This window comes from Microtus oregoni, unplaced genomic scaffold (assembly GCF_018167655.1).
Source record: "Microtus oregoni isolate MIOR12 unplaced genomic scaffold, Mior012 000052F_003, whole genome shotgun sequence".
In the NCBI taxonomy this organism is placed as follows: Eukaryota; Metazoa; Chordata; class Mammalia; order Rodentia; family Cricetidae; genus Microtus; species Microtus oregoni.
Window position 1 is genome coordinate 768,122 of NW_024543815.1, and position 72,089 is coordinate 840,210.

A 72,089-nucleotide genomic window follows, 5' to 3' on the forward strand; every position below is an offset into this window, starting at 1 on the left:
AATTAAAATTTCTCACAGTCCAAAGCAGGGAAAGATATTTTAGTAAATGGAAAGAAAATTACATTATTTAAAGTCAGTCGGTTATTCAGCACACAATATGGTTATCTTTGAAGTAAGATATTTTTGTTAGAATATGCTAAAGAGCTTTGCTAGCATGCCAGAGTCCCTGAGTTCAATCCCAAAGTACTATAAGAAAGAGTGTAGGGGGAGGGGTCCTACAGAACTAAGTATATAATGGCAATAAAGACATTTTTAGGTTTATCCTTTAATATATTTCCTGAAATATTTCTCCTACGGAATATTAGCTTTTCCATTTCCTCACACTTTACAAGAAAAATTTACCTTAAAAAAATCCTATACAGAGATACTAAATATTTAGGCTTATCCACTTTTTCCTATATAATAAATAATTGAGTTCATGAAAACTTACTTCCTTAAGGGATATTAGAAGAGGCACATTTCCTGAATTAAACATTTATACAGTCACGTATTAAATTTCTCCACATATACTACTCGACCATTTTCTAATATGGGCCTTACACTCACCAAATCTCAGTCTTCAGACTCTCTTTCATGACCACTGGGTTGGTCGTTTCCATACAGAAGTGAAAAACTGATTTAGTTTGAGAGGACAAGAAAGAAACACCAGAGCAGGATATTTGAGGCTCCCAGGCCTTCTTTCAGATTAGTGTAGGGTGACATCGAGACAAATGGTTGTGCTTGTTAAGTAGTGGCTAGCTGTGTACAAACAGCCTGCATGCGAGAATCTTGCTAAACTCACTCATTAGTTCTTGTGACTGTTTATATATATGTATGTGCGTATGTATGATTGTATATATATGTATGTATACATATGTGTATTAAAGGCAATTTTATTTCTTTCTGATCTGACACTGTTTCTTGATTGTTTTCTTTCTTCACTCTGTCTTGAATGTTCCCAGTCTTCCTGTCTATCCCAGGTATGTGTTGGGTGGGGGTCAGGTCTCTCCGAGAGCCCTGCCTAATGCTTCCTGAATGATGAGGTTTTGTATGCAGGTGGATAGGCACGGTCACAGGCTCCTGGCTCAATTGGGTTGGGCAGTTACCTGTGATCTTGTGAGGATTGTGTGTGGGATGACCCATTCCTGGTCTCTGGTAGTTTTCTCATGTGCTGGGCTTGCAGGTCTCTAGCTGGGCCCTCTGGGAGCTGCCGCGACTCAGTCTCAAAGGCTGCAGCTGCCACCTCACAACCATCTCTTCAACTCTGGGTGTCTACTGACAATTTCTCCCTCCAGGAGGATGGGCACCAGATGTAGTGCTATTTCCAATTGACCTTAATACTAAAATCCCAGAGTCAGGCATTAGGGGGTGAAATCTAAAAGATCAGAGAAACAGAGCCGCCAGCCACTAGTGCTTACCCCATACAAAATCCTCACACAGAATGGGGTATCCTGTCTCTTTAAGTCCTCAGGCTGAATGCCATGCACTCCTGTCTCCTCCCAACTTGAATTCCCCTCTCAGCCCAGCCATATACCTTCCTGTCTCCATCTTCCTAGTGCTGGGGTTAAAGGCCTGTGATCCCCAAGTACTAGAATTGAAGGTGTGAGCCACCACTACCTGGTCCTGGTTCTGTGTCTCTGAGACTGAATCAATTTCATGTAGCCAAGGGTGGCCTTCAACTCACAGAGATGGGGTCTCCCTCTGCCTCTCGAGTACTAGGATTAAAGATCTGTACCATCACTTCTGGGCCTCTATGTAGGGTTAAGCCAGCCCCTTTAGGGGGTGGGTTTGCCTCGGGCGAATGCATACGAATAAATCGGGCCCACGGGAGGTCGCTGGCCCTTTTCTTTCCTACCTCCTGTGCTACGCAGGAACCTCGGTTCTGTAAGTTTATTTAAACATTAAAACTGTATATATTCTTTAATTTTTGCCTTGCATTTATTTACGCCGATACATTTGGCGCCCGCTCCGTGGGGCTTTGCGGAGACCTGCCCCAAATCGGAGTCTCTTGGGGCCACCACTCCCAGCAGCGGTCTCCCTGGGCGCGCAGGCTGTACCCTTTCAGCCGGTCCAACTACGGCTGGGGACACAGCTGAGATTCTGAGTGACTCGATCTTTCCTGGTGCCTGCTAAAAAGTCAAACGGGACGGGAGTATTAGTACTTTCTGGCCCCGCCCTGCCTGACAGTGGCACAAATGCCTCTGTAACAGCGTGATCAGTCTCTGTTCCCCTCCCACCTCCGCTGGCGCTTGGGTCACATGACGGTGACCCTGAGAGCTGGCTCAAACACGCCTGCGTCCCTTTGATTTGTTCACTTTGACGGCTTTTCTCTCTGTTCCCTTTCCGGCCCAATTGCTATTTATCAGCCTGGTGTCTGCTCCAATTTTGTTTTTGAGTCATTTATTTCAGACTTAGGCCACATGGACTCAAGTGGACTCTTTCGCCACCACTGGCAGGAACCGGTCATTGCAGGTAAAAGAATTTTTTCTTTTATAAATAAAATGTCTGAGAACATGACTGTTTCAGATTTCAACAGCTTTTTTGAGTGTACCATGTGGGAGATTTTACAAGAGGTGTCTATCAGCCCACATCTATGGATATTTCTGGGATTCATAATTTTCCTTAGCACTATATGGTTTGACAATAGAAAAATGATGAAGTCTCTTAAGGCAGAGGTTGAACATTTAAAAACTATTGAGAATGACAACAATCTTCTCAAGAATCAGTTTGAAGTTCTCCAGGAAGAAAACAGATCTTTGTTTAACATGACTCGGTTAACTGAGCAAAATTTAGAAAAGGTACAGGCTGATGTTAAGGAGAAATTCATTACTATGGAAGAGGGAACAGCTGATTTGGATCGTAAGCTTCAGTCCCTTTCTGTAGGAACTGAAACATTAACTGAGAGAATCAAAACTGCTGAATGTGACAATCGAATTTTGTCTAAAGCTTATGACAGATTGGCGGAAAGATTGTCAATACAAGAAGGCACGGTTTATGCCATAAAAATTATGTCCAAAGATGACAAGTTATCTCTAATGGACAAATTTCATACTTTAGAATCCTCAATGAAGGCATTGGAACATAATTCTGGACAGGAGATTCAAACATTGCAAAAAGCAATGATGAATAGAATTGAAAAGATTGAGGAATTTCTAAATTCTGATGAAGAAGAGCAAAGGGTAGAAAGGCAAATTTTAACTACATCTGTGGATAAATCCCTCCAGGACAATTTCCACAAAGCTCTACCTACAGCTCTACATGCCTTTCCAGTAATAACAACAGAAAAGGTAATTGGTTCCAGAAACCCTAGGGTCATCAAGGAAGATACATGGGAGCCTGTCCGTATGAATGATCTCAAAGAAATTAAACAGGCTGTCAAGACTTTTGGGATGCATGCCTCTTTTGTTAAAGAGATGTTAAAATCTTGGGCCACAACAAGCAGAGCAACCCCCTCGGACTGGCTCGAGCTGAGCTCCGCGGTCCTTGAGAGTGGACCGCAATTGAAATGGAAATGCTTATTCAGGCAAAAGGCTAGACTTTTAGAACAGCAGAAAAAGGTGAAGGAAAGTGACATTTCCCTAGATAAAATTCTAGGTGAAGGACTCTTTTCTGACCCTCAGGAACAAGCTAATTTGGGTGAAAACACACTCTCCATGTGTACTACAGCAGTCTTAAGGGCTTGGGACAGGGTACAAAACCCAGGACAGAGAATGGAATCATTTGTCAGAGTTAAACAGGGTCAGAGAGAACCCTTTACTCACTTTTTACAAAGACTAACTAAGGCTGTACAAATACGGATATCTGACCCAGAAGCAAGACATATAATGATTGAGTCTTTGGCTTACGAAAATGCAAATGTGGAATGCAAAAAGATCTTGGGGCCTTTAAACTTCAGATCAGCGCCCTTGGAAGAATGGGTCTTGCATACACTGAATGTTGACACATTTGACTATGGCACTGAAGCATGGGTAGAAGAAGCAATTTCCAATGGTAAAAGGAGACACCAGAATACCAAATGTTTTAATTGTGGCAAAATGGGTCATATGAAAAGGAATTGTAAACATCGGATTTTCAGAAATAATAATAATGCATCTTCTAGAAATAACAGAAATAGAAGGACTCACCCTTCAGGATTATGTAGAAGATGTGGAAAAGGCAGACATTGGACGAATGAATGCAGGTCTACAAGAGATAGACAAGGCAATCTGATACAGACGGGAAACTTGAGAGGGGGGGGCCCTCACAGGCCCCCATGGCAAACATGGTTCAGTCATTTCCAGTTTCTGCAGAGAACATGCCTCGTCAGGACAGTTAGGAAGCCACATGCCTACTGTTACAAGCAATAGTGATCAGAAAGATGAGTTACTTGTGTTTTGGCAAATTTCAAAAATGAACAAAGACCTAAACTGAGAGTGTGTGTAAATGGCATTTTTATTACTGGCCTGCTGGACACAGGTGTTGATGTAAGTATTATTACCCCAAAATCTTGGCATCCATATTGGCCTCTTCAGAATGTAAATGTTCAGCTCCTGGGAATTGGAACCCTATCTCGAGTAAGGCAGAGCACGAGATGGGTTGAATGTATAGGGCCAGAGAGACAAATAGGAAAATTAAGGCCATATGTAGCCAATATTGCAATGAATTTATGAGGTCGTGACCTATTACAACAATGGAATACCCAAATTAACATTCCTGCTACTTCTATAGCCTATATTTCTGAGAATAATATTAAAAGATATTACAAACGGAGAAAACTGGCCATTCGGGCTGTGCAAGAACAAGCAATTGATGTCCCTTCAGAGATACCAACAGCCTTGCCTCTAAAATGGTTGACTGAGAAACCAATATGGACAAAGCAATGGCCTTTAGCTGAGGAAAAGTTGCAGGCTTTAGAACAGCTGGTACAAGAACAACTAGATGCTGGACATATAGAAGAATCTACCAGCCCTTGGAATTCTCCTGTATTTGTGGTTAAGAAAAAATCAGGTAAATGGAGAATGGTGACAGATCTCAGAGCCATCAACAAGGTTATTCAACCTATGGGCCCTCTGCAATCTGGAATCCCTTTGCCCTCTTTATTACCAAAAGGATGGCCTCTCATAGTTATTTTTTTTTTTTTGGTTTTTCGAGACAGGGTTTCTCTGTGGTTTTGGAGCCTGTCCTGGAACTAGCTCTTGTAGACCAGGCTGGTCTCGAACTCACAGAGATCCGCCTGCCTCTGCCTCCCGAGTGCTGGGATTAAAGGCGTGCGCCACCACCGCCCGGCCAAAGAAATTGACCAGCTGTTTCCTCTCATAGTTATTGATTTAAAGGACTGTTTTTTTCACTATACATTTGCAAAAAGAAGATATAGAAAAATTTGCCTTCACAGTGCCTACTTATAACAATTCTCAACCTTCGAGGAGGTACCATTGGGCCGTCCTCCCCCAGGGTATGTTAAATAGCCCCTCCCTGTGCCAATATTTTGTGAACCAACCATTGCAAATAATACACAAGAAATTTCCCAAATCTATAGTATACCATTACATAGACGACATTTTGTTATCCGATTCAAACATAGATACCTTGAACAGACTATTTGAAGAAATACAGATACTTTTATCCAAATGGGGATTGCAAATTGCTCCTGAAAAGATTCAGAAGGGAGATTCTGTTAATTATTTAGGTTATAGAATCACTCATAATTGGTTTCTAGCCATAAATAAGGACCACGGAGTCTACAAGAGGTGAACCTAAAGAAGCTAAGTAAGAAGGTGAACCCAAGGAAAAACATATAGTTGTCCTCTTGGCTAAGGGAAGTAGACCAAATTTCCGGGGAGAAAATGGGATCTTGGGGATGGGGTGGGATGGGGGTAAAGGGAGATGGGGAGAGAAAAGGTAGAAGGGAAGGAGGGGGGACCTGGGAAACAGGAGAATTGGGATAAAGGAAAGGTGGATAGGGGAGCACAGAACCACAATTCTTAGTTAAGGGAGCCAGTTTAGGGTGGGCAAGAGACTTGACCCTAGAGGGGCTCCCTAGTGCCCAAGATGAGGTTCCCAGTTAGTTCCTTGGGCAGCTGAGGATTGGGAACCTGAAATGACCCTATCCTAGAGCAATACTGACGAATATCTTGCATATCATCATAGAATCTTCATCTAGTGATGGATAGAGATAGAGACAGAGACCCACACAGGAGCACTGGACTGAGCTCCCAAGGTCCCAAGGAGGAGCAGAAGGGGGGAGAACATGAGCAAAGAATTCGGGACCACGAGGCGTGCATCCACCCACTGAGACAGTGGAGCTGATCTACGGGGAGCTCACCAAGGCCAGCTGGACTGTGACCGAAAAAGCATGGGATAAAACCGGACTCTCTGAACATGGAGAACAATGAGGGCTGATGAGACACCAAGGACAATGGCAGGGGGTTTTGATCCTACTTAATGTGCTGGCTTTGTGGGAGCCTAGCCAGTTTGGATGTTCACCTTCCTAGATATGGACGGAGGGGGGAGGACCTAGGACTTACCACAGGGCAGGGAACCCGGACTGCTCTGTGGACTGGAGAGGGAGGGGGGGAGAGGAGTGGGGGGAGGGGGAGAAGGGTGGGCGGAGGGGGAGAAGGGTGGGAGGAGGGGGAGAAGGGTGGGAGGAGGGGAAGGGAAATGGGAGGCTGGGAGGAGGTGAAAACTTGTTTTTTGTTTATGTTTTTTTTTCTTCTTTTCGCAATAAAAAAAATTTTAAAAAAAAATTAAGACAAAAAAAGCACAAATTCGGAGAGATCGCCTACGGACTCTTAATGACTTTCAAAGACTGTTAGGAGACATTTCCAGTCTACGACCAGCTATTGGGATAACACCTGATCTAATAATTCATTTGAACAAAACCTTGGATGGTGATAAAGATTTAAACAGTCCCAGAGAATTAACAGCTGAAGCAGAAAAGGAACTGACAATGATTGAGGGGAAATTACAACAGGCACATGTGGACAGAGTGAATCCAGAGCTCGATTGTATTCTCTTCATATTACCATCAAAAATTTCTCCTACAAGAATTTTAATGCAGAGAGATGATATTTTCTTGGAATGGATCTTTTTACCATATAAACCAAATAAGAAACTGAAAACTTATGTGGAAAAAGTCTCTGAGTTAATTATAAAAGGCAAGCTGAGACTTGGTCAACTAGCAGGCATAGACCCAGCAGAAATTATAGTGCCTTTCACTGCTGATGAACTAAAGAAATTATGGGAAGATAATGAACCATGGCAAAGAGCTTGTGCTAATTTTTTGGGAGACATTAATAACAACTATCCAAAAAGCAAGCGGCTTAACTTCATAAAGAGAACTTCTTGGATCCTTCCTCGAATCATCCATGATGCTCCAATAACTGGAGTCCGTACATTCTATACTGATGCCAATAAATCAGGGAAGGCGAGTTACAAATCAGAAGACTTGGGTAAGGTGGAACAAAGTCCTTATGAGTCTGTCCAGAAGGCAGAATTATATGACATTCTTATGGTACTAAGAGATTTTAAAGAACCTATTAATATAGTTACTGATTCACAATACACAGAAAGAGTTATTTTACATATTGAAACTGCTGAATTTATACCTGATGATACAGAACTAACCTCATTGTTTATCCAGGTTCAAGATTTGATCAGGAACAGGCTTTGCCCTATGTACATAACACACATCCGATCCCATACGGGTCTGCCAGGTCCTCTAGCACAAGGTAATGCAGAAATTGATCAATTATTGATTGGCAGTGTGCTACAAGCCTCTGAATTTCATAAAAAAAACATCATGTTAATAGCAAAGTTTTGAAGAAAGAGTTTTCTATTACATGGCAACAAGCTAAGGAGATTGTAAAGAAATGCCCTACTTGCTCTTTCTATAACCAAACGCCACTGCCAGCAGAGGCTAATCCAAAGGGCACCCATAGGAATGAAATCTGGCAGATGGATGTGTTCCACTTTGCAGAATTTGGTAAATTGAAGTATGTTCATCACACCATTGACACTTATTCAGGCTTTCAATGGGCAACTGCTTTAATTTCCGAAAAAGCTGATTCAGTAATCACTCATTTATTAGAAGTCATGGCTATCATGGGTATACCTACACAAATAAAGACAGATAATGGTCCTGCTTATGTCTCTAGGGGAATGAAACGGTTTTTTGATTATTACAATATCAAGCATGTTACAGGTATACCATACAATCCTATAGGTCAAGCAGTCATAGAAAGATCAAATCGAACTATAAAGGATATGTTGAGCAAACAGAAAGGGGTGGAAAACACCCCCAGAAATAGGTTACATAATGCTTTGTTAACCTTGAATTTTCTCAACGCTAATGAGAAGGGAACGACGGCTGCAGAAAGACATTGGATAATGGAAAAGTCTGCTGAACTAAATCAACCAGTTTATTTCAAGGATGTGCTGACCTCACAATGGAAGCCAGGAGATGTGCTGCATTGGGGAAGGGGTTTTGCTCTTATCTCCACAGGTGAGGAAAAATTATGGATACCATCAAAATTAATAAAGGTTGGGTTTGAAGAAGAGAAGTCACTTGGAAAAGATAAATAACAATTCTTTCACAAGGATGGCGAGCATACGGAGGGTAAGGTTTACAGATAGGTTGGGGGCAGGGTTCTTTTCTTATCTCCACAGGAAAATACTCATCTTCAAAGAATTTAAGGGACCCTGAATATTTAATTACTGATGGATGGAAAATAGTTACGACCCACTAAGTATCAACAATAAAATTTTATACATACTGTAAGTATTGATTATATATATATATGTTTTATTGAACACTTCTTTATAAGTGTGTAGAGCTGGTTTTGGAGTTGGACTATGGCTCAGTCCCTCTTCAATTCCAAGCCTGTTGATAAGAGTTATTTCAGAGTTTCTGTCTCAGGTCAGGAGCCATGAAATGGGACAGAATAAGAATAATTTTATACTTGATAAACTTTCTTTGCCTTTCCTCATATCTATGTCTTTCTTTATATGTCAGTATATGTCCTTGTTGTTAATGTTTAAATTTCCCATATCAAGCAACATATTTTCCTACAGTAATCTTTGAAGTTTCCAGGATGAAGATGGGGCCCCACAACATCAACTCAATCTGGTTTTTATGATGTCATGAATTTTTTTTAAGTGCTAATATTAAACCTGTTTTTTGGTAACAACTGTAGGATACAATTTCAAATGATGCACATTTTTGACAACACTCTGGCCAGACCTTCTCAAAACGCTCAGAGACTAGTTATAATTTTCTTAGGTCAAAGGTTAATTTGGGAATTTTACCATCATTTGCTTTCACAGGGGCCCCTAAGAAGAACGTCGCCCCCATGTCAGCTAGAAGCAATCTAAGAGGATGACGTCCCCTCTCCAACAGAGTTTGCCCACAGGGTTAGGGACATCTTTTAGTGGTTGGTTTAGGGTTGAGGGTATGGGGAGATATTGTATGGAATTAGGGGTATATTAAAAAAAGGTGGATTAACTGGTTTGATGGGATGATTGGTATTTGTGACTTACTGTTTTTAGAAAATTATATTGGTACTGTTTCTTGTATATTGATATATTGAATATTGAATGTGAGTGTTCCTACCTCTATTTTTGTATAAGAGTATGCTTATATTGTATGGATACATCTATCATATCACAATGTACATTTCTACCTCTGGTACTATTTATGTAATAACATTGTTTACATTTGATATGTAATGACATTGTTTACAGGTGAAGATCATTGTCTTCATATATTGCAGAGTTGTTTATTCTCTTAGTTTTCAAATTAGATAGGTATTGAGAATTATATGTTTGTCATATTAATTTTTAGGTTAATCAGGTCTTTTAGATACATAGAGATTATATTTAGTATAGATAGTATAATCTTCAGCCTCTTTGAAGAGCTGTAGAAAATGGCCTTTAATCTAACCTAGAATTCTGTGCCAATGAGACACAATTACTCCTGGCAACACCACTCTACTCCTGAGAGAACATTGAGCACCAAAGACACTCCACTGGGAGCTTGTCTTCTTGGCAGAACTGGCCTTTGGGTTAAGAAAAGCCCATACCTCAACTACTGACTAAGATATGAAACAGGATTGTCTTATCTTGCCAAGACAGGGTAGTATAATTCTAAGAAAGTTTCTTGTACTTGGTAATGGTATGTCAGTTATGTTAGGCCTTAGCCAAAGTTGGTTGACTCAACATTGCAAACGAGACTTTGGGTGATTGCCCAGGTAGTCAGTTGTCTCTGTCATTTGTTGCACATTCTGGATATCTCTCATTTGGTAAGTAATATTTATTCCCTTCTCAGATCTTTGATAGAATTGAAGATTATTTAATTGTAGTTACTCTCTACATTATTTAGACTCCTTGAGATAGAATGTCTAGAAAAACTTTTGTTCTCAATATTGTTTGTTATATTTATCATTTGTTATTATTGTTTATAGTTATATTTGGTTTAGTTCTGTCTAATTTAGACAAAAGGGGGAGATGTAGGGTTAAGCCAGCCCCTTTAGGGGGCGGGTTTTCCTTGGGCGAATGCGTATGAATAAATCGGGAGTGCGGGAGGCCACTGGCCCTTTTCTTTCCTACCTCCTGTGCTATGCGGGAACCTCGGTTCTGTAAGTTTATTTAAACATTAAAACTGTATATATTCTTTAATTTTTGCCTTGCATTTATTTACACCGATACACCTCTATGTCTAAATATTGGCTCGCTCCACCCTCTGATCCTCAGACAAACTTTATTTGTTAGAGCACAAGCAAAATATCACTACACTCATCTACTCTGTGTCTGGACTTCCATTGATCAGTGTCTGTCTTGGCCCCATTTCCTGTGCCATTAGTGTCCTGTGCTCCATATACTTTGAGGCTTCTGTCTTGTGTGTGGGTAGATCCAGTTCCTGGTTGGTCATGTGTGTGAACAGTGTCCACTTGCAGTCCTGGGAGGATATGACACTGTGGACTAGAGGAAGAGAGTCTCTGTGCACACACCATTGGCAATGGCCTTAGCAACTGACCTGAAGCAGCTGGGGCTAGAGAGGAGGGATGTCCACTGACCCAGTATTGGTGCTATTGGCCTAATTAAGAGTCTCTTCCTCCCCTGCTTCTCTTTCTCTTTTACTCACTTCATTTCCTTTATATTCTTTTGATTCTCAGCCCCCATCATGATCCTGCTGCAGTTCCCTTATATTTTTATTTTGAGAGAGATTCACCCATCTTAGGTAAAAATTGCCCTTGTGTTGAAGGAGCAGTGGGCCACTTCCTGCCACCCAGCTCCCGGCCACCTGGCTAGCTTAGGCCCCAAAATAACAACACACAAATTGTATTCTTTTAAACACTGCCTGGCCCGTTAGTTCTAGCCTCTTATTGGCTAATTCTCACATCTTGATTAACCCATTTCTAATAATCTGTGTAGCACCACGAGGTGGTGGTTTACTGGGAAAGATTCAGCATGTCTGACCTGGCGGCTGGCACAAAATCGTGTCTGCCCTCACTTCCCTTCTTCCGAGCATTCTGTTCTGTTTACTCCATTCAGCTATGTTCTGACCTATCATGCCAAGCAGTTTCTTTATTAACTACCCAATGAAAGCAACGGATAGACAGATGACCTTCCCACATCACCCTTGTCTCCCATTGGCTTAGCTTTGTTAATGTCACACAGGTAACATTTCAAACCATGTCATGATTTTAAACTGGCATGGTCAACCTTTTCTACCCATGACATTTCTACACATATCAGGAGTGTCTTGGACTTCAATAGTTCAAACACAGTATAAAATGCTTGTGGTCTCAAACAATAAATGACAGGACCCAACTGATAATACATTTTTAATCTACTTGCAATCACCTTGCACTACTTGAGCATCTAAATCCCAGAGGCTCTCCTGCAACACAAAGCTGAAGATGAGGCAATCTGGAGTAGCGATAGCTGGACAGAGACACAGACACAGACCAGTGTCTCAATTTTATTCTATTTTCAATGCTGGCAAACATTTAGCCATCAGAGAGTAGGTATAGAGAAACAATTACCATCACCACCATCCCCTCTCCGCTAAAGCAAGGACTATGAGAGTCTTTGCCCTAGGGAAGGGTGCAGCGTCTAGGGCAGGAAGATGCAAGCTGAGAGCCTAAGCCCTCTCTCTAACCCTGGTGAGATTTGAAGAATTTAGGCACAAAGAACCTCAGATCAGTCACCACACTGGGAAGCTGGCTGAGCAGGGAGGAGACAGAACTGTGGAGGCTGGAGTTTCCAGAAGTTACTCGACTAAAAGTGAGGGGAGAGGAAAAGGCATTGAATGCTTCCCTCCGCCCACTCCTCCCCCATGCATCCCTGGAGACACTGGATACAATCCTTCCAGGACTCCCTCACTCTCCCTGCTCCTACAGGCCCAGCTCACCACACCCCCTCCTTACAGTGACTCTTAAGGTGTCTGCCAATGTACAATGGGGTAGGCTCCTCAGCAGAGACAGGAAAGGCTGCCTACTGCCCCCATGCAGGCTCCTCCCCTTCTGCAACTTACATAATGAGGTCACTGCCAGTCACTCTGAGCTCCCTGTGAACTGCTCCTTCCAGCAACTCCTCTTTCTGCATCAGGTACAAGCGTGCTATCTCTGCATCCATGAAGGACTGGAAATGCACCTTGAGCTCACTGGTGGGAGATATTGTTAAGGTGACTCCGTCTTGTGGTCCCTGGGTGCTCTCCACATAGACTGCCTCCTCCATGGCCCTTGATTCCCCCATTTATCCAACACCACTTCCTCAAGATGTCTCCTTTTTGGGCCCCCAACCTTCTCCCTGGACATCTCAGGCCACCTCCAGACTATCCCTCAGCAGATGTCACAATCGTCATAAAGGAACTGGCTTTCATCGTGTTCTCCCTCTGGATCATGTGGTGGCTTCTCCACAAGGGCAGCTTTCTCCACCAACGTGCCCTCATCGTCTTTGCCTTCACAACCTTGGGGGATTCCAGAGCAGTCAGGACCATTTGGCACACCGGAATTGTTCTCAGCTCTTCTGGTACCATCTCCGCTGGCCTGAGTACCAGAGCTTGGGAGGCTACTCGGGTCTTCTATGCTGCTTGGTGAGTCACCCGCGCTGCTGCCAGGGTCATTCATGGCTGCCCGGTGCATCTCAGAACCCACACCAACACTATGGTCCCCTGCCTGCTGGTTCTAGGATGGCCTGAGGTGCTTCTGCCAAGCCCCGCCCTGTTCTCCTCAGGGCACCAGGTGAGGCAAGGCCCATGCCACCTGTGAAAACAGGACCCCACTGGGATCTGTTCTGGCCAAACTGGTTCTCATTGTAGAATTTACAGAACTCTAATGGTCTGCAGGTAGATTGATCAAATGGAACTCACATAATCCATTCCCAAAATGGATTTTGTTCTATACAGACACTCGGAGACTTCAAGACCCTGATAGATGGTTCAGACAAGCTTCCTCACCTGAACCATTTGCCCCTAAATCTCTAACACACACACACACACACACACACACACACACACACGAAACCACACACATACACATGGCATGCACACATGCCTACACACACACACACACACACACACACACACACACACAGACACCACCCCCCACACACACATCTTTAGAGAATTGGAGATTAGATAGTTATAGTTTTCCTTATTGACCAGACCCAGAAAAGAGACTCACTAAAGAGGTGCAATGTGTATAAGGTTGAGAGATATCAAAAGATAGTTTTGGATAGTAAGGCAAGTTAGGATAGAAAGTGAATTAGGTACAAGACTTTGCACTCACCAGATAGGATAGATAATGGAGTATTTTCTCTGAACTTGTCAAATACCAGTGGACTAGACATTGCTGATATATTTATTACCTGTATATATTATATGTAGTTATTGTACTTATTTTATATAGTTTTTCTTATATTAGTTATAACCTACATTTTACTTCAGAAAAAAAAGTAAAATGTGATATTTTGTTTCTGATCTAACAAATAAAGCTTGTCTGAAGATCAGAGTGCGGAGCTAAGCCTCTAGTTTGCCATAGAGGCCAGGTAGTGGTGGCAAATACTTTTAATCCCAGCACTCTGGAGGCAGAGGCAGCGGTGTCTCTGTGAGTTCAAGGCCTCCCAGCTAAGCAAGATTGAGCTGGTCTAGAAGAGAAACAGAGCCAGGCTGTGGTGACTCACACTTTTAATCCTAGTAATTGGGAGTCAAATGCCTTTAATCCCAGCACTAAAAAGGTGGAGACAGGAAGGGATTTGGCTGGGTGGAGAGAGGAATATAAGGCAGGAGGAGAAAAGAGCATATGAGATTCAGTCTGAGGATTTGTAGAGACAGGATTTTGCCCCCTTGGTTCTGAGGAATTCATAGAGCTAAAAACTAGAGGCTAGCTGCTCTGCTTCTCTGATCTTTCAGCTTTTACCCCCTAATATCTAACTCCAAGTTTTTTTTTATTAAGACCTGTTCGAATTTGCACTGCACTTATGTCTAAGCTGACTAGGTCAACAGAATTCAGAAAGGGATACTTCTCTTCCAGGGAGGTGATAGGACAGCTGGCTTGCCACCATGGCCATTTTTTTTAACCAGACATATCCTAGCTTAGGGATGTCTGGATGACAGAATGTGACAGCAGCCTAAGACCCATTGTACTTTAGGCAAGGGAACAAATACCAAACGGATGCCACTCATTAGCTGGATATAAAGCCTGCAACTCACTAGCAGCAGCTGCCCAATGCCATGTGAAGGAACAAACTGGTTTTTGGATCTTTTTTTCCTTTACAGCTTTAATGTGATACAATATATTTAAACCCTTATTTTAGTAAAACTTGTTTTCAGAAATAAGTGACTAGGCAGAGCTTTGCAAATGTTTCTACTTGGCGGCATAGAGTGGGAATGTCTTTTAGAGAGTTTGTTTCCTCCTAAGTGGTGGCATTAATGGGGCAAGCGAGTGTCAGTTTATCTTAGGGTATGGAAGAGTAGTGAGCAGTTAAGCAGACTGAAGGAGAATGTTCACAAGCTGTCCCACTCTCTGTACTCCTTTTCTTTCCATTTTGCTAACCATTAGCGACTACTTAAGTTCTCTTCAATTACCAACCAAAGTTAGTGTGAACTCATGTTGCTAAATTGTCATTCCTGATGAAAATGCCCATACAGACAACTAAAACCTTGACCTCCTGATCCTCCTGAATCTGCTGATAGAACTGGGATTACAGGCATATGCCATGAACCCCTAACTCCTAACCCCTACTACCCTGGACCAGTCTCACAAATTTTACAACCCCGGGGTCTGTCCACACTGGACCATCTCCACCAGTCCCCTTTGTTTTCTCATTATTACCTGAGATGTACCATATCCAGAAGTGACTCCTTGGTGCCCTCCAGAAACATCCCCGTAAGACCAACATACACACACAGACACACAGACATGCCACAGACATAGAGACTTTTTATTGACTGGGCTGAATCTGGTACAAATGTATTCATCTTTATTCTGGCTGTGGGCCCAGGTTGTCCATCCAGTCCTTATATAGCTTGAACTGTCCTAGCAGTCTTGCAAGTCACCCCTCCTGTGTCATCAAGAGCCCTGGGCCCAGAACACACAGAAAGTGGTCATAGGGATAAGCTCCCCCGTACCTATACTGATGCCTGTCCTCTCTAATCAAGTTCTGACACAGAGCCATGTCCCTCTGGGCCAATTCTGTCCAACTCCCTCCTGTCCTCCACACATTCTCCAACTCTAGGAATGTGTTGAAAGGGGTAAGTCTCTGAACTCGGCCAAGACAAGGGCTGTGATGGACCATGCTGCATCAATCACAGTAATCAGTGTCTTTGGGTGATGCCCTGCTGGAGTGGAAAGTGGAGATGAAGATGCATGTGTGTGTTCTGTGTTGTGTTTGTGTGTGTACACACATGCATTTCTGAATGTGTGCATATGTGTGTACGTGTGTGTGTATGTTACAGATTAGGGGCAAACGTTTCAGGTGAGGCAGCTTGACTGAACCATCTATCAGGGTCTTGAAGTTTCCGAGTGTCTGTATAGAACAAAATTGGCCTGGTTTCATAGGCAGTCTGAATATTGGTGTTACATCACTCATGACTGTCACACTGAACTATCTGAAGCCTGAGGGTTTCATGACACTCGTGAGTGGGCCAGGTTTTTGGATGATGTGGGTTCTATTTGATTAATTCACGTGCAGACCATTAGAGTTCCGTATGTTCTACAGAGACAACCAGTTTGGCCAGAACCAATCCTCCCAAGGTCCTGTTTACTTTTTCTTTTCTTTCTATTTGTTTATTTATTTATTTATATTAATTTATTTTCAATAAAACACTATCTTTTCTCATTTTACATGCAAAATCCAGTTCTGGTTCTTTCTCCTGTTCCTGCTCCTTCCACTTTGCCTACCCATGACCCCATCCCACCCCCATCCACTCCTCAGAGAGGATAAGGCTTCCTATGGAGAGTCCACAAAGTCTAGCACATTGCTTTAAGGCAGGAACAAGGCTTCTCCAGTATATCTAGGCTGAGAAAGGTATCTGTCCAGAGATAATGAGTTCCAAAAAGTCAAACCAAGCAGTAGGGATAAATCATGGTCTCACGGCCAGTGACTCCACAGTCTGCCCTAGTCATATAGCTGTCACCCACACCCAGAGGGACCAGTTTAGTCCTATGCTGATTCCCTTGCTGTCAGGTCGGAATTTGTAGGCTTCCATTAGCTCAGGTAAGCTGCTTCGGTGGGTATCCCCATAATGGTCTTGACCTCTTTGCTAATATTTGCACTCCTCCTTCTCTTTGACTGGACTTTGGGAGCTCAGCCCAATTCTCCACTGTGGATCTCTGCATCTGCTTTCCTCAGTTGCTGGAGGAATGTTCTATGATGACGTTTAGGATAGTCATTAATTTGACTACAGGGCAAGGCCAGTTCAGGCACCCTCTCCACTATTGCTTAGGGTTTTAGCTAGGGTAATCCTTGAGGATTCCTGGGGATTTCTCTAGTACCAAGTTTCTTGCTAGCCCATAATGACTCCCTCAATCAAGATATCTCTTTCCTTGTTCTCCAGCTCTGTCCTTCTCTCATCTCAACCATCCAGTTCCTTCTAATTCTCTCCCCCTTCTCACCTCCTCTTTCCCTTCTGTCTTTCCTTCTCACCCACCCCCAAGCTTCCAATTTTCATAGGAAATTGTTTCCCCTTCCCAGGGGGATGTATGCAAGCTTCTCTTAAGGTTCTTCTTGTTACTTAGCTTCTCTGCAGTCATGGGCTATAGTCTCCCTATCCTTTGCTTTACTGCTAGTGCTCACCTAAGAGTGGGTACATACCATGCTCATCTTTCAGGGTCTGGGTTACCTCACTCAGGATGTTTTTTCCTAGTTCCATCCCATTGCATGCAAATTTTAATATATCATTTTTTTTACCATTGAGTAGTACTCTATTGTATAAATGTACCACCAAGAAAGAGAATTACAGACCAATCTCCCTCATGAACATTGATACAAATATGCTCAATAAAATACTGACAAATCATAATCCAAGAACATATCAAAAGAAATCATCCACCATGATGAAGTCAGCTTCAATCCAGAGATGCAGGGATAGTTCGACATATGAAAATCTATCAATGTAAACTACCATATAAATAAACTGAAAGAAAAAAAACATATGATCAGCTCATTAGATGCTGCAAAAGCATTTGACAAAATCCAAAACTACTTCATGGTAAAGGTCTTGGAAAGATCAGAGATACAAGAATAATAAAAGCAATATATAGCAAGCCAACATCAAATTAATTGCAGAGAAACTAAAAGTGATTCCACTTTCTCCATTACTATTCAACATAATTCTTGAGCTATGGCTGGAGCAAATAAGATAACAAAAGGAGATCAAACATTAAGGAATTAATATTATATGAATTATTGTTCATCCACATTAAAAATCAGATAGTTCTATATGTGGTGGCACACTACTGTAGTCACAGCATTTGATAGGTAGGATTATGTGAGTCCAGCCTAGAATACACAGAGAGGTTTTGTCTCAAGAAGGACAAGGAGGAAGAGGGGAAGAAAGAAGAGGAAGGTAAGGAGCAAATTAAAAAATAAAAGGAAACATTTTCACTACTACTAGGAGTCTTAGATGAGATCACCCTTATAGATTTGTGGGAGTTTCCCTTGCATCAGTTTTCTACCTGACCATGAAGACCCTAACCCTTTCCAGTCATCTCTTTCAGTACTCTCCCATTCCATCCCCAACTTGATCCCTCAAGTTTCCATCCCCACCTATGCCCTGTCCACCAAGGAGAACTCTTCTATTGCCCCTTCCCAGGGGGTTTCATGCTTCCCTCCGTGGGTGGTGGGCAGAGGAGAAATAGGCAGAGGGGATTGGAGGAGAGAAGGGAGGGGAAACTTCAGTCAGAATGAAAAATAAGTAAATTAAATAAAAATAAAGAGAAAGGGGAAATCATAAATGAACTGAAATTCATTTGAGATAAAATAAAAAAATGATATTAAAAATTATATGTATGAGTGTTTTATCTGAATGTATGTCTGGGGATGATTTGTGTTCAGTGTCTGCAGAGGCCAGCCAGAAGAGGGCACTGGATTTCCTGGGACTGGACTTACAGAGAGTTGATAGCTGCCATGTGGGTTTGAAACACCATGTGTTCTTTTTGAGTTAGGTAGGATACAGAGGAATTGAAACTGGCACAAATTTTGAAAGGATAATTTCATAATATATACCAGACACTAAAAGCAGCTCAAGCTTTGATCCTGCGATCCCTTTTCTAACAAGATTGGGTTTAGAGGAGAGTGTCACACTCCAACTCCAAAGCCAGTTTCCATTTCTAATTGGACTAGGACTACAAAAAGACCATTTGCATTATATGTTTGTAGAGAACAGCAACAACAAACATTTGGGAAGATTTATAAAACTTTATCCTGTTGGAAATGTGATATACTAATATTCCAATTACTCCTTTTCTTGAGGCAATTTTTTTTCTGGATGATTTGTTCTTTTTCTTCAGATGTCTCATTTGTCCAGTGGTTTTCAGATTCCTTAGCTGGATGCCTTTATTCTCCTGAAAACACAAACACTTTCCCAACTCTAACTTTGAGGAGGTTTCTTTTTGGCAAGTAATATCTGAGCAAATCAAAAGCATTTATTTGTTTTACTAGTTAGTTTCGATTGAACGGTCATGTTGTTTGATGAACCATCATCTCTTATGATTAATAAGTCTCTCTTGTTCAAACAGAACCTTTATTAATCTTGATGATGTCCATACCTTTTCTTCTCCCATGCAAAGAAAAACAAAATCCCTTTCCCAATGTAACACATGTCCTGGTTTCCATTCTGAGGTCAGCCCATCTTTAAAATATACAGGCTGATATAGTTTTGTAAGATTTTTATATTATTCAATGTCTCTCTGCAGCTGTTGTTCCTTTCTCATTAACATTTAGAAAATTCAAAGGTAATGAATCATTATGCATTCTATTTCTGGGAGTCTCTATTACCTCTTTCTGTTTATTTAACATATCCTTTCGAGCTCAATTTTATCTTTTAAGAACTGCCTGCCCTTTTGGAGTGTGTTTTATATGTTTTATATTATAATAAGCAAAAACTGTTTCATTTTCTTAGAGACATATGCTGGAACATCGTCTGACTTTATTTGTGCAGGCATATCCATAATTGCCATAACTTCTAAGAAATATGTGATTACAGAATCAGTTTTTTCAGACTCAAAGCAGTTGCCCATTGCAATTCTGAATGGTGTGGTGTACATATGTTAATTTTCCAAATTCTAAGAAATGGAACACATACATCTGCCAGATTTCACTCCTTTGAGTACCCTTTGGGTTATTTCCTGCAGGTAGTGGTGTTTGGTTGTCTAAAGAACAAGTAGAACATTTCCTTAGCATGTTGCCATGTAATGAAAACATCTTTTTTTAAAGATTTCCTATTGACATGATGTTTTTTATTGAAATTTTGTGGCCTCCAGCACATTTCCTTGTAGCACAAATTCTAATTGGCCTTACCAGAGGCAGATACTAGGCAGTGAAAGTTGAAGGATCAGAGAAGCAGGGCAACCAGCCAGAAGAGGACCTTTTACTTCTACCAATGCTCAGACCAAAGGTACAATCATGTCCTCAGACTGCCTCCTCAAACTGCATCTCAGACTGCAGGGGTGATCTTCGGACTGCAACTGTCTCCTTCAAACCTCAGACTGCATCTGAGTTCCTCTCTCTTCCTGCCTTACATTCTGTCTCCACCCAGCCATATCCCTTCCTGTCTCCACCTCCCTAGTGCTGGGATTAAAGGTGTGGGTCCCAGGTGTTGGGATCACCTTTGTGTGAGCTCTGTTTCTCTTTAGACAGATTCAATCTTGTTTAGTGCAGGATGGCCACGAACTAACAGAAATACCTCTGTCACTGTCTCCTGAGTCCTGGGATTAAATGTGTGTGCCACCACTCCCTGGATAAAAGATCCATTCTAAGATAATATCTTCCCTCTTCCTTAATATTCATGTAGGAGAATGCTTAAAAAGTAAAATAAATAGAATGCAATCAAGCTCTGGATACAAATGATCCACATGTGCATCCTGTAATTTCTTTTCCACCAAGGCCAGTTCTCTCTCAGTTTCAGCTGATAATTCTCGTGGACTATGTAAGTCCTTGTCACCATCTAAGCTTTTCAACAAATTTCTAAGTTCATGATTTTTTTTATCCCAATGGTGGGCTGTAGATTCAAAATGTTTACTAGCAGTCTTTGAAATTCATTAAGAGTCTGCAATCCATCTCTCCTAATTTGCACTTTTTGGGGTCTAATTTTTGTAGGCTTATTTTATATCCTAAATAATTAATAGAACTTACTCTTTGTATTTTTTCAGGAGCAATTTCTAATCCCCAGCAGGGCAAAATTTTCTTTACCTCCTGAAACATTCTTTCTAAAGTATCAATATTTGAATCAACTAATAAGATGGCGTCATTTAAAGGTAAACTATAGGTTGAGGAAAATTACTTATGTATCATTTCCAATGCTGCCATAAAAATATTGGCACAGGTTGGAGCTATTTAACATTCCCTGTGGGAGAATCTTCCATTGACATCTCTTTGCAGGCTGAGAATTATAAGTAGGCACCATGAAGGCAATTTTTTCACTGTCTTTTTCTTATAAAGGGTATAGTGAAGAAACAATCTTTTAAATCAATAACTGTAAGAGGCCATCTTTTAGGCAATAGAGAAGGCAAAGGAATGATATACTGTAGAGAGCCCATTGACTGAATCGCCTTATTAACAGCTCTTAGATCCCTTATCATTTTCCAGATTTCTATTTAATAATAAACATAGGAAAATTCCAAGGTCTAGTTGATTCTTCAATATGATGAGCATTTAGCTTCTCTGTAGCTGTTCTGCAGCTTCTCTGTTGTTAAAGGCCATTGCCTAACCAATACAGGTTTGTCTGTCAACCATTTTAAAGGTAGGGGTGTTGGTGCATCTGAAAGATCAGCAGCTGCTATACCCTGTTCTTGTACAACCTGAATGGTCAGTGATTGTTCCTTAAAATACCTCCCAATATTTTTCCCAGAAACATACATTAATGTTTCTGAGATTAAAGGAATGTCAACCTGATTATTCCATTGCTGTAACAAATCACATTCTCATAAGTCCATTGCTTGAAAGTTCTAGCAGGGGAGTGCAGCTACTCATATACCCTTGACGGAAGACTGATCTTCCTTTATTCAGGGAAGGTTGTCCTCTTCAACTGAGAGTCCTGCTTTAGGAGGAACACACATGGAGCAGTTAAGTAAGCATGAGACACCCATGTAGCCAGCCAGATCAGCCAAATCAACCCTGGCAATCAATGGGTTGACATATGTCACAGTCATATCACCCCTTACATCCAGCTGTGGAGCCTCCAAGGGCTCCCATCTCTTACCTGAGATAAATCCAATCCCTATGAGTTGAACATTTACCTCTTGAAGAGGTCAGTTTGGATGCCAAGATTCTGGAGCAATTATTGTTACATCTGCACCTGTGTCTACAAGACCTTCAATGACAATGTCACTTATTCATATTTTTAATTTTGGTCTTTGTTAATTTATAAAAGTTTGCAAAATATATGCTTCACCATTTCTTCTGAATTTTTTCTCTCTTCTATAGCTGAACTATCACCCAGAGCAATATGGTTTCTTACAATAGGCATTAGGTTCTTTAATTGCTTTAGGAAGGAGTTTTAATCCCAGCACTTTCAATCTCAATACTAGGGAGATGGAGACAGGAAGGGATATGGTTGGGTGGAGACAAGAATATAAAGCAGAAGGAGACAGGAGCTCAGGCACTCAGTCTGAGGATTCATGGAGACAGGATCTTGCCCCCTTTGGTCAGAGGATTTGGCAGAGATAAAAAGTCTCTAATGGCTGGCTCCTTTACCTCTCTGATCTTTCAGCATTTATCCTGATATATGACTCCAAGATTTTATTATTAAGACCAATTAGAATTTGCACTATAGCATTCTCACAATTTAGGTTCCTTCCTCTTAGATGAAGTTTCTGTCAAGGTGACACCCAAAAACAGCCAGTACATACTTCAACAGTGGTTGTATTATTGAAGAATGAGAAACAAAATAGGAGCCAAGGAATAGACATGTTGAATGTTCTGCACCTACATATGTGGGTAGAAGAAAATCTTAGAAGCACAAAAAGCCGTGGGAGGTTTTAGATAACTGTAAGTATCTTTGTAAGTTATATATAGTGTGGAATACAATCTATCTTCAATTCATTCTGTTTGCCTTTTTTTAATTTTTATGCCACTATACTCATGTGAATTTTATAGAAATGTGTCAAGAGTAATGAATACACTCAGTCAAAGTAAGAATATATAAAGCACAGTAGCCAAATATGAAAATTTTATAGTGAACCCTATTACTTTGTTTAAAAAATTATGTCAATTTAAAAGGCATATAATACTTGGATTCTATTTTGGTTCCTTGCTTATCTTTCCTATATATTTTAAAAAATCATATCCAGTATATAGTGATATATCATAATTCTATAAAATTGGTTTATAATTATTGTTTCAAGCAGTGACTTTTTGAATAAGTTGAAAAAATTCTTCATTGTGTGTGGCCACAAGAATCTGCGTAGAAAACTTAAACATCAGATAATAGGTACTCTGCTTGTACTAGAAACTCCAGAGACCAAGTTTTTACCCAGAACCCTAGAGGCCACACAAGTACCCAGAACCCACAGGCTACACCAGTATCCATAACCCCAGAAGTCATGCCAAGTTGCAAAACCCCAAAATGAAAACCCCAGCAGAGACACCCTACAGTTGTAGGAAGCTGCTTGTTTGTTCCTGGCTGCTGAGCCCCCAAATAATCACTCAGAAACCATATTATTTGCAATAATGTTTTACCAATAGTTTAAGTGTATTTCTGGCTAACTCTTATATCCTAAACTAGCCCATCTCCATTAGTCTGTGTATTATCATGTGACTGCGGCTTACCAGCAAAGTTTCAGCATGTCTGTCTCTGGCAGTAGCTCCATGTCATCTCCCTGACTCTGCCTTGTTTATCCCAGCATTTATCCCTAATAAACCTGAAGACTCATTAGTCACCAGAACCCCAGACTTCTCAGGCCATAAGACCAGAGAGGAAACAGAAACCAAGGGGAAAACAGTTTTAAAAAAATCCATCCAACAAAGATAAACTCAGAAATTGGCACCTAAACTTACAATAAACCTAAACTCGGGTGACTAGAGGCCAGCATTAGAAAACAATCAATAGCAACCAGAGCAACATGGCACCACCAGAGCACAGCTATCCTACTACAGCAAGCCCTGGATACTCAAACACAGCTGAAGCACAAAAACTAAATTAAATTAAATCTTTGAAGATGATAGACGCCCTTAAAGAAGAAACAAATATATTTCTTAAAGAAATCCAGGAAAACACAAATGAACAAACAAAACACAAACATATTGTGGTTTGTATGTAAAATAAATAAATAAATTCAATTAAAAACACTAAATCAAAGAAAGTAATATCTTGATTGATGGAGTCATTATGGGGCTAGCAAGAAACCTGGCTCTAGAAAAATTCCCAGAAATCCACAAGGATGACCACAGATAAGACCCTAAGCAATAGAGGAGAGAGTTTCTGAACTGGCTACAGTCGGATTACAGTCAGACTGATGATTCTCTTAAATAGCACCATAGAACCTTCATCCAGCAACTGATGGAAACAGAGTCAGAGACCTGCATCAGAGCATTGGACTGAGCTCCCACAGTCCTGTTGAAGAGTGGGAAGAATGAGAATATGAGCAAAGAGGTCAAGACCATGATGTGTTCACCTACTGAAACAGTTTACCTAAGCTATTGGAGCTCACCAACTCCAGCTGAACTGGGAAGGAACAAGCATAGGATCAAACTAGTCCCTCTGAATGTGATTGACAGTTGGGGCAGACTGAGAAGCCAATGACAATGGCACTGGAATTTGCCTCTACTGCATGTACTGGCTTTTGGGGGATCCTATTCTCTTTGGATATATATACCTTGCTCAACCTGGATGTAGTGGAGAGTGCCTTAGACTTCCTACAAGGCAGGGTGCCTTGTGCTCTATTAAGACTGGAGAGGTTAAGGGGGAGGGTGTGTGGAGGGAGTGCGAGGGAAGTGGGAGGAGGGGAGGAAGTGGGAATTTGGATTGGTATTTTTCAAGTAATAAAATAAATTAATAATAAAAAGAAAACAATGCGCCTTTATTTCAATAGCCTGCCTGCAGCAAGCAAGGTAGGCGCTTTGTTTACGAGCTACCCAACCAGCACGGAGATCTGATCTTGGCACCAGGAGAGCCATCATTGGGTGAGTTTTGGACCCACGGAAGCAGCCCGGGACAGGGAACTCAGACTTTCCTCATCCTCCCTATACTTCCTGGGCTTCCTGCTGGGCCTATACTCCCAGCATACTGCCTCTCTCTTCCTATCCCACACAACTTGCATCCAGAACTCTCCCCCTTTCTGCCTCCCTTCCCTCTTGGGGCGCTGGGACCGAATCCCGAGGGCAACCTAGCCAGCGGGAGCTTCATTGTTTCAATAGCCTGCCTGCAGCAAGCAAGGTAGGCGCTTTGTTTACGAGCTACCCAACCAGCATGGAGATCTGATCTTGGCACCAGGAGAGCCATCATTGGGAGAGACATCACTGGAGCACCAGGAGAGCCATCACTGGGGACTGCCATCACTGGGAAGATACATCAGTAGGCAAGGAGAAGCATGGGAGGTGAATGGGAGGAGCATAGGATGGGCGTAGGAGGAGCGTAAGAGGGGCATGGGAGTAGCATAGGAGTGGCATAGGCGGGGCGTGGGAGGAGCATAGGCAGGGCATGGGAGGAGCATAGTAGTGGCATAGGTGGGGCATGGGAAGAGCAAAGGCTGGGCAAAGGTGGGGCATAGGAGGAGCATAGGCGGAGCATGGGAGGAGCATAGGAGGGACATAGGAGGAGCATAGGAGGGGCATAGGCAGGGCATGGGAGGCGCAAAGGCAGGGCATAGGTGGGGCATGGGAGGAGCAAGGCGGGGCGTAGGAGGAGCATGGGAGTGGCATAGGAGGGGCATAGGAGGAGAATAGGAGGGGCATAGGAGGAGAATAGGAGGGGCATAGGAGGAGAATAGGAGGGGCATAGGAGGAGCATAGGATGGGCGTGGGAGTAGCGTAAGAGGAGCGCAAACTTGTGCAACCACTTTGGAAATCAGTGTGACGGTTTCTCAGGAAATTCGGGATCAACCTACCCATGGACCCAGCAATACCACTCTTGGGAATATACCCAAGAGATACCCTATCATATGACAAAAGCATTTGTTCAACTATGTTCATAGCAGCATTATTTGTAATAGCCAGAACCTGGAAACAACCTAGATGTCCTTCAATAGAAGAATGGATGAAGAAAGTGTGGAATATATACACATTAGAGTACTACTCAGCGGTAAAAAATTTTGCATGCAAATAGATGGAAATAGAAAACACTATCCTGAGTGAGGTATCCCAGACCCAAAAAGAGGAACATGGGATGTACTCATTCATAATTGGTTTCTAGCCACAAATAATGGTCATTGGGTCTATAATCTGTGATCCTAAAGAAGCTAAATAAGAAGGTGAACCCAAAGAAAAACATATAGTTGTTATCCTGGGTATGGAAAGTAGACAAGATTGCCGGGCAAAAAATTGGGAACTTGGGGGTGGGGTGGGACGGTGGTAAGAGGAGATGGGGAGAAAAAAAGTAAGAAGGGAAGAATGGGGGGAACTTGGGGAAATGGGATGATTGGGAGAAAGGAAGGTTGAATAGAGGAGCAGGGAATCACATAATTAAGGGAGCCATCTTAGGGTTGGCAAGAGACTTGAACCTAGAGGGGCTCCCAGGTGCCTAGGGCGATGTCCCCAGTTAGCTCCTTGGGCAGCTGAGGATAGGGAACCTGAAATGACCCTATCCTATGTCCATTCTGATGAATATCTTGCACATCACCATAGAACCTTCATCTGGCAATGGATGGAGATAGAGACAGAGAACCACACTGGAGCATCGGACTGAGTTCCCAAGGTCCCAATGAAGAGCAGAAGGAGGGAGAACATGAGCAAGGAAGTCAGGACCATGAGGGGTGCACCCACCCACTGAGACAGTGGGGCTGGTTGGGAGCTCACCAAGGCCAGCTAGACTGTGACTTAAAAAGCATGGGATAAATCCGAACTCTTTGAACATGGTGGACAATGAGGGCTGATGAGAAGCCAAAGACAATGGCACTGGGTTTTGATCCTACTTCATGTTCTGGCTTTGTGGGAGCCTAGCCAGTATGGATGTTCACCTTCCTAGACCTGGATGGAGGGGGGAGGACCTTGGACTTTCCACAGGGCAGGGAACCCTGACTGCTCTTCGGACTGGAGAGGGAGGGGGACAGGAGTGGGGGGAGGAGAAAGGTGGGAGGAGGGGGAGGGAAATGGGAGGCTGGGAGGAGGCAGGAATTTCTTTTTTTTTCTTTCAGTAAGTTCTCCTCTACTGCCTATGATCTCTCCAAATGTAGGTAGTTGACTAAGTTTACAGTCCCAGCATGATTTCTCTTCTATTTAGTGGGCCTTGGTACAATTAGGTAGCTGTTAGTTACCCCTAGGATATATGTGCCACTATTGTACCTTTAGGTAACCTAGCTGTACTAATCACTACTGTGGTTTATAGAATTTACAATTTAAAGACAGGAATATTTATTACTCTCTCACCCAGCTTCTTGCATAGCACCTTCCCATACTATTAAGAATTATATAAGAACCCTCTGGGAGTTCACTTCTAGATTAGTACCAGCTTGATTCCCACTCAGTCCTGTGTCTGAACTGTGTGCTGTATTTAGTAATAAGGTCTTACCTTCAAGTTCTGAGAGTTAACCAAGGGCAAAGGCAATAGTCTAAATATTATTTTTGAGTCTCTTGGACCACTCCCCTATTACTCAACAGGAGGCTTCCTGTACCTGAAACTGTTTTTTTTGTTTGTTTGTTTGTCTATGGCAGTTGTTCTCAACCTTCCTAATTCTGTGATCTTTTAATGCATTTCCTCATGTTGTGGGGACCCCCAACCATAAAGTTATTTTGTTTCTGCATCATAACTATAATTGTGCTACTGTTATGAATTGTGATGCAAATATCTGATAGGTGACCCCTGAAGAGGTCACGACCCACAGACTGAGAACTTGTGATGTGTTGCACATTGTATGGCATAACTCCATTAAGCAATATGTCTATAGCATACACAGACACACACACACACACACACACACACACACATTTTAAAGTAAGCTTATAAAATGTTTCTCTATGACTTTCCCCCAAACATCCTTAGTGTTATTTTTCTCTCTTTCCTCCTTCTCCTCTCTGTATTATCCTCCTTTTCCTTCCCCATTTAATGTCCCCCATTTTCCCCCTTAGGGTTACATCTACTGAGTTGGGACAGTGGATGGTAGAGCTACAATAAGTGATCTAAGTAGCACAATGGTTATCTTTCCATTCTCCGCTACCTTAAGTGTTCCAGTAGTATTGTGAGGTTGTTCCACAGGACAAGAAAAAATCAGGCAGAATTAGCTGCAGGAACTTAGGGGCAGAAGAGTCAGGGAACACTAAGTTTCATGCAAGTGTCCCTATCTGTCTTCTTTTACAGTCCCTGTGGATCAGCATGTTTGGAAGATAGAAGCTAGCAATGAATACTGCCGTGATTGATATGAGAACATGGCCCTATTGTAGACCTGAAGCATTTATGATGGGCATGGTCCAGATTTTCCTATTCTCCAGAGAATTCTGGGCTCCTACACTAGTACAGGCTGTGCTATGTCAGCCTTATTCCTTGCCTAACCTTGGTCCTGTGCAAAAAGCTAGGGAAGCAGGAGGCACTCTATGCTCTCAGTTCTCATGTCTCTGAGGATTGCAATAACAGGAGGCAGTGAAAAGGGGGAGGGTTGCTGGAGCACGTGTTTTGTATTGTTCACAGTGCAGTTTTGTTTCCCTATGATTTCTCGGGCAATGTGAACATTTCAGGTGATGTTCATTTCCCTCTACCTTTCACAGAAGGACCTGGTTCTGGCTCCAATTGCTAAGGTTGTTCCTTTACTCCCTTGTTCTCATACAGCTCACATAGCTCTGCTGCCTGTCCTCTATGAGTTCTTCCCATCTAAGGACTAACTAGGCTGACCCCGTTTAGCCTCCAAGATCAGAAGAGATATTGGTATGTGTAGAGTCTGCAGCTGTCTTTGTCTATTACTGACTGTAAAACCAAAAAGAGGCATACTTAGGTTTTGAAAAAGATTGACTTTCTTGCTGAATTTTCTCTAAATTTGCTTTTGCCTTATATCTCCTTGTTATACCCATCCATCTCCAGGGCGGACGCGAGAGCTCTGCTCTCTGAGGCACACGCGATGAAGCTCCGACCCAGGATGGATGTAGGCTAGAATCTCCCTGGTAAGCCACCTCATGGGCTACACTAGAAATGGGCTAGTCCAGGTGAGAGAGTTAGCCGAGAAGAGGCTATATAGAAATGGGCCAAGCAGTGTTTAAATGAATACAGTTTGTGTGTTGTTATTTCGGGGCATAAGCTAGCCAGGCGGTCGGGGTGCTGGGGACGCAGCCCCGCCGCTCTTATTACTACAGAAATTACAGACATAAGAATGTACTTTATACACATGGAACAGTTAAAAATCAAATTCAATAAAATTTTTAGACATACACACACTATTAGACTGACTAGTTTAAATCAGCATGCATACGCCAAGACTTTCTTAGTATATGCACCATAGGGTTTTCTCTGATCTTTTATCCCCTTTGAAATTGAAGTCAAGGAATTATGTACTCATGGCAAGCACTCCTCCACTGAGAGTGATTCACAGCTTCACATGCCCTCCAGTTCTCTGTAAGAACAGATATTTATTCTCACCATATACTAGAGATTTGCTGTGACTTGGTAAGTATTTCTTGATGGTGTATTTGGCAGAATGTCAGTATTTACATTCTGTTAAAGATTCCTCGTGCAAGCTATCACATCTTCAATGCTTGAGATATAATAGTTTCCATAAGTGACCCCAAAATTCTACCAAAGAACTTCTAAACTCATAAATACCTTCAGTAATGTAGCAGGATACAAGATTAACTGAAAAAAATCAGTAACTTTCCTTTTCACAGATGATAAATGGGCTGAGAAAGAAATCAGAGAAACACCAACTTTCACAATAGCCACAAAAACATAAAATATCTTGGAATAACATTAACCAAGCAAGTGGAAGACCCGTATGACAAGAACTTTAAATATTTGAAGAAAGAAATTGAAAAAGAAACCAGAAAATGGAAACATCTCCCATGCTCTTGCTATGTAGAATTAACATAGTAAAAATGGCAATCTTATCAAAAGCAAACTACAGATTCAATGCAACGTCCATCAAAATCCCAGCAAAATTCTTCACAGATCTCAACTTCATATGTAAAAGCAAAAAATCCAGGATAGCCAAAACAATTATGTACAATAAAGGAATTTCTGGAAGCATCACAATCCCTGACTTCAAACTCTATACAGAGCTGCAGTAGTGAGAACAGGCCGATACTGGCATGAAAACAGACAGGAGGACCAAAGAAACCAAATCATTCTGCACACCCACAAACACCTGATTTTGAGAAAGAAGCAAAAAATATACAATGTAAAAAAGAAAGCATATTCAACAAATGGTAGTGGCATAACTGAATATCAACATGCAGAAGAATGAAAATGTATCCATATTTATCACCATGCACAAGACTTAAGTCCAAATGAATCAAAGACCTCCACATAAAGCCAGGGACACTAAACTTTATGCTGACATATAGTTAGCCAGCACAGTTACTCACTTGTTGTAGGTACCCACACCTAACCATTTGGGATTTAGCTTGACCTTCTGAGATTTCTGTAGGCCTTCTTAGCCATATACCAGTGAAGAGTGCTGCTTCTTATCCTAAAACAGTGATCCTCAACCTGTGAGTCAAGATGCCTTTGGGGTCGAATGACCCTTTCATAGGGGTCTCCTAAGACCACCCTGCAAAATTTATGAAGTAGTAACGAAATAATTTTATGGTTGGGGTCACCACAACATGAGTAACTGTATCAAAAGGTCCCAGCGTTAGGAAGGTTGTGAACCACTGCTCTAACCGAAGAACAGCAATGAGTAATATTTCACAATGTCTCTGTCAGGCAGGTGAAAATGGGCTCACAGGATCCTGGGAAGGCCGGCCACAGTCTGTAACCTGCTGTGAATCTGGAGTCAGGTCATGCAGGCTGAGTGCTGACCCTTAGGACAGGTCACGGGATTTTTGTGGTGGAGGCAGCAGTACTCGGGCTTCTCCTCCCACGGCACAGGAGACATGGTTGTCAAGTCGGGGATCATTCCACCGTGAACAATGAGCTTCCTGAGGAGCCTGTGCTCCCGCCTCCAATCCAGTATTTTAAGATTTGGGGACTCAAGGAGGAAGTATTCTTTCAGGTATATTGAGCAAGAAATTTTTGTTTTTGCTTTTGAGATTCTTTTATTGATTTAGTTGGTATGTAATGTTGTGTGTCACAGTGATTAAATTTAACCCTTGGGTCTCTCAGTCTCAAAATCAAAGCATTTGTACTGAAGCCATGAACTCCCCACTGTTGCGGGAGGTCCTCCCACTCCTCCAGCCTATCACCGCTGAGGTACCAGCCCATTGGGGCGTGGTTTCTCTCCCTTTAAAAAAGCGGCCACTTCCCTCTCCTCTCTCTCTTCACTTCCTGCTCCGCCGGCGACTAGACTCCTTTCCTGGTTGCGTAGAGGGCTGTTGCCTGGGACAGTGATCTGTAAGTTTTTTTCCCCTTTAAATAAATACCACCCTAATAATCATAACCCCGAATTGGTGTGGCATTGTTTGTGACTTACGCCTTCATTTTGGCACCCAACGTTTGGTTTCAGAACCTCTCCTTTCCCGCTCGCAGCCGCGAGTTTGGCTTGGCGGCCACAAGTTTGGCTTGGCGGCCCGAGTCCAGCTTGGCTGCCGTGAGTTTGGCTAGGCGGGAGCCCTTCCTTCCTCAGCCGCCGCCTGTGCCTTGCAGCAGCGGCCTTGGACTCCCCACATGGATTTAAACTCCACAGGCCCGCATAGTCTCTGCCAGCGTGGTTTGCTCTTTTCTGAGTCATTTTTAAATCTCCCTTGCAAGTACAACTCTTAAGTGGCACGAACCAGAGCACGCGGTTGCTGAAAGCTGCAACCCCTCAGGGTGACTCTGTCACGTGGAGGCATAAGCGGCTTCCAGATTGCTCTTCTCTACCCCTGGATTCTGGGTTTCTGGTTCCGTCTCAGGAATTGATTTAATTACATTTACTTTGTTGAGAAACTTGCATTTTCCAGTTTTTAACATCTACTAAGGCACTGAAACAGGACCATATTTTCACCGTGACTCTGCAACAGCACCACCTGCTGGATAATAGGTAATATGGCAGTTTTCATTTCTAACGCAAATTTTACTGCTTTGTTTTCACTAATACAATGGATTAGTAAACTTATATTTACTAATACAATGAATTACATCATACAAGGTTTATATGATTATGGGGATACCTTAATTTGCTTGTTACTAGGCCTCAGTTTTCTTTTCCATATTCTATCATTAAGGAAGAATATGGCACTCCTAAGAACGATTGAATCTTTACGTACTAATAATGAACAGAAGAATATGGCACTCCTAAAAACGATAGAATCTTTACAAACTAATAATGAACAGAAGAATATGGCACTCCTAAGAATGATAGAATCTTTACCAACTAATAATGAACAACTAATTGACAGGATTAAAATTATTGAAAATCAGAGGTTATCTGAACAAGTGGATACTATGACAGACAAAATTGATTCCATATCCAAGGGTACTAGAAAGTTACCTGAAAGGGTTCAGGCTGTTGAATTTGACCTTCAGACTTTATCACAAAGTTTTGATAAGGTAACAGACAGGATGTACCTCCAAGATGGGAATCTACATGATATACAAGAAAAGTTTAAGGAGGACATGTTATCTTTGAAGGAAAAAATTAAAGCTTTGGAATCACAGGTGCAGAATGGGGACCAAAAAATTGATACCTCAGTGAAATCACTGGAAATATATACAGGTCAGGAGATTCAGGATTTAAGAGAGACAATGATAAAAAGATTTGAAAAGATTGGAGAAATTATTGCAGCTGGTGAACAGAGTAAGGAGGCACAAGTACAGGATACAATGCCTCCACCAGCTATTAGAACTGGCTTACCCAGGGTTCTAGCAACATACCCTATACTTAATTCTGAAAAAGCATCAACTTCTAAAGGCTCAAAGGGAGTCAGAGAAGCTAGATGGACGCCAATAGCAATGAATGATCTGAAAGAAATTAAGCAAGCTGTTGTTAATTTTGGCTTGCACAATGCATATGTAAAGGAAATGATAAGGACTTGGGCTTCTAATGCTAGAGCTACTCCCCATGATTTCCATCAGTTAGTGTCTGCAGTTTTAGATAATGGACCTTCCTTGATGTTTGGAATTTATTTCAGAGAAGAATCCAAACATATGGAACAGCAAGGAAGAGCAAAAGGTATTGAAGTTTCCCAAGATCAAATTCTTGGTGCAGGAGAATATGCTGATCCACAGGTCCAAGCTCTTTATGACGATGAAGTACTGTGTCTATGTCACCAAGCAGCTTTAAATGCTTGGAATAGGATACAAGATCCAGCAAAAAGGGTTGAATCATATACCAGAATTAGGCAGGGACAGAGAGAACCCTTTATTGACTTTTTGCAAAGATTAATTAAGGCTCTGGACATAAGGGTAACAGACCCAGAAGCTAGACGAATACTTCTTGAATCTCTAACTTTTGAGAATGCAAACATAGAATGCAAAAAGATAATTGGGCCTTTAAAGTCTAGATCAGCACCTATGGATGAATGGATTCAGCATACGATGAATGTTGAGACGTTTAGCTATAATGATGAATCTTGGGTAGGAGAAGCGATTTCCAAAGCAATGAGGAGACATCAAACTGCCAGGTGTTTTAATTGTGGTAAATTAGGACATTTGCAAAGGAATTGCAGGCAAAGAATTTCTAGGAATAATATCTCTTCTGGGAATGACAAAAATAGGAGACCTCTGCCTTCAGGTATATGTAGGAGATGCGGTAAAGGCAGGCATTGGTCCAACGAATGTAGGTCAACAACAGACAGACGGGGCAATCCGATATCATCGGGAAACTCCTTGGGGGGCCTCTCGCAGGCCCCCAAGCCGACAGTGGCCCAGTCATTCCCAGTCACAGTGGAGAACGTGCCTCACCAAGAAAATTAAAATTAAAAGAAATTAAAAGCTCCAATTTCTGCTGTAAAAAGCAATACTGGTCTAAATGAAGAATTACGTGTGGAGGATGAGTCAAAAAACCCAATAGGACAGAGTAAACGTATATTTTGGCAGACTTCTATTAATGATCAAAGACCAAAGCTAAGAGTCTGTATAAATGGCACTTTTATTGAAGGCTTATTAGACACAGGTGCGGATGTAAGTATCATTACCCCAGAATCTTGGCATCCGAATTGGCCTCTTCAAGAGGTAGATGTTCAGTTCCTGGGAATTGGAACCCTATCTCGTGTAAAACAAAGCACAAGATGGGTTGAATGCATAGGGCCCGAAGGGCAAATAGGAAGACTAAGGCCATATATAGCCAATATTGCCATAAATTTATGGGGCCGTGACCTGCTACAGCAATGGGATACCCAGATTAACATTCCTGTATTTCCAGGAACTCATAATTCTGGGAAGGATATGATGAGGTATTATGGAAAAAGGTCACCAGCCATTCAGGCTGTACAAGAACATACAGCAAATACCAAACCTTTAGAGGTACCAACAGCCCTACCTTTAAAATGGCTAACTGAGAAGCCAATATGGACCAAACAATGGCCTCTAGCTGAAGATAAACTACAGGCATTGGAACAGCTGGTGCAAGAGCAACTAGATGCTCACCATATTGAAGAATCAACCAGCCCTTGGAATTCTCCTGTGTTTGTTGTAAAAAAGAAATCTGGTAAATGGAGAATGGTGACAGATCTAAGAGCTGTCAACAAAGTAATTCAACCTATGGGCCCACTACAATCTGGAATTCCTTTGCCTTCTCTGTTACCAAAAGGATGGCCTCTTATAGTTATTGATTTGAAAGATTGTTTTTTCACTATACCGTTACAAGAAAAGGATAGAGAAAAATTTGCCTTCACAGTGCCTACTTATAATAATTCTCAGCCTAATAGGAGATATCAATGGACTGTCCTCCCACAGGGTATGCTCAATAGTCCTACACTGTGCCAATATTTTGTAAGTAAGCCATTGGAAATAATTCGTAAACAATTCCCCAAGTCCATCATTTATCATTACATGGATGACATCTTGTTATCTGATTCAAATAAAGATACTTTAGAAAGGATGTTTGAAGAAGTAAAGAAAGTCTTGCCTAGGTGGGGATTACAAATTGCCCCTGAAAAGATTCAAAGAGGAAATTCTATTAATTACCTAGGTTACAGAATAGGGTTAGAGAAAATTAAAATGCAAAAGGCACAAATTAGGAGAGACCGCTTAAAGACTCTTAATGACTTCCAAAGATTGTTAGGAGACATTTCCAGTCTACGACCAGCTGTTGGGATAACACCTGATCTAATAGTTCATTTAAACAAAACCTTAGATGGTGATAAAGATTTGAATAGTCCAAGAGAACTGACAGCTGAAGCAGAAAAGGAACTGACAATGATTGAGGAAAAATTACAGGAGGCACATGTGGATAGGGTGAACCCAAATCTTAGCTGCATCCTAGTCATATTGCCTTCCAGAATTTCTCCTACAGGGATTCTAATGCAGAGGGAAGATATTATTTTAGAGTGGATATTTATACCTAATAAACCAAGTAAAAAATTAAAAACTTATGTGGAAAAAGTCTCTGAATTAATTATAAAAGGTAAGCTGAGACTTCGTCAACTAGCAGGTATAGACCCAGCAGAAATTATAGTGCCTTTTACTACTGAAGAAATAAAAAAGTTATGGGAAGACAATGAACCGTGGCAAAGAGCTTGTGCTAACTTTTTGGGAGAAATTAATAGCAACCATCCCAAAAGTGATAGACTTAATCTCATAAAAAGAACTTCTTGGATTCTTCCTAGAATTGTACGTGATGCTCCAATAACTGGAGCCCGTACGTTCTATACTGATGCAAATAAATCAGGGAAAGCAGGTTACAAGTCAGATGAATTGAGTAAGGTGGAACAAAGCCCTTATAATTCTGTCCAGAAGGGAGAATTATATGCCATTCTTATGGTGCTAAGGGATTTTAAAGAACCTCTTAATATAGTTACAGATTCACAATATGCAGAAAGAGTTATCTTGCATATTGAAACCGCTGAATTTATACCAGATGACACAGAGTTGACTTCATTATTTATCCAGGTACAAGACATAATCAGGAACAGGCTTTGTCCGATGTACATAACACACATCCGGTCCCATACAGGTCTGCCTGGTCCTCTAGCCCAAGGCAATGCTGAGATTGATCAATTATTGATTGGAAGTGTGTTGCAGGCCTCAGAATTTCATAAGAAGCATCATGTCAATAGTAAAGGCCTAAAGAAAGAATTTTCCATTACTTGGCAACAAGCTAAGGACATTATAAAGAGATGTCCTACTTGTTCTTTCTATAATCAAACGCCGTTGCCTGCAGGGAGTAACCCAAAGGGTACTAAGAGAAATGAAATCTGGCAGATGGATGTGTTCCACTTTATGGAATTTGGTAAATTAAAATATGTACACCACACCATAGACACGTATTCAGGTTTTCAATGGGCTACTGCCCTGAGCTCAGAAAAGGCTGATTCAGTAATCACACATTTATTGGAAGTTATGGCCATCATGGGTATACCTGCGCAAATAAAGACAGATAATGGTCCAGCATATGTATCTAAGAAAATGAAACGCTTTTTTGATTATTATAATATAAAACACATTACAGGTATACCAAATAATCCTACAGGTCAGGCAGTTATAGAAAGATCAAATCGTACTATAAAGGATATGCTGAACAAACAGAAAGGGACTGAAAATACCCCCAGAAATAGATTACATAATGCTTTATTAACCTTGAATTTTCTTAACACTAATGAGAAAGGAACGACAGCAGCAGAAAGACATTGGATAATGGAAAAGTCTGCTGAACTAAATCAACCGATTTATTTCAAAGATGTGCTGACCTCTCAATGGAAGCCAGGAGATGTGCTACGTTGGGGAAGGGGTTTTGCTCTTGTTTCCACAGGAGAAGAAAAATTGTGGATACCATCAAAATTAATAAAGTTTCGATTTGAAGAGGAGAAACCTCTTGGAAAGGAGAAATGACAACTCATCCACAATGATGATATTCATACAGGTGGTAAGAAAATCATATAGAATGGGGGCAGGGTTCTGTTCTTATCTCCACAGGAAAACACTCATCTTTGAGAAATTCAAGGGACCCTGGATGTTTGGATACTGACAGATGGAAAAATACCTGCCCAATAGGAAATATCAAGAAAACTGGATGGGTTGTGTAAGTAATATTAAACCATATTTCTAAATTTATAAAGCTGGTTTTGAAGTTGGACTCTGGCTCAGTCCCTCTCCAATTCCAAGCCTGTTAGTAAGAGAAAAACCCAGAGTTTCTGGAGTTTCTATCTCATGTCAAGAGCCATGATATGGGACAGAAAGAAATATGAGTTTAGAAAACATCTTTGCTTTTCTTCATATCTATCATACTTTTCATTGAATATATCTATCATGTCTTTCATTGAATATATATATATATGTCTATATATGTCTATATGATTAATGTTTAAGTTTTTCATAATGAACAATGAGTTTTTCCTGAAGTGACATTTGAAGTTTCCAGGAAGAAGATGGGGCCCCAGAACAACAACTCCACCTGGCTGATATGACGTCATGATACTGATAGCACTACTACAAGACCTACTTTTGGTACCAGCTGCACAAGACAGTTCCAACTTGGTTAGCTGAAATGGTGCACATCTTATACAACATTTTGGCCAGACCTGCACAAAATACTCAGAGACTATTGGCAATTTTAAAAGACATTGATCTTGAAATTTAACCATCATTTCACTTTCACAGGATCCCCCAGAAAGAACGTCGCCCCCATGACAGCTGGAAGTAATTCTAGAGGACGACATCCCCTCTCCCAGTAAAGTTTGCCCTTGGGTTTAGGGACATCATTTAGGGGTTGATTATAATTAGTATACGATTGAGGGTTGGGGGAGGAATTTTATACGCTCAGGGATCATTTTGAAAAAAAAAAGAGGGATGATGGGATAATAGATTTGTAATTGTGAGTTACTGTTTTTAGACAAATACATTGGTATAGATTCTTGTATATTGATACAAAGTTAAATTATATTGACTATTGTACGCATGCATGTTTCTACCTCTGTTTAAAACATTTTTTATGTATTGACATATATTGTATTGATATATATATATATTGTATATATTTACCATATTGCAGTGTACATTTCTACCTCTGATTAAGATACTTATATAATGATTGTGTATTGATATATATTTACCTACTGCAATGTATATTTGTACATTGTTTATATTTGGAGGTCATTGTCCTCATTTGTTTCACAGTCGTTTATTGTCTTAGTCTTTAAGTTAGATAGATATTGAGAATTATATAGATTAATAGTCATCTAAGTTTGTCATTTATAATTAGACTAATCAGGTTCTTTAGATACATAGAGATTATACTCAGTATAGATAGATAATCTTCAACTTCTTCAAAGAGCTGTAGAAAATGGCCTTTAATCTAACTCAGAGTTTTGTGGTAGTGAGACACAATTGCTCCTGGCAACACCACTCTATTCCCGAGAGAATGTTGAGCATCAAAGACACTCCACCTGGAGCCTTCTTTTTGGCAGAACTGGCCTTGGGGCAAAGAAATGCCCATACCTCAACGACTGACAAAGATACAGAGCGTGCATCAATGGATAAAACAGGGCTGTCATATCCTGCCAAGACAGGATAAGATAGTTTTGAAAAGTTGCTTGCCTTTGAAAATGGTATGTCAGTTATGTTAGGCCTTAGCCAAAGTTGGTTGCTTCAACGCTGCTAACGTGATTTTGGGTGATTGCCCAGGTAGCCAGTTGTCTCTGTGATTTGTTGCATGTTTTGGAAGTTGTTTTACTAAACTTCCTAATTACCCAGGTAACATTATTTCCCTTCTCAGATCTTTGATGGGGTTGAAGACTATATAAATGTAGTTACTTTCTCTCATGACTTGGCCAAGTTATTTATTATACAAGACCTAAGCTAGTTAGAATAGGATATTTGTACTTATTGTATATAATTTCATAGTAGGTTTAGAACTCTCTTATTTAAACAAAAGGGGGAGGTGTTGCGGGAGGTCCTCCCACTCCTCCAGCCTATCACCGCTGAGGTACCAGCCCATTGGGGCGTGGTTTCTCTCCCTTTAAAAAAGCGGCCACTTCCCTCTCCTCTCTCTCTTCACTTCCTGCTCTGCCAGCGACTAGACTCCTTTCCTGGTTGCGTAGAGGGCTGTTGCCTGGGACAGTGATCTGTAAGTTTTTTTTCCCCTTTAAATAAATACCACCCTAATAATCATAACCCCGAATTGGTGTGGCATTGTTTGTGACTTATGCCTTCACCCCACAGCTATTCCGATCTCTGTTATTTAATGTTATGAACCGATTCCTCAGTTAGGGCTGTGACTTTGGGACTGGTTTTAGCTGTAACACTGAGTCCCTTAGCTGCAGGATCTGTATTTGTGTTTACAAGAAGGATCCTGTATTTTCACATATGAGGCTATGTCAACAGCTTCTGTGCCGTGTCTATGTACGGTGGGCAGAAAAAAAATCACTGTTATACTATTGGACTCTTCTGTAGGTATCTTTCCATCCAGTCCCATTGCCATCCTTCTCTTTGATGTGTGAAAGTAATGCCAAGACCAAATGCCTGCTACAGGTCATAAAGCTTCTGTTTTAGAACTGAAAGTATTTAACAAAACAGCTCATGGGTTTCCTTGAGCGATCTAATTTTGTTGCCAAGACATTTATTTGTTCATGTTGTCTTATAAAAGTGATTGTCTTCTTAGAATAAAAGTTAGTTTTGCAGAAACAACTACAAGAATAGTAGATCCTTAACAATGAATAAAATCACGACCAGCCAAGGCATAGCTCTTCCATATGTATCCAGCCATGGACTACAGGGAGAAATGTGACTTCAGTAATTCCATGCATTCCAGATAATGACAGCATCCCTGTCTGTCAGTCCCAGGCTTCCCCATGTAAGAGGCCCTGTCAGACCCTTCCTAATTCAGTTTCCTTGTAACTCTAGACCCTTCACTATCATTGCCTCCTTAACCTTGGATCACGTTCGAGAGATTTGATGAAAAAGAAAACTGTCCAAATGCATCCAATTGAAAACCTTGAGTACTAAAAGATATTAAAATCAATTGATAGAGCAGTTTCTAGTATTGAACCATGACTTAATCAAATCATGCCTGAGAAAGATACTGTGAAAATTGTCGGATGCCATGAACACATAGAAATCCTTAGAGTAAATGGAGAATGACCTTGTGTACACAGAGAGAAGAGCCTTTTTATCCAATCCTAAGATTATTTCAAAAATATCCTCTTATTTTGCCATATCAGCAAGTTGATAAAGGGGCTATCAAATTTGCACTCAGCAGAGCAAATATCATGTGTCCAGGCTTAACTTCTGGAGCTAAACTTTACCCTGGTATTGTAGATACTATGGTTGCAATCATGACATAAGAAAAACAACTTGCCAATTTATGTGTTGGAGTTATGAACATGTCTGTAGAAGATATTGAGGAAGTCAACAGAGGAATTGGTATTAAAAATATCCATTTTTAAAAATTTTTATTTTTTCTTTGTGGCTTGCACATCATACATCCAGATCCTATTCATCTCTCTGTTCCTTTGTTCCCTCTGCCCTTGCACACACCCCAAAAATAAAATAAAATTTAAGAGAAAACATGTCATCGTGGAAGCTGTAGCGTGACACAGTGAAAAATGTCCATTATTTAAATGATGGGCTGTGGCATATGAAAACATATAAATGAACCTCAAAAGAATGCGTTTGGACTAAATACAAATATTGTGCCATATCTGTGTTTGTGTCTGTGTGTGACCGCATAAAGACAAAGCCTCTGTGGTTAAGTTGAATAAATGTTTTTGGATGTTTAAAAAAATCCTATGCAGTGACAGCCAGAGGGTGCTAAAGAACTTTAGATAGTCACACTTAGATCAAAATTGTCTCTTTCTTTCTTTGTACATTATATTATATTTATTTATGTCCTCATATGCAAGTATGAGCACATATGGAAATCAGGATAATTTGTGGAGATTCAGTTACCTCCTTCTATGATATGAATTCTGGGGATTGAACTCAGGTCATCTGGCCTATCAGCAAGTGCCTTTAACCTGCTGAGCCACCCTCCCAGCCCAAAAATTGTCTCTTTCTTAAAACTGGAAATTCTGCAGGTAATACCTCCACATAAGAAGGGTTTCTGTGGGGTTGTTTCAGGAAGACTATGATGTATATCTGAATATGGGGTCGATGGTTAGAAGTCGTCTGCTCATTATAATTGTAAAGCAGAAGAGTGACAGCCAAGGCTCCACAGATATCCTGCAATCAAAAGAAGAAACAAGCAGAATGGTCTTAATTCTGAGTCCATCTGGAATAAAATCACAGCTTCCTGGTCATTAGGAATGTTTCTGATACCCTGCTACCTGAGCTTATATGTCAAAATAAAGGAGGCTAGTCAGGTTCACATCATTCGTGGCATCGTCTGTTCCTTCAATTCACTGTATGCTTCTGACTGTGTATGATTTCCAGGCTCCTACAATTATATATCCCTTGTATAGCTTGGTATTGTTGGCACTGTGTGCACTGGTGGTGTTTAATAGCTAGGTACTAAAACACCAGTCTCAGGGAAAATTGCCATCTACTTTACCCTCCCGAGAAAACTCTGACTTTCTGGTCATTGAAACATCACACACTGCTGCAGAGAAAGAGACTGTGGCAGCTCGGCCTGCCTGCACATCTCTCTCTCTCTCTCTCTCTCTCTCTCTCTCTCTCTCTCTCTCTCTCTCTCTCTCTCTTTCTCTCTGTCTGGATGCACATCAGCAGTTCTGTATTCGTCATACTGCCCAGGGGAACCAAGGCTGATAGGTCTTACTCCATGTCCAAGGGTTCTTCAGTACAAAAGAAAAGAAAACTGAAGACACTCTGGCTTGGAGCCAGGGAGCCCCACAGAGGCCACTGCAAACATGTAGGCCTGAGTCAGTTGTGCCTGAGCCAGGCCGATGACAGAGGAATTCAAGCAGTAGAAGACATAACTTGTGTGAGTCAAGGTTCCCACTTTCTTTGGTTCTCCTGGAGCAGATGTCCCTTTACATTATTTGTCTCATACTAAGAAATTGTTGACCCATTCAGCTAGCTCCCATTACAAAGGCTCAGCCCAGCTTGGAAGATCACAGAGACCTTTGCTGAGCTTTGGTGAATAGAGATTGTGGCTAGTGTCTCTTCCCAACTCAAGAGCAGCAAGAACATATGGGTGAATGAATACATGGAAGATTCCATGTATTCATTCACCCATGAATACATGGAATGATTTGAAATGATTTAAAAGGGATGATTTGTGTTTCTCACAATAACAAGACATTTAGAATGGGAGGGATGATGAAGGATATTAGAAGTTGCTTGTATTTGTGTGGTCCAAGTCGTGGGTTCTTCCTACTTTATATTCATAGCTCTGAGGTAAATAAGAAAAGGAGAGGTTATGAAAAAGCATTTTTGTATACATGGAATAAACAGTTTGCTGTCTCTTCCACTCTTTAGGGCAGCTACATCAGTGGTTCTCAACCTGGGGGTCACAACCTCCTCAGAGGTTAGAACAACTCTTTCACAGGGGTCTCATACCAGATTTCCTGCATGTCAGATATTTACATTATGATTCATAGCAGTAGCAAAGTTGCAGTTATGAAGCAGCAATGAGAATAATTTCATGGCTGGGGGTCTCCACAATAATGAGGAACTGTATTAAAGGGTCACAGCATAAGGAAGGTTTAGAACCACTGTACTACATGTAGAGAAAGCCTTAGACCATGATGTCCTCAATTCCCACTTTGGGTAGAAATAATAAAGAATGGATAATGTAGCTCTCCTCTCTGCTGTGGTTCTCTGGTTCTTCTATCTGTCATCATGAAAGATTTGGAAAGGCATCCCACGCCTCAATGCCTTCAGCTGTGCTCTGTAGTATGCTAGCTAGTACATCCTTCTTAACATTTAATGGACCTTCTTTAAAATGAAATGTAGTTAACATTACTTAAAATTATGTCAGACCCAAGCCAATTTGTTTGATGACATGAGCTTCATTTCAAGTATTCAGGATCTACCTGTACGTAGCGACTCCATCATCAGACTCAATCTGAATTTTGCTGATCATGTTAGCAGGGAGGGATTCCAAGGACAGATACACATGTCTAGGACATCATGGTTTCTGTTGATGCAGCCCACCCTACCCGTGCATATGCTTCATAAAATATTAGAATATGACAAATGCCCACTTGTCCCTTTCTATCCATCCTAGACGCCAGTTGACTCAGAAGTGTCAAGCTTCTTCTGTACGGCAAGAAAATAATTTTGGTTTCAAGGGCCACATTTGCTGTCTGCTGCTCTGCTTTCCCTCTTATGTAAAGCCACTTTTTCCACCTGAATGCTCACCTTGTTGCCCAGCTTGATCTCAAACGCCTAGTCTCAAGTGATCTTCCTGCCTCACCCTTATCAGAACTACAGGAGGATTGTGCCTGTACACCCAGCTAGCTGGTATTTGGCAAGGTAAAAACCATTCTGAGTTCCTGAGACAAAGGCATTCCATAGACAGAATAGTTGTGCAAGCCACAGGGCTGTGCACTGATGTTTTTTTTTCTATTTAAACCTATGTATTTTTATTACAATGTTAATTATTTTTTTTATTGAGAAACGGAGAAAAAAAAGTTTCCACCTCCTCCCAGCCTCCCATTTCCCTCCCCCTCCTCCCACCCTTCTCCCCCTCCTCCCACCCATCTCCCCCTCCCCGCACTCCTCTCCCCCTCCTTCTCCAGTCCAAAGAGGAGTCAGGGTTCCCTGCCCTGTGGGAAGTCCTAGGTCCTCCCCCCTCCATCCATATCTAGGAAGGTGAACATCCAAACTGGCTAGGCTCCCACAAAGCCCGCACATTAAGTAGGATCAAAACCCCTTGCCATTGTCCTTGGCGTCTCATCAGCCCTCATTGTTCGCCATGTTCAGAGAGTCCAGTTTTATCCCATGCTTTTTCAGTCACAGTCCAGCTGGCCTTGGTGAGCTCCCAGTAGATCAGCTCCACTGTCTCAGTGGGTGGGTGCACCCCTCGTGGTTCTGACAGCTTTGCTCATGTTCTTCCTCCTTCTGCTCCTCATTGGGACCTTGGGAGCTCAGTCCAGTGCTCCAGTGTGGGTCTCTGTCTCTATCTCCATCCATCACCAGATGAAGGTTCTATGGTGATATGCAAGATATTCGTCAGTATTGCTCTAGGATAGGGTCATTTCATGTTCCCTATCCTCAGCTGCCCAACGAACTAACTGGGAACCTCAGCTTGGGCACCTGGGAGCCCCTCTAGGGTCGAGTCTCTTGCCCACCATAAAGTGGTTCCCTTAACTAAGAATTGTGCTTCCGTGCTCCTCTATCCACCCTTCCTTTATCCCAATCCTCCTGTTTCCCCAAGTCCCCCCCTCCTTCCCTTCTACCTTTTCTCTCCCCATCTTCCCTTACCCCCATCCCACCCCACCCCCAAGATCCCAATTTTCTCCCCGGAAATTTGGTCTACTTCCCTTAGCCAAGAGGATAACTTTATGTTTTTCCTTGGGTTCACCTTCTTACTTAGCTTCTTTAGGTTCACCTATTGTAGACTCCGTGACCTTTGTTTATGGCTAGAAACCAATTATGAGTGAGTACATCCCATGTTCATCTTTTTGGGTCTGGGATACCTCACTCAGGATAGTGTTTTCTATTTCCATCCATTTGCATGCAAAATTCGAGAAGTCATTGTTTTTTACCGCAGCGTAGTACTCTAGTGTGTAGATATTCCATACTTTCTTCATCCATTCTTCCATTGAAGGGCATCTAGGTTGTTTCCAGGTTCTGGATATTACAAATAATACTGCTATGAACATAGTTGAAGAAATGCTTTTGTCATATGATAGGGCATCTCTTGGGTATATTCCCAGGAGTGGTATTGCTGGGTCCAGGGGTAGGTTGATCCCGAATTTCCTGAGAAACCGAAACACTGACTTCCACAGTGGTTGCACAAGATTGCATTCCCACCAGCAATGGATGAGGGTACCCCTTCTTCCACAGCCTCTCCAGCAAAGGCTATCCTTGGTGTTTTTGACTTTAGCCATTCTGACAGGTGTAAGATGATATCTCAAAGTTGTTTTGATTTGCATTTCCCTGATTGCTAAGGGAGTTGAGCATGACCTTAAGTGTCTTTTGGCCATTTGAACTTCTTCTGTTGAGAATTCTCTGTTCAGTTCAGTGCCCCATTTTTTAATTGGGTTAACTAGCATTTTAAAGTCTAGTTTCTTGAATTCTCTATATATTTTGGAGATCAGGCCTTTGTCTGTTGCAGGGTTGGTGAAGATCTTCTCCCAGTCAGTAGGTTGCCTTTGTGTCTTAGTGACAGTGTCCTTTGCTTTACAGAAGCTTCTCAGTTTAAGTAGGTCCCAGTTATTCAATGTTGCCATTAATGTCTGTGCTGCTGGGGTTATACATAGGAAGCGATCTCCTGTGCCCATCTGTTGTAGGGTATTTCCCACTTTCTCTTCTATCAGGTTCAGTGTGTTCGGGCTAATATTGAGGTCTTTAATCCATTTGGACTTGAGTTTTGTGCACGGTGATAGATATGGGTCTATTTTCATTCTTCTACAGGTTGACATCCAGTTGTGCCAGCACCATTTGTTGAAGATGCTTTCTTTCTTCCATTGTATACTTTTAGCTCCTTTATCAAAAATGAGATGTTCATAGGTTTGTGGGTTAAAATCCGGGTCTTCGATACGATTCCATTGGTCGACTTCTCTGTTTTTATGCCAGTACCACACTGTTTTCATTACTGTAGCTCTGTAATAGAGTTTGAAGTCAGGGATGGTAATGCCTCCAGAAGATCCTTTATTGTATAGGATTGTTTTGGCTATCCTGGGTTTTTTGTTTTTCCATATAAAGTTGATTATTGTCCTCTCCAGATCTGTGAAGAATTTTGATGGGATCTTGATGGGGATTGCATTGAATCTATAAATTGCCTTTGGTAGAATTGCCATTTTTACTATGTTGATCCTCCCAATCCAAGAGCAAGGGAGGTCCATCCATTTTTTGGTATCCTCTTCAATGTCTTTCTTCAATGCCTTAAAGTTCTTGTCAAATAGATCTTTCACTTCCTTGGTTAGATTTACCCCAAGACATTTTATGCTGTTTGTGTCTATCGTGAATGGTGAAGCTTCTCTGATTTCCCTCTCTGCTTCCATATCCTTTGTGTATAAGAGGGCGACTGATTTTTTGGAGTTGATCTTGTATCCTGCCACATTACTAAAGCTGTTTATCAGTTGTAAAAGTTCTTTGGTGGAGTTTTGGGGGTCGCTTAAGTACACTATCATATCATCTGCGAATAACGAAAGTTTCACTTCTTCCTTTCCAATTCGAATCCCCTTGATCCCATTATTTTGTATTATTGCTATTGCTAGAACTTCAAGCACTATATTGAAGAGGTATGGAGAGAGTGGACAGCCTTGTCGTGTTCCTGAGTTAAGTGGGATGGCTTTGAGTTTCTCTCCGTTTAATTTGATGTTAGCTGTCGACTTGCTGTATATAGCTTTTATTATATTTAGGTATGACCCTTGTATCCCTAATCTCTCCAAGACTTTTAACATAAATGGATGTTGAATTTTGTCAAATGCTTTTTCAGCATCTAATGAAATGATCATATGGGTTTTTTCTTTCAGTTTATTTATATGCTGGATTACATTGATAGATTTTCGTATGTTGAACCAGCCCTGCATCCTAGGAATGAAGCCTACTTGATCATAATGGATAATTTTTTGGATGTGTTCTTGGATTCGGTTTGCCAGTATTTTGTTGAGGATTTTTGCGTCGATATTCATGAGTGAGATTGGCCTGTAGTTCTCTTTCCTGGTTGAGTCTTTGTGTGGTTTTGGTATCAGAGTAACTGTAATTTCATAAAAGGAATTTGGTAATGACCCTTCTGATTGTATATTGTGGAATACATTAAGGAGTATAGGTATTAGGTCTTCTTGGAAGTTCTGGTAGAATTCTGCATTGAAACCATCTGGTCCTGGGCTTTTTTTGGTAGGGAGGTTTTTGATAACAGCTTCTAATTCTTCGCGACTGACAGGTCTGTTTAGATTGTTCACCTGGTCCTGGTTTAATTTTGGTAAATGGTATTTATCTAAAAAAGTGTCCATTTCTTTTACATTTTCCAGTTTTGTGGCATACAGGCTTTTGTAGTAAGATCTAATGACTCTCTGAATTTCTTCTGTGTCTGTGGTTATGTCCCCCTTTTCAGTTCTGATCTTATTAATTTGCGTGTTCTCTCTCTGTCGTTTGATTAGTTTGGATAGGGGTTTATCAATCTTGTTGATTTTCTCCAGGAACCAGCTTTTTGTTTCATTGATTCTTTGGATTGTTTTCTGTGTTTCTATTTTGTTGATTTCAGCCCTCAGTTTGATTATGTCCAGTCTTCTACTCCTCCTAGGTGAGTTTGCTTCTTTTTTTTTTCTAGAGCTTTCAGGTGGGCTGTTAAGTCTCCAATATGTGCTTTCTCTGTTTTCTTTAAGTGGGCACTTAGTGCTATGAACTTTCCTCTCAGGACTGCTTTCATAGTGTCCCATAAGTTCGAGTATGTTGTTTCTTTATTTTCATTAAATTCAAGGAAGACTTTAATTTCTTTCTTTATTTCTTCCTTAATCCAGGTATGGTTCAGTAGTTGACTGTTCAGTTTCCATGAGTTTGTAGGCTTTCTGGGGGTAGCATTGTTGTTGAATTCTAACTTTAATCCATGGTGATCTGATAAGACACAGGTGGTTACTAATATTTTTTTGTAACTGTGTAAGTTAGCTTTGCTATCGAGTATGTGGTCAATTTTCGAGAAGGTTCCATGAGCTGCAGAGAAGAAGGTATATTCTTTCCTCTTTGGGTGGAATAATCTATAGATGTCTGTTAAGTCCATTTGCTTCATTACCTCCATTAATTCTCTAATTTCTCTGTTAGGTTTCTGTCTGATTGACCTGTCCATTGGTGAGAGAGGAGTGTTGAAGTCTCCTACTATTAGTGTGTGCGGTTTGATGGCTGCCTTGAGTTTTAGTAATGTTTCTTTTATGTACGTGGGTGCTTTTATATTAGGGGCATAGATATTCAGGATTGAGACTTCTTCCTGATGAATTGTTCCTGTTATGAGTATAAAATGTCCCTCTCCATCTCTTCTGATTGATTTAAGTTTGAAGTCAACTTTGTTAGAAATTAGTATGGCCACACCTGCTTGTTTCTTAGATCCATTTGCTTGATAAGCCTTTTCCCAGCCCTTTACTCTGAGTAGGTGCCTGTCTTTGTGGTTGAGGTGTGTTTCTTGTAGACAGCAGAATGTTGGATCCTGTTTTCGTATCCAATCTCTTAGCCTGTGCCTTTTTATAGGTGAGTTGAGCCCATTGACATTAAGTGATATTAATGACCAGTGGTTGTTAACTCCAGTCACTTTTTTAGTAGTAGGGTTTGTGTGTTTCCCTTCTTTGAGTTGCGCTGTTGACGGGTCTCTAGATGTCTGAGTTATTGTGGTCATTGTTGGACTCCTTGGTTAGTGATTTTCCTTCTATTATTTTCTGTAAGGCTGGATTTGTGGCTGCGTATTGTTTAAATTTGTTTTTATCCTGGAAAATTTTGTTTTCTCCATTTATAGTGAACGAAAGCTTGGCTGGATATAGTAGTCTGGGCTTGCATCCATGGTCTCTTAGTTTTTGGAGTACATCTATCCAGGACCTTCTGGCTTTCATGGTTTCCATAGAGAAGTCAGGTGTAAGTCTGATAGGTTTACCTTTATAAGTAACTTGGCCTTTTTCCTTTGTGGCTCTTAATATTCTTTCTTTATTTGTATATTTTGTGTTTTGATTATTATAAGCTGAGGGGATTTTTTTTTGATCCAGCCTACTTGGTGTTCTGTATGCTTCTTGAACCTTCATAGGTACATCTTCAGGTTGGGAAAGTTTTCTTCTATAATTTTATTAAGTATATTTTCTGGACCGTTGAGCTGCACTTCTTCTCCTTCTTCTACTCCAATCATTCTTAGGTTTGGTCTTTTTATTGTGTCCCATATTTCCTGAATGTTTTGTGATGAGAGTTTGTTGGACTTGCTGTTTTCTTTGATCAGTGTGTTTATTTTCTCTATGTTATCCTCAGAATCTGAGATTCTTTCTTCTATCTCTTGTATTCTGCTGGTTATGCTTGTTTCTGTAGTCTCTATTCGTTTACCTAGATTTTCCATGTCCAGCCGGCCCTCTGTTTGTGTTTTCTTCTTTGCCTCCATTTCAGTTTTCAAGTCTTGAACTGTTTCCATTATCTGCTTGATTGTTTTTCCTTGGTTTCCTAGGGTATCATTCACTGATTTACTCAATTCCTCGAACTTTCTGTTATACTTCTCATCCATTTCTATAAGGGCGTTTTTTATATGCTGTTTAAGGGTGTCGATCACTTTCATGAAGTCAGTCTTTTCTACTTCTTCTTGATTAAGGTGTTCATGTCCTCCTGTTGTGAGGTCGCTGGCTTCTGGTGGTTTCGTGTTGTTTTTCAGATTGTTGGGTGAATTCTTGCATTGGCGTCTGCCCATCTCTTCCTCCCAATACTCCCCTATGGATCTTCTTTTACAGGATCAGGTCTTCTTGCCCACTGATGTACCTTCCCAGTGATGTCACTCCCCAGTGATGTTTCTCCTGGTGTCCAGATCGGATCTCCTTGTTGCTTGGTTAGCTCGCAAACAAAGGGCCCACCCTGCTTGCTACAGGCAGTCTATTGGGACAAAGGAGCTACTGCCCTCCCCTTTGCCCTCGCGATTCAGGTTAGGTCAGTCCCAGCGCCCGAGCAGGCTAAGCAGGGAGGCGCTATGCCGCCAAAGAAGGGAGGGAGGGAGGGAGACAGGGGGTGGGGAGATCTGGATGTAAGCTGGATGGGATAGGAAGAGAGAGGAGGTATCGGGCAGTATAGCCCCTGTAGGATGACCAGGAAGTGTAGGCGGGCTGAGGTACCTTCACTCACCACAATGATGTTTCACTCGGTGCCCAGATGGAAACTCCGTGCTGCTTGGTTATCTCGTGAACAAAGGGCCCACCCTGCTTGCTGCAGGCAGGCTATGGGGACAAAGGAGCTACCACCCTCCCCTGAGGAGATATCAGGCAGTATAGCCCCTGTAGGATGACCAGGAAGTGTGGGCGGGCTGAGGTATGTTCGCGGCTGCCAGAGCACTCACTCACCACAATGATGTTTCACTCAGTGCCCAGATCGAAACCTGCACTGATGTTTTGATGGGTGTATAGAGAAGTTATGCTGCCTAGAATTCATTTACTGACAATGAAGGAGATATTTGTGTGTTGTAGAGAGGGTGTGGTGGTCAGGTACAGGGTGGAAACTCTGACCCCTATGCTGGCTCCGGCTCACTCCCACAAAAGAGACTGTTGAAAAGGACTCTGGGGAAGGGTAGGGACTGTGGAATGACGGTGACGGAATGTCTCATCTTGATGCAGCCACCAAGGCACTTGCCCAGCACCTTTCTCACCTTGTTCTCTGCTTCCCGGTTGTCTCTCCGCAGCTCCTCTATCAGGGTGAAAAGTCGTTCTCTAGTCTCCAGGCTGCGCATGCTGGCGCTGCTCTCCATGTCTGCAGGTAGAATTTGCAGGAATTTCTCCATCACGAACAGCTCCAGGATCTGTTCCACTGACCGTGTCTGTGGCTTCAGCCATTGAGAGCAAAGCTCCCAGAATCGGCAGAAGGCGACCCGAGGCCCAGCTGCTTCTTCATACTGCAACCGACTGAAGCGCGGTGGAAGGCTTCCCAGGGTGTGTCACGCTATTGAAGCTGAGGGCCCTGGTGGCACGATGAGGGGACCTGTATGGCAGATTTCCAGGGTGCAGCTGTTGTGCCCCTTGACTGGCTGCTTACAACTTATCGTAGGCCTGAGGTCTCAGGTCTCAGCTGTTTTGCTGGGTGTTCAAGAGGGAAGCCACCTCAACAGAGGAGGGGACTCGGTGACAAAAGATGCACAGCAATGGTGACAAGAGGGTTCACTGGGTGCCCTGCTTTTCAGAATCTAACAAAAGGCACCAACACTTCTCAGAAACATATTTTTTTGTTTTAATTTATTTATTTATTAAAGATTTCTGTCTCTTCCCCGCCACAGCCTCCCATTTCTCTCCCCCTCCCCCAACCAAGTCCCCTTCCCTCGTTAGCCCAAAGATCAATCAGGGTCCCTGCCCTGTGGGAAGTCCAAGGACCACCCACCTCCATCCAGGTCTAGTAAGGTGAGCATCCAAACTGCCTAGGCTCCCACAAACCCAGTATGTGAAGTAGGATCAAAAACAACCCATTGCCATTGTTCTTGAGTTCTCAGTAGTCCTCATTTGTCCGCTATGTTCAGCGAGTCCGGTTTTATCCCAGGCTTTTTCAGACCCAGGCCAGCTGGCCTTGGTGAGTTCCTGATAGAACATCCCCATTGTCTCAGTGTGTGGATGCACCCCTCAGAAACATATTTTTATATGTTCATATCTAATATATACATGTCCAACACTACACCCAGCTGCCAAAAACTTACAAAATGTCCACCCCTCCACAAACTCCCTGGGCCTGTCCTTTCCCTAGGTTAGCCACTGGCCCTGTGTGGCTACTGAAGTGGGCATTAGTGGAAGCTGGAGGCTCTGTTCCTAGCCACATTCTCCTGCTCCATCAGCATCATTGAGGAGCCCTACCTGCTATTGGGAAGCTCAGCTGGAGTGTTTCCAGGGGCCCTGGGATGGGGCTCCCTCCTCAAGAAGTTCAGGTCTCTAGCCCCACTCCTGGTGAAATAACATTAGCCGTGTGTTTCTGAATTCAGAAACAGTCCAAAAGAGTGGAAGAGAAACACCTACAATCCCCCTGAATAACCCTCGGAAGTCTCTCTAGTCTTGAGTCCCCCTAAATAGCCTTCACTCTGAGAGACCTGTGCTGGAGTGTGCTCCTCAGACTTCTCACCACAGGCTGCTGGGGAACCCCGGGGCCGCCACAGGTGTCCACTTGTGCAGTAGGTTTCTGTCCAAGTTAGAAGTCTATTGGTGTGCTACAAATCAGAACCAAAGCCACCTGGGGAGAAAAGCGCTCCTTTCCTAGTACAGCTTGGAGTATATCATCAAAGAACACCAAGGCAGGAAGTCAAGACAGAAGCTTGAAGCAGAAACCCCCAAGGAATGATGCTTATTGAAATGCTGTAACCCGAAATTATAAACCAAATAAACCCCTTCCTCCCCCAAGTTGCTTTTTTTTTTCAAATTTATTTTTGTAGACAGGGTTTTTCAGTGTGACCACTCTGGCTGTCCTGGAACTCACTCTGTAGACCAGGCTGGCCTTGAACACACAGAGATCTGCCTACCTGTGCATCTTGAGTGCTGGATTAAATTAAAGGCATGTGCTGCTACTGTCCGGCCCCAAGTTACTTTTTGTCAGAGTATTTTATCAAAGCAACAAGATGAGCCTAGAAGAGATATCTCGACTTAGAAGAATGTATTCTGTGTTATGGAAACTCTACAAAGTCTAAATGGCATCCAGCATTCAAAGCTACCTTTTATAGTGCCCTTGGCCTGCAGCTTCAAACTTCACCCATTTGATCCCACTTCCTTAAATTTTCTATTTTTACAAAAGCCCTTTGGGTCTAGAGAGATGGCTCAGCAATTAAGAGTCCAGGTTGACCATCCAGAGGACCTGGGTTTCATTCCCAGCACCCACATAGTGACTTATAACTGTTTATAACTCTAGAGTCAAGGGTTGCAACATCTTCTTCTGGACTCCACAAGCACCAGACATGCATATGGTGCACAGTCCTACATGTATACCAAATACAAATAGACTCAAAATAAAAACAATACTTTAAAAACTTCACTGGCTTTAAGGTATATGATGGACTTTGAAAATGAGGTCTTCATTTTCTGGTTCAGCTGGCTTTTCAAATAAAGTCATCTTTCATAACAGAGCACCTTGACATAGTTGGTCTATCGTGCATCCAGCAGCTGTGTTTGACTCCAATACCAACCATTTCTCTCAGACACTTACCATGTGGCCTTGTCGGACTTGGTTCAGTAGCCTGAGATTCACACTTTCTGTTTCTCATTGGCACAAAGAGAATAACGCCACTATCCAGTTTCTAATCTCTGAAGGACATGTGTGTAGTGATATTTTGTTTGTAGTCTAATAAATAAGCTTGCCTTAAAAGCTTGCATGAAGACCAGGGTGCAAAGCTAAGTCACTAGTTAGCTATAGAAGCCAGGGCATGGTGGGCCACACCTATAGTGCCAGGACTTGGGAGACAGAGGCAGATGGATCTCTGTGAGTTCGAGGCGACGATTGAATCTGTCTAAAAGAGAAACAGAGCTCACACAAAGGTCATCCCAGCACTAGGGAGCTGGAGGCAGGAGTGATATGGCTGGGCAGAGAGAAGAATGTATAGCAGGAGAAGATAGGAACTCAGTGCAATCTGAGGATTCAGTCTAAGTCTGAGGGTTTGTAGAGACAGCATTCAGTCTGAGGTTTCACAGAGACAGGATCGCCCCTTCATTGTGAGCATTGGTAGAGGAATTCATGCCTCACAGCTCTGCTTCTCTGCTCTATCAGCTTTCACCCCCTAATATCTGACTCTGAATTTTTATTATTAAAACCAACTAGAATTTATGCAACACATGTGGAACGGTATCTGGCACCTAGCTGAATTCAGCAACTGTCCTTTGTTCAGGATAGATAACTCAGGGTCTCTCCTGTTGCAGTACATTTATCTACTAAGAAAGCTACTTGGAAAGTTTACTACTTAACTTTCATCGTTAACTTGACACAATCCAGTCACCTGTGAAAAGGCAACCTCAGTTGAGGGATTGCCTAGACCTAACTGACCTGTAGCTATGTCCGTGAGGCATTGTCTTGACTGTTGTTTAATATAGGAGGACCCAGACCACTCAGCTCGGTACCATCCCCTAGGCAGGTGGGCCTGGGATCTATTTTCAAGAAGGTAGGTTGAGTGAGAGTGAGAGCTAGAGCAAGAGAAGGCAGGGCAGGAATTCGAGGCAGGATCCTGAAGGCAGAAACCATGGAGGAACGCTACTTGCTGGCTCATTCCCAAACATCCTTACAGAGCCCAGGACATCCTACACAGGGATAGACTGGGACCTCCTGCATCAGTTAATGATCAAGAGACTCCCTCACGATCATGTCCAAAGGCCAATCTGATGGAGGCAATACCTCAACTGAGACTCCGTTTTTAAGTGATTCTAGATTGTGCCAAGCTGGCAGTTCATGTTAATTAGGACACCATTTCACCATCCCAAGCCTTACGGTAACAAACCATATCCTTCCTGCTGCCTATATGCAAGAACGTGGGCTACTTAAACACCATTTTCCCATCTTGTCTGTGTTTTGTGACGTTACTGGTACGCTCTTGAGTTTGAACATGTCTCTACCTTCTAGAGCTCACAGACGTTTTCCATATGGAGTTAATGATCTTACAGGGAGATGAGATTAGGTTCTAGTTTCCTGCCACTCAAGTGCCAGGAAAGCAAGACATTCCAGTGCAATTTCTGAGGCTACAGAGAAGGTTACATAAATGTCTCTAAGGGTCTCAGCACTTGGATGTCACTGTGTCCTCTCCCCATGTAACTTACTGAGACCATTCCTCTCTACTTCTCTGCAGAAACTCAGGGATGGAAAATCTTGTGACGCTCACTGGGTATAGTAGGAAAAACACTTGGGAGGCTAACACAGGAGAAGCCTAAGTTTAAGGTCAGTCTGAGAAACTGAGAAATTTGAAGTCCAGGGTGGCCTGTATAAAAAGCTCCCATCTTAAAAACAAAACAAGAAACAACCCCCAATAACGGAAATAAGAAGCAATGACCTGAAACCTAATAGCTCAGTGATAGAGTTCTTGGTGAGCATGCACAAGGCCCTTGCCTCCATCTCCAGCAACACACACACACACCTCAAGGAATTCCCCCCTTTATTCTTCTTCTTACCTAGTTCACTAAAATCTATACTATGAGTAAATATCAAGGTCTACTAAGTGAGAATCTGAAGTTCGGTGCCAGACGGATGATCTAGGTTGGATGAACTGCTAGCTATGTGTCATGATATAGTGTTGCTGTTTACAACAGGTCATTGACTATGAAGTCTTTCATAAAATGTACCAAGTCCAATTTTACAGAAAAATAAATATACCCAGTTCAAGTGTCTGGAAGAGAGATGTGAGGTCCATCTTCCAGGACCAAGAAAGAAAGAAGGTCATGAGGGACTCGGAAGTTGAAGGTTTTGCAAGGAGTCGTAGGCAACAGGACATACTCTGGAAATGTGAATGAGACATCCCCTGCTAAGTCTCAGGCATTTGAATACTTGACCTCAGTTGATAGCTGTTAGAAGAGTATTAAAAGGTGTGGCCTTTCTGAAGGAAGTGTGGCACTAGGGACAGACTCTGAGGTTTCCAAAGACAAGTGTGAGTCCCAGGGTGTCCTCTCTGCTTGCTGCTTGTGAATCCAGGTGTGAACTCTTAACTATTCCTGCTTCCATGCCTTTGCTTTGTCATCAAGGGCTCTAACCCTCTGAAACCATGAGCCCAATTAAATGCTTTCTTTTATAAGTTGTCTTGGTCATAATATTTTATCACAGAAGTAAAAAAGAAACTAAAATGCATACTTTATTCTCTCCAGGCAAAGGCCACAACCACACAACCCACCAGTCAAGCAGACACCAGCAGGCCCCCAGGCACACACAGGCTGGTGGTGCAGGCACACCCATAGACCACAGCGAGGTAGACACACAGGCCTTCAGACACCTGTAGACGGCTTATAAAGACACAAGGCAGAGGTAAAGGCCCAGGAAAAGGCTCCAACCTCTGACATAGTTATTCAAAACCCACACAAAAGTGACATTCTGACAAATAGTTATTTAATAGATTATAATACTGTTTACTTTGGGGTCTCTAGGACCTCCAGTGTTAGCTACTTTCTAAATATCCTCTGGATATCTAGGCTTAGCCATCTTGGATAAAGACAGGTATCCATTTTAGCAACATGTTGTCTCAACATAAATTGACCATTATAGTCCTCTGTTTTTTATAAGCGGTATTATTTAAAACTTATTTGTGATCAGGACCCCTTCTGGGAATCTTTGGTTTTCATGCCTCGAGGTATCGATACTTGACTGGTGGCCATGCAGGATCCGCAGGAGTTTTCTGTGGACCCATCCATTAATCTCCTTTCAGCTCAGCATTTCTACCCTGACCAATCCAAGCCCTTCTACTGTGTCAACTAGGAAAGTAGTGTGGCCCAGTGATCGAGCATTTTCCCTGCATGTGATGACCCTGAGTCCCATCCCCAGTGCTGCAAAAAATACACACAAAACAAGTAAACAGGAGAGCAGAAGAGGAGGAAGTTCCTGAGCAGGGGCCCTGTAGAAGGAGAAACATGAAAAAGTACAAAGAGCTAGTTGCTATTAGTGTGACTAGGAATCCATGTCAGTTAACTGACAGTTCCAGAAGTTAGAACTGTCCATACTCCCTCAGGCAATGGAGAACCGAGGAGTCCTGTTCCTCCTCACAATGACACTTCAAAGGCATGGTTTTCTATCCTTGAGAAAGACACAAGGTAGATAGCAGGTTGAGAACAGAAGTGCTTGTGGAAAAGCCCTTGTCTCAGAAAGCCCCAGGAAATTTACTGGCGTTCAACGGGAGCCCTGAATAGTGAAAGGAGTGCAGGCCCCAGGCCCCAGAAGCTGTGGAATCTCAGATACCAAAGACGTGAAAGAGAATCCTAGCGAGGACCAGTGCTCTGTATTTGTGCAAGAGAAGGGCCCTGAAATCATATCACTGATGCTGACAGTATCCAGGTCAAAGTGGCTAAGTACTATAATTCAGGTATTTGGAAGGTTGATGCAGGTGGATTGCAAGTACAAGGCCTGTAAGATCAGCAGAGTAAGTTCAAGACTGGTCTAAGCAATTTAGTGATTGGTTCTGGTGGGTTGGGACTGGCTTCAGACTTTTCTTTATCCATGACAGGTGCTATCCAGTAGCCTTAGAACAACCAAGAAAGCCTGAAAAAGATAAGACCACATAATCCAGTAAACTCAGAGGCCTCTTTATTACTTCCACCTCCCAGTTTTTGTTTATCTGTCTCTAACACATAGTAACTAGTCAAATAAGGTTGCTTTGAGACAGCCTGACTTGCAATGGCCATCTTATCATATTTCACATTATTATATCTCACATGATAATATCTTTTATCCTGTCATATGCATTGATCTATGTTTGCAAACTCTGTTCTGTTCTATTAAAACATTTTCAACTCCTCTTTATTTTTCAAAGACTGTGTGTGTGTGTGTGTAAGTGTGTGCCCAAGATTACTTGTGGAGGTCATGGGACAACCACCATGTAGGTTCTGGGGATTGAACTCAGGTCATCAGTCTTTGTACCAAGCAACTGGTTGAGCCATATTGCTAAACCTCAATTCCTGTTTCTTTTCCCAAATGGAATCTTCTTGCCACATTCTACACTGCCACATTTCTCTGTATTCCAAGTCATAGAAAAGCAGAGTAATGTCTGCCTTGTTCTCTGCATCTGTCAGGGACAAAGTTACAGAGAAACCAGTACAAGAGTCTCAGGAAGAAAGGGATGGAATTTCCAAGATTCGACTGACTCATTTGGTTGCCATGTAGAGGAAAAGGGGAAGGTCGACAGAGGAATCAGGACACAGACCTAAACTGTACCAAAGCCAGGTGTCCTGAGTGCCGAGACCTGGATACTAACACAGGAAGGCATAGTCCAGACATTTCATGGCCTCCATACCCCGGGCTCTTTTTACAGGTCCATTTCTCTTGTCAGTTTCAACACAAAACTATGCCCTCCCTTCCCTGCAGCCAGCATGGTAAGGACATGGTCAGCAGCTGAGCTTGAGAATGGAACAAAACCTGTTACCTGTTTGGATGGATTTTGTTTTTTATCTCTCAGACCACCGTAGCACCTCTGGAAGAAACAGGCTGGCACAAGAAATGAGAGGCAAAGTTCCCTTGTAAGACGTGTCTGTGTCTCAGAACGTGATGATGACAGTACACAGTGGACCTAGAATCCGGAAACCAAAAATAGTTTTATAATTCAACCCCTGGCCGCTGCTCCTGGTTGTGTGCTTCCCATATACTCGCAGGTGTAAGGCTATCCACTGGGGCACGGTCAACCTACCAGGGAGGGGCTACACCCTTAAGGACAATGAACTGAATCACCTCTCCAGTTCCCCTGTCCCGTTCTTTAGAGGAACATTTCTCTCCCTGGTTTGAACACAGAACTGCCATCCTCCATCCCCACTACCTGACATGGGCAGGACATAGTCAACAGATGAGTTTGATGATGAAACAAACCCCAGCATGTTACCTGTTTGTCAGGATGTTTGTTGGATCCCTCAGACCACTGAAGCACCTCTGTACACTAGGCTGCTGACACAAGGAATGAGAGGCAAAGTTCCCTGGGAGACTATTCTACCCTGTGACTGAACCTGATTGGTCAGTTCTCCAGTGAATTATGAGGATGCAAATGTTCTTAGAACTTTCAAACCAACAGTTTTATGACCCAACTACTGGCCACTGCTTCTCGTTCAGGGCTGACTATGGTAAGCAGGAGGAGCCATTACAGAGGCCAGATGTTACCCAAGCGTTAACTTTCTCCACAGTTGTTATCTGCATAAGCTTGTCAGTTCCCTTGGTATCAGAGCTCTACCCTAGTCTTTTTCAATATTTCCACATTAAACCTAGTGTGTGAAGAGTTTGAAGAACGCGGGGCACCTTAGCCGGTCCCCTGGAATTGCTCAATAATTTTGACTTTTAGATCCAATTAGGAATTTTATTCTGTGTAACTATTTCTGATTATATAGACAAGCTTGCTTGTGACTCTGAAGGTACTTTCTTTAAAAAAAAACCGTGTGTGTGTGTGTGTGTGTGTGTGTGTGTGTGTGTGTGTGTGCATGCCTGCATACACATTTGCAAGTGCCCATGTAGGCCAGGAGAGTGCATCAAATACCCTAGAGCTGTTGTTCCAGCTTGTGAGTCTTCAGAAAGTGCTTGCTGAGAACAGAACTCTGGTCCTCTGCAGAGGACCATTTAGGTTCCTATCCATCTTTTCTTGCATCTTCTTATTACACAGTCTATCAGTGGAGTGTTTCTTTGCTGAAATGTTGGCCATGAGCAGTAACAATTACCACAATGAAGTGCTTTCCAGGTCTGCAATCTATAGCAACTATGCTGTTAGCACTGATGTTTGACCCAGGTGAGTACTGTCTATAAGCAGGCCTGAATTCTTGCAGCCTATAAAAGGGTTTATGGCGAGGACAGGGTTTTGTGTTTTGGAGGAAATGAAAAGAATTCCCACTCAGTTCATGTAAAAAACAAACTGAGGGAGTTTAAACACAGATGCCTAATAGAGGGACCCAGGTCACATTTTCTGAATTAATCAGGGTTCTCTAAAGAAATGTATGTAGATTTACCTAGAATGGCTTCCAGGTTGTGGTCTGGCTAGTCCCAACAGTGATTTTATACCAATACTACCAAGAAAAGGTCCAATAACCTAGTGGTTGTTCAGTTCACAAGACTGGATGTCTCAGCTGGTTTTCGATACAGGCTGGAAACCTGAATAAGTAGGCTCTAATGCCAGTGAAGGAATGAAAATGCTAGCAACCCTGCTTTCATAATGTCCCATAGGTTTGGGTATGTTGTGTCTTCATTTTCGTTGAATTCAAGGAAGGCTTCAATTTCTTTCCTTATTTCTTCCTTGACCTAGGGGTGGTATAGTAGTTGACTGTTCAGTTCCATGAGTTTGTAGGCTTTCTGGGGGTGGTATTGTTGCTAAATTCTAACTTTACTTCATGGTGATCCGATAAGATATAGGTGGTTACTCCAGAATGGGTTCATGAGCCCACTGGACCTACTATGAGTTGAACCTCAGCCAAAACTCTGCTGTTCTGTTCTGTTACTGTGAAAAGACACCATGACCAAAGGCAACTCTTACAAAAGAAAACATTTAATTGGGAGCTTGTTTACATGTTCAGAGTATCATAATGGCAAAGGGAGCATGGTGGGGACTTGTGGTGCTAGAGACATAGCTGAGAGCTACATTCTGATCCACAGGTAGAGAGAGACAGAGAGAGAATGGACCTGGTATGGACTTTTGAAAGCTCAAAATCTAATCCCAGTGACACACTTCCTCCAACAAGGTCACAACTTCCAATCCTTTTCTAACAATTCCACTTCCTGGCGACTAAGCATTCAAATATAAGAGCCTAGGGGGACTATTCTTATTTAAACCATCACATAATCCCTTTCACCAAAGGCAGGGACATCCCAGTCATTGGCGTTCACCCTACCACACATAGGACCATATATAAAGATCCTCAGACAGGGACCAGAGAGATGTTTCAGTGATTAAGAACATTCGCCATTCTTCTGGCAGACTCAGGTTTGGTTCTCAGTACTATGCTGGGTGGCTTACCACTGTCTACAACTCTAGCACCAGGGGTTCTGACACCCACACCTTTATGGGCGCCTGCAATGATATTTTGTTTGTGATCTAACAACTAAAGCTTGCGTGAAATTCAGAGAAGCAAAGCAGCCCACTGCTAGTTCTTACCGCTATGAAATCCTCTGACCAAATGGGGTATCCCGTCTTTACAAGTCCTCAGACTGAATGAACCCTGAGATCCTGTCTCCTTCCACCTTATATTTCTCTCTCCACCCAGTTGAATCACTCTTGTTGCTACCTCCCTAGTGCTGGGATTAAAGGCCTGTGATTCCAGATGATGGGATCAAAGAGCTCTGCTTCTCTTTTAGACAGATTCAATCTCGTGTAGCCCAAGGTAGCCTTGAACTCACAGAGATCCATCTGCCTCTGCTTCTTGAGTGCTTGGATTAAAGGTGTGTGCCCCCACTGCCTGGCCTCTAGTATCTTAGTTCTGCCCTCTGATCTTCAGGCAAGCTTCGTTAGATCACAAAAAAAATGTCTCCACAGGCACCTGCATGCTTGTGTATGCAATAATTTCACACAGGAATACATACACATAAGTCTTTTTAAAAAAATCTTCACACAGCTTTGTTAAGGTTCTGAAACATAATGGAGAGGAATAATGATGTAGTGTAAGGACTTTTGTTAACAAAAGGGCTGGTAAAATGCTTTGATTTTCTGATTGACTTCATGTAAAACCAAAGCAATCATCTGAAATGTTGACCAAGGGAGTTTGTTTGTTATCATATAAATGAATTTAAAAGCCATATGACCAATTGGAATATGAAAATACAAGACTTTCTTGTATCAATCACAATCATAAATCACATGTAAAAATGGTTGACCAAATAAGAGGAAAATACCTGTGAGATTTTTATGGACTTTCTATTTGTGTACTCAAGTAATATCTTAAAAACAATTTTTTGAAAAGGACTAACTTCAAAATTCTATTATTCCCTAAGTTGATCTAAATTCAGTGCATTTCCAGTTGCAAACCAGAATGGGACTTTGAATGTGTGTGGCTTTGGAGGGCAATATCCTAAAATTATTTTGAAAAGCACAGGCAAAGGATTTTCTCAGAGGAGAGCTTTTCTTACTGGCTATCAATAGTCACTGTTTAGGATCAGCAATTGAAGCAAGAATTGATAAATGTTCTTGCATACAAGTACTTTTAAAGATTCATTGTTATTCATGAGTATGTGCTTGTATGTGTTTATGTGCACCACATGCATGCAGGTGCCCAGGGAGAACAGAGAGTAACGGATCCCCTGGAACTGAAATTACAGGCAGTTGTGGGCTACCTGACGCAGGTGCTGGGAAACAAGCTGGGGTCTTCTACAAGAGTAGTAAACAGGCTAACTACTCAGCCATCTCTCAAATTAGTCCTCAAATTAGATGTTTCAGAACTTGACTGCTATATTTGTTGGCTCAAACAGTTGACATTTTGATTCATTTGTGGCATCAAATTATGCTCTTAGAACTGTGTGTCCTAAGACTGTGCATTCACAATTACTCAGGAAAGGCATGTTCAAGGGGCCATATGGAGTTTCTTCTCCAGATAACTGGATTCCAGTGCCACTGACATGCATTCTCTATTGTTTTGTCCTTTTCACACCCATCAGTGGAGCCATGGAATAAAAGACACTCTGCCATCAGCCCCAAAACAGGCATGCCAAGGCCAAAGCAGAAGGTAGATCAATACCTGAAAGTCAATCTGACCTTCCAGATCATGCTTAGTGGCAGACAACTTGGGAGACACAGGAGAGATATACACCTCACAGAATGGCTGTGGTCACTGACACAAACTGGATTTGGCCTTTGCCAGAATACCACATGATCTACCCAGCTACGTTTCCTGAAGAGGGCGAGAAAACGTCTAAGACAATAATGGATCAACAAATCATTCCCCTAACAGAGCCATTAAATCAGAACCTGTGTTTTCTCTCCTTGAGTTTGATATGGTTTTGTTCCATTCCACCTTCTTTCCTTTTTTGTTTATTCACATGGACTATATGTTCCTGTCCCAACTAGATACCACCCAGAGGCTATAGACATGTGATGTCTGGCCACTCATTCTTGCAAAGGTATTTAGTAACATTGCAGAATGGGGGGAGGAGGTTGGAGTTAGAGGCACTGTTAAATCAGAGCTGAGGGCATGCAAGAAATGCAGGGAATTATTGAAGGGCTGGAAACCTATCAAGTAAAATCCATCTAGTTATCTTATGTGCAGTAGGGGTATATTCCCTGGAGAACCCTTTGGGGGACTATGTAGAAACAACCCCACCACTTGAGTGGTCCTAGGCACCTCATAAAAAAGGTTTGGGATGCAGCCATCAAACACCCCACTGCCATTGTTAAAGGATATCTTGTTGGAGGAACATAAATCTGGGTCACTTTCAGGTAACCTTGGATTGTGCCCAGCATGGCTGTAGGGTGAAAAAGGAATATACCCTGGACATTTCCTCTAACCAATGGCCAGATCATACCTGGAAGGCTGTTGATCCACTGGGTGTGAGAAGTTTCGTGGTGCTAATACTGCACCTTAGTATCCAGAGTCCTCACCTTAGAAGCCACAGAGGTGGGCAAAGGACTGGGAGGAGAAGGCATCTTGTAGGAAGCTGCAAACGTAAAGTCCCTTGGTCTTCTAGGAACAGGTTCCAGAAACAAAAGGATCAGCATGGTTACAGTGGTGATTGTAAAGTTGGGGCATGACTGGGTGATGCATTAGAGAAACAGGCAGGTCTCTGGCCACACGGGCCTGGCAAGCTAACTGGAGAGCTCTACCACTGAACTAAATCCCCAGCCCCTCAGTGCACTATCTTTTCATTGCTATTCACATTCTTTTCAACATGAAAAAGCAGGGCCCTGTGCAATGCATTAAACATGGTAACACAAGAGAAGGCTGTACTCTTGAATTTGTTTGCTATGCACTGTTCCTGTATCCACTCATAAGTGTGGAAACATGGTGGTCCCTCTCCTGTGGCCATATCCTGAGCTCCCCAAGCTACTCAACCAGAGCCTCCAAGATCCCCTCCTAACGTACTAAGGATACTGTCTTTTTGTGGGGGTGGGGAAGAATAAACATCGTATATGACTCTCTATAAGAGGGAAGATACTTATTAATATTTCCAGCTATCTGCCTTCTTTTGCATACACACACACACACACACACACACACACACACAGAGTAGATACGGGGTTTTGAGTATCTGGTCAGAACAAAACTATGCAGGTAGGATCTCGAGTTGGACACTGGCAGAGACAGACACCTCTGTCACCTGATCTTATTTGATCACTACCACACACACAGCTTTATGAAGTTGAAGGAAATCAAAGGATGACACTTTATGATCAAATGCTCTGCTTTCATCGTCCTGTAAAAGGAAGAAGATGCCTTCTGCCTCTTGTCATTCCCTCTTCTGATGCATGATGGAACAATTCTAGGCGAATCATAAGGAAGACAGATGTTTTGGATCCAGCCAGTTGCCATTGGATCTGACAGCAAGTTCCCTGTCCAGAGTAGAACAGTAGATCGGGCTGGACTGTGTCTGCCTCCTGAGTGCTGGAATTAAAGGTGTGTGTCACCACCTCTGGACAGCTGAGTTCAATTTCATAGAGAAGCAAATGCCTTTGGCATACAGATGTTAGTGAATTATCATGCACTGTTTCAGCTCACCAGGAAGCTGGCTCTGGGGATGAGATTTAATCCTTGCACTACAAATCCAAGCATGTTTGTGTTAAAATGTTCTCCAAATTCCCTGTCCGAGGTTAGTCTGGCCCTCTGAATCTGTGACAAGAAAAGAGGAGAACAGAACAGCTCGATAATAAATGTCTGGTACCCATGATGACAGCTAAGGGGTAAATTATTTACAGTTGAAGCTGTTATTGTCTCGTATAAAGATACTTATAGTAAAACAGATGATGGGATGCCCCCCCTTAGAAAAGAGAAACAGAACTTTCTCCTTAAAAGTCTTTCAACTAGTAACTCTATTACAGGATTTTTAACAGAAATTTTCTTGGTTTCTGGGGAAGGTTGTAAACATAGGTTTAAGGATGTACCTGCCAATATTTTCTATTTACTACTCTCATTTATTCACAGCCAAGAGTATAGCTAGGGTAGATCATTCTCGGGACTGTACAAACTTTCAAACAAATGGCAAAGACAGGGCTGGAGAGATAACTCAGTGGTTAAGAGTACTTGTTCTCACAGAGGACCCAGGTTCAATTCTGTGTACCCACATGGTGGCTCACAACCACCCATAACTCCAGTTCCAGGGGAGTCAATGCCCTCCTTTGACCTCAGCAGACACCAGGCATGCACCTGGTGCACAGATACACATTGAAACTCATTAAAATGAAATAAATAAATCTATAAACATTTAAAAAATAGACCAAGGGGGAATAAAATCATGAAAAGCTCCAGGATATAAAGGAAACAAACCCTGAAAGTGCCTCTCAGTCCCTACTCATGTTTTGGGGAGAAAACAAAACAATATAAAAAGAACATAAAGATAAGAGATCCAAAAGAAGGCTAGAAGGCCTCTCAGGAAGAGGCCCAACCATGCCAGTCTTGAGTTACATACTTGGAAATATCAGAGAGAAAAACGAAGTTTGAGTATGAGGGGGGAAAGTCCAGCCCATTCTAATGTATCTTCTTCCTTAGACTATGAAGCAACTGAGGGCTTTCCTTGGAGTGATGAGCTTCTACAGGATCTGGATTCCCTTCTACCAACTTCCAGGGAGACTCAGAAACACCTCACCCCCTACCCCATCCCCTGATACACAGACACTTCTTAGTAATATTTCTTGTGGAAACGGTGCTATAGAACCCGGTGTACATCCTGATCTCTAAAGCCAAGCTCCCAGAAATGGGTGGAGAAGAGTGCTATCCACGGTGCTTCACTGGGTTAGGTGCTGTTGGAATATGTACTCCAGTCCCTCGTGATGAGCACTGAAGGACACAGCACTCTACCTCTCATTCTTTGGGAGTACCTCTTGATGTGAAACAGAAAGGGTCACCTTGGACCTGTACAAAGAGGAATCTTTTCCAGGAATCTTTTCTTATCTTGGCTCGAGCTACCAAAAGAACATTCCTATGAATCTTTCTCTGACAGATAACTTGCATTAGAAATCAAAATTGTCGTAATTCTGCCTGTGTCATCACCATATATGATAAGGGCTCCTGGCCAGGAATGGCTGACAGATTGTGTGGTCCATTCTCAGTCAGGGATATCTAAGTGCAGAGTTCATGAACCTGATCAGCGATGTGAAGTTCATTGTAGTATATAACACTGTCCCTAAAACTGCCTGCCATGTACCCATGGGATACTTAAGGATTCCCTAGTAGACAAACCCAACTTCTAAGAGTAACATGATGGGCCCATCCACTTCCCCAAACCCATCTCACCTTGCAGGCTGGATTGAGTAAAATATAGTGGACCCAGAAAAATTCTGAAACAAATCTTGCTTTATGGGGACGATGACTCTGGGAGCCTTTATGGCACACCCAGATTTTTACTTACCATGCAGAAATTACCTACACTTACCTTTCAATGGGGGTGTTTCCAGGTTCTGGGCCCATTGCCTTTACTCTAACCTACTCTGACCATAGTCTTCCAGCATACCCAGCATCTCTGGTAGCTATCCTAGATTTGGTCCAGATAGACAAAGATGAAGTATGCGCCCCAATTGTACCCTCACCTCATAATAGAAAGTTTTGCTATGGAGAATCAATACAGGCCTAGAAACTGCAGAGCAACTAGGCTAGGCCACTTTAGCTAGAAAGGGATAAAACATAAAATCAGTTTACTATGTAAACTGCTGGGGAAGGGTGGACTGTTTTAAGGAAGAAAACAATCAGAGTTAGAGGAACATATAAGGAAGACAAAATGGATTTCCCAAGAATATGTTTTCAACTCTAACTTGGTAGAGGGTGTCCACCCTGGCCCAACAAGTTTCTGCTAGATATCTTAGTTCAAACAAGATCTGGCCTGTTTGTTCATGGGCTAATGGCCCAACTTCCTGAAGATGGAGAGAAAATCTAAGCACATCTTCAACACCCATAGAATGTCTCCTCTATGGGAAATAGCTTCTCGGGACTATAATATAAAATCCTGTATTCTGGCTGCCCATGTCCCCAACTGAGTTTCTAGCCCTCAAAGTCCCAGGATTAGGTACAGTTACCTGGAATATCCATCTTGTGTCCACAGGATATCCCTGGGCACTGCTCCAAAGTCAACATGGCTGTCCTGTACCCTGGGTCTATGAAGCTGAGTTCTATCACAGTCCTCAATATTGGTCCTAAAGACCTAAGAGTACTCCTTTCTGGTTGAAACCCTAAAACACTTTGCCCTCTCATGAGGAAGTAGCCAGAGTAGTCACTGCCCCCATCTCCAGTGGCAGTAGGTGTGAATCTCTATTCTCTGAGAGAGGGGATAAGAGGAGGATGGGGGAACTGGTACCCATTGAGAAAACAGGGACTAGCCCCTTTAAGAGAGGTTGCTCCTTGCAAGCATGAACTGTTGCCACTGTTACTAACTGCTGAGGGCTGGAGGGCAATAGTGAGGGAGAAGGGGAAGACTGGGAGGGGAAGAGCCCTAGGGAGCCTATAGGAAGTCTGACACAGAGCCTCCAGGAAGACTCACATCTCTGGGGTTTCTCCCTAAACCCCTGATGGGAGCTGTTTTGTCTCTCCTAATAAAATTTGCTGATTCTCTTCTTATTGGTTCTCTCTCTTGTTGGTGCTTCTCCACCTTCTGTGTCTGGGGCCCCATGAGCTCCAAACGCAGTGTTCACTTTAGGACAGTAGCCACTTGTTCTCTGTGTCTGTGGCCCCCCCAAATCTCCAATGGTCACGTTTGCTTTCTGGCAACAGCTGCTTTCATGGTCCCTGCACCTGCAGTCCTTGAGAGCTCCACCTGGCTTTTCACTCTGCTGCTGTTAGTGGCCGGAACCTCCCTCCAGTTGGCCATTCTGCTTTCTCTGTATGGGTCTTAGTTTCAGGATGTACAATTCTTTATCCGTCCCAGGGAACAAGCTTGTTGGAACCCCTAGACCCTCGGCTAAGACACCTGTGACACTGGCAGTAAGGTATTACAGGTGAATCAGGGGTTCTGCTAACAGGCAGCTTCCTGTGGCCTAGAACCATCTTCCAATGTCTGGACCGTTAACTCTCCCCATAACTGTTTTGGAGAAGCCTGTGTGAGTGGACAGGGCTGAGAGGAGGAGAGGAATGCACAGGATGGGGTGGCCAGGCTGTAGAATCCCTGAGCACCTGTCTTCTCCCTCACATCTCAGGAGAGGCTGTGCTGGGTCCATCTTGACCTCTTGTGGAATTGTGACCCACGTCTCATCCCAACTATGCCTCACAACTTTCAATAGCCCCACACAGATCTTCCAACTACATTTTTGTATACTTTATACTCTGCATAAGAAGGTCTGTCGCAAATGAGGGGGAGGAAAATGGATGCACTTGGACTTAGACTGGCACCATGCTGTTACTGTTAGAACCCGGACCAGACTGCTACTACATGGCCCCTCCTCCTGTCACAGATAGGAATAGGCACCCCATAGAGGGCATGGTCTGTGGACCTCTTCCTAACAGACTCCTAGGTGACTGGATTTCTTATCTGAGGAAGTGAATTTACATGAAAGAGAGGAGTGGCTGTTACTCATCCTGCTCCCCACTACCTTCTCTGGCTCCTGCCTGAGAAGCAGAGAGTCTGGATGTAGGCTCAAGCTGTGAAACCACTCCCACTTCTGCTATGTGAGCTCTGGTTCTTCCCCTGAAAGCCTCTGATATGCTGTGTTTTGTCTGTTTATCCATGGCATCAACAACTTTTATTTTTGAGGCAGGGCCTCAAAATGTAGCACTGGCTGGCATTGGACTCACTATGTAGGCCAGGTTGCCTTGATCTTACAGAAATCCACGTCTCTGTCTCTCAAGTGCTAGGATTAAATGCATGTGACTCCATGCCTAAGTAATGCCTGTTTGAATAAACTTCTTACCCCCCAAAAGTTAACCTCAGTGTCCTCTTGATCCCTACCATGAGATCCTTTAACAGCAATTCAGAAAAACACACTAGAGTGAAAAGACATTCCCACCAAATGTCTTCTTCCACCCAATGCCAGTCTCTGATAACCTGTGTGCTGCTAAGCATAATTCATGCCTGAGGTACCCTCTCAAAGGTGTAGTTAAACCCACCTTGTCTTTGGGATGCTTAGAAATTCAACAGGAGTTGTGTGCTGGACCATATCTTGTGACAGAGGAGATAGCTCTCACTAGATGGGGAAAAGGGGCTCCGGGTAAAAAGTTCAAGTTGCTCATCTATGTTGACAGAGGCTGCAGTTAGGATTCTGGGGTAACACAGCAAGGCCTGGAACGCTGAGGAAAATGAATGTCTTAGTTACTGTTCCATTGCCATGAGGGGACACCAATTACCAAGGCAACTTATGAAAGAAAACACTTAAGCGGGGGGCCTTGCTTACAGTTTCAGAGTTAGTTCATGATCATCATGGTGAGGAGAGGGAGGGCAGACAGAGGAGAGAGAGAGAGAGAGAGAGAGAGAGAGAGAGAGAGAGAGAGAGAGAGAGAGAGAGAGAGAGAATCCCCTGTGGGCTTTTGAAACCCCACCCCCTGGTGACTCACCTCTTTTAACAAGGCCACACCACTCAATGCTTACTACACAGTCTACCAGCTGGGAAGCAAACACTCAAATATATGAACCCATGAGGATCATTGCCATTCAAATCACCACAATTAATAAGAAGGCTAATAGTTGGGTACATGGTAAACAAGCTAAATAGATAAGAGGAAGGACAAGACAGGATTTTGGGCCAGAGACAGAGGGCCAGTTTACTCTCTCAAGCCAAAAATCCTTGAGGAATATAAGGGACCATTGTCTTACTGTCGTCTCTTATATTCTTGCTTCTTCTCCACCCTGCTACTCCCAAAACGGGTTTTCACTATGGAGCCCGGGACATGCTGGAACTCTCTGTAGATGAGGCTGGTCACCAATCTCTGCCTTCTAGGAGCTGGGATTCGACATGTGTTTCACCACCATCCAGCTTTTTATTCTTGCTTCTAATGCAGTTAATTATAACAGACTAAACTGGAAGTAAGGATTGTAGAACTAGAATTTAGACATAGCTCTGACTGACAGACAAATAGGGAAGGAAGCCATAAGAGTGTCTTCAAACACTCTTATGTCTGACTTCTTCCTCACCCTTCTGACTGAGACAGAGGCTTGGCAGCTTAAAACAAATGCCTGGGAAGCATCCTCTTCTGTCCAAGGGGACTCTACTAGCAGACCCTCTCAAGCTGGACCAGGACACATGTACCCAGAGCTGTGGGGCTATCCGCACCCCTTTCTTTGTTTAAACTGACCAGCTCTAAATTGCAGGGGAAAGGCATCTCTCATTGAAGCCTACTAAAGACCCTCACAACCCCCAAGCCTCCAGGAAGGCCTGACTTTAGCTACTTCTTCTGCTGTTCAGGGGAGGTATTTGCCTCTCTCTCTATCTCTGCGCGCGCGCGCGCGCGCGCGCGCGCGCGCGTGTGTGTGTGTGTGTGTGTGTGTGTTGTGTGTGCGCACGCACATATGTGCTTCTTCACCTTTAATAAGTGATTTTGATTTTCATCTGCTTGCTCTGCCTGATGTGTTTGACTGAGATTTTCCCCCTGCTACCTGTTGTACTTGAGATTTCTTGAAACTGCCTTATAATTCTTTAACTGGAAGTGAAAACAAAGCAACTACAGGGCTCCAGATGGTACCAGGACTGCTTCTAAGAAGCTTCTGCCTAAGAGGACAGCTCATGCTCCCATAGTCAAGGAGCCAAAAATTATGTAACCAAGAAAGACCACAGCTGTGTCCTGGTGGTTGGGATAGAGCTACCTCTCTTCTGTGGTAAAGCTAGTGGTGGTTATATAAATTTGGGGACAAAGTGAGCGTACTATAAGACAAGACACCTCCATGTTCAGAGAGTAGCAAGACCGACAGTCAAAGCTAATAATTAACACACCTAGAGTCCGTGACGGACAGAGAGAGGCTTCAACCACCCCTAACCAGGTGGGCATACCTGACCAGAAGGTGGGCCATGAAAATATATAGAAAGCATATGGGTTCTCCTCCATTAGCCTGGTCTATGATAGCCCAGAGAAGTAACCAATCTCATCAGAGATTACCTCAACTATTGTCCAGTCCTATAAAAAATCCCAGACAAAGAAACTTTGTCCTCTCTTGGAAACCCTTCCATCCTGTTCTTCAGAAGTTTACCTAACTTCTCCCCATCCTTTTCTTCTTAATAAAGCCTGCTTCCACTCTGCATACTCACGCAAGAGTCTTCAGCTTAATTTTCATTGACATGAGACAAGGAACTCAGTGCCACTATCTCAGGTTAACTTCAGTGATCCCTGAGTATCTGGTACCTTCCTTAGGGTTAAGTGCAATGGGGCATCTGAAGTTCTCGTCGTTCTTAAAAGACCTGCAACAGCTGCAATGCTTCTAGTTTATTCTAATTGCTCCTCAATGAGGACACGTGCCGCCTTTGTCATGGGACATGCTGCCAATTCTATGAGAGAAAGGAAGGTGGGCCCTGCTCTGCTCAGGGTCCCGAAAGATCATTTCTGTGTTCCCATCTCCAATAAGCTTACCTTGGCTTGCTTCTGCGTGGCAGTCTGCACCTGGAGTCAGTCGTGTTGTGTGCTGAGAGAGGAAACGGATCTGTGAGTACGGGTCAACCTCAGGGTTTCAGAGTCGTCATCCAAGAGAGAAGGATGGAGGAGCTGAGTGTCCCTTTCAGAATGTAGGCCACCAGCACTATGGCTGCAAGCACACAGGGCCCTTCACTTTACATCCACTCCCCTTTTACGTCCCCTCCCCTTCACACACAAAGAAACACAGTAGCTGAGTAGCTAAGGGAAATCTTGCTTATCAGTAGCCAGTGAGCGTGTCCCTTTCCATTCATCCTGTGCTAAGCCATTTCTTCGCTCTGCAGCTCCTCTCCATAACCAGCAGCTTTTCAGTTTGTATTGTTTCGGTCCTGCCCTCCCGGCCCTCCAACATGAGAATGGGAACATCTGCTGAGCACAGGCACTCACATCTAGAGTGCCAGTGCTTAGCGCACTAGGTCAAAATGATGCAGACCTAGTGCTTCCTCTGGGTTTAATTGTTCGAGGGGTGCAATTTGCTTTTCAGTTTCCAAACTCCTACAGTTGGAATAATGTTGCAACTGAGGGAGCCTGTAAGGCATCCTTTCACAGGGCTGCCTGGAGCGGCTTTGTCTTTACTTCCGGAAAACAACATGAAAACCTGTGCCCCATCAATGAACTACATTGTCTCTACAATTCCTCTTTTACTAATTAGCACATTAAGCCAAGGAGCTCATTATTGATATGCAAAACGATTTAAACCTGACAAAGTACATATTGTCTATGCTTTCTGACAGTTGTTAGTGTTTTCAGGTAGGTTTCTTGTATAATTCAGGCTAACCTCCAACTCAAAACTCCCCTCCAACATCCTTCCTGGGTTTTTGACTCTGGATGCCAGGGATAAATCCAGGAGCTTGTGCTTGCATGGAAAGGCTCTACCACCGACCTGTATCACAGACTTTATGCTTTAAAAAATCATGATTAAGCATTAGAAAACACTGCCCTAGAATAATGATTAAGCATTATAAAAGAACGCCCTAAAA

At 42.5% G+C, this 72,089-nt stretch overlaps 1 pseudogene; it reads left to right on the forward strand.

Annotated features, from left to right (window-relative positions):
* Nucleotides 1-13,124: 13,124 nt before the first annotated feature.
* Nucleotides 13,125-40,640, forward strand: LOC121437393 (annotated as a pseudogene).
* Nucleotides 40,641-72,089: the final 31,449 nt, after the last annotated feature.